This window comes from Lutra lutra, chromosome 15, assembly GCF_902655055.1.
Source record: "Lutra lutra chromosome 15, mLutLut1.2, whole genome shotgun sequence".
Lineage (NCBI taxonomy): Eukaryota > Metazoa > Chordata > Mammalia > Carnivora > Mustelidae > Lutra > Lutra lutra.
The window spans coordinates 37,689,680-37,761,484 of record NC_062292.1 but is presented as its reverse complement, the minus strand read 5'-3'; the positions used below and the strand labels follow the sequence as shown (position 1 = coordinate 37,761,484).

The 71,805-nt window shown below is 41.7% G+C and overlaps 2 protein-coding genes across 6 annotated transcripts; both read right to left on the bottom strand.

Annotated features, from left to right (window-relative positions):
• Positions 1-22,064: 22,064 nt before the first annotated feature.
• Positions 22,065-42,643, bottom strand: LHX9 (LIM homeobox 9). 5 transcript variants are annotated; one of them, XM_047705769.1, is made up of 8 exons: positions 42,556-42,643; positions 42,358-42,462; positions 42,045-42,115; positions 36,786-36,904; positions 34,611-34,813; positions 33,125-33,480; positions 26,964-27,166; positions 25,016-25,707 (listed from the first exon to the last, which is right to left on the bottom strand). In XM_047705769.1, exons 3-8 carry the CDS (start codon positions 42,070-42,072, stop codon positions 25,450-25,452), a joined length of 1,167 nt encoding a protein of 388 aa, XP_047561725.1. In that variant the 5' UTR covers positions 42,073-42,115; positions 42,358-42,462; positions 42,556-42,643; the 3' UTR covers positions 25,016-25,449. The 5 variants fall into 5 exon arrangements, with proteins under 5 accessions (XP_047561727.1, XP_047561725.1, XP_047561726.1 ...); XM_047705770.1 differs by lacking the exons at positions 42,045-42,115; positions 42,358-42,462; positions 42,556-42,643 and adding an exon at positions 37,246-37,457; XM_047705771.1 differs by lacking the exons at positions 25,016-25,707; positions 42,045-42,115; positions 42,358-42,462; positions 42,556-42,643 and adding an exon at positions 22,065-22,766 and having other exon boundaries at positions 36,786-37,457.
• Positions 42,644-47,320: 4,677 nt separating this feature from the next.
• Positions 47,321-52,295, bottom strand: C15H1orf53 (chromosome 15 C1orf53 homolog). The gene is made up of 3 exons (XM_047705756.1): positions 51,870-52,295; positions 48,766-48,867; positions 47,321-47,565 (listed from the first exon to the last, which is right to left on the bottom strand). The coding sequence occupies exons 1-3, from the start codon at positions 52,131-52,133 to the stop codon at positions 47,494-47,496; spliced, it is 438 nt and encodes a 145-aa protein (XP_047561712.1). The 5' UTR covers positions 52,134-52,295; the 3' UTR covers positions 47,321-47,493.
• Positions 52,296-71,805: the final 19,510 nt, after the last annotated feature.

The window sequence follows — 71,805 nt, the reverse complement described above, 5'->3', positions numbered from 1 at the left end:
CTAGGACTTCTTGAAGTTGCTTCCAGTCATATAATTTTATTATTACTAACTTCCCAAAATATACAAACAATTTTATTTGCCTGCACCCTGTTTGTGGAAATAGTCACAAATAGAAGTCACGGCTCCAGGGAACTCCGCCTTTATTTAAAACTCATATTAATTAATGGATTTCTACCTGTTAGTCAAAGGCCCTTCTGTAAATTGGATTTTGAGGAGTCAGGCTATAAAATGCAATCTCCACTTTAAGGCTCTGCCTGTCTGGTCTCCTCCTCCTGTCACCCCAGCTCACTTCCTCTGGTACCATGACTCCAGCAACACTTCATGGAGCTAGGGAACCTCAATCTGTTGATCCTGCCACCTTTTCAAGGTCCTCAGCCTCCTCATGTCATCACTCCTCCTCCGTAGCAGCTCAGCTTTGCTTGTCCATCATGATAATTGCTCCCTTGGTTAGGCCTTCACTCCCAGGACCCTCTCACTTTGTCTTCCTTGCTTGGCAAACCTCCAGCTCCTGCCTAATCCTCGCCTGCACCTGCTCAGCTGATTGTGGCTGGAGACAGGCTGGGCTCTGTTTAAATTCACCACCAGAACCTTAAAGGGGCCCTTACGGCTGGCAGGCAGCTCTGCCATCCGTCCCTAGTCCATTGTTCAGTCTCTACTTTTCATCAAACATCCAACACCTCCTCACCTATTGTCTCTTTCAGCTGGTCACATTACCTTTTCCACTGAGAAAATGGAAGTAATCACTGGAGAATTCTAACTCCCCTCCCCAGCCCTCCCTACTTTCCTCCTCTCCCTACTTTCACCATCACACTCACCCACCCCTTGTGCCACAAACTTTACCTTTTTCTTATTATTTCGAAGAAACTGTCTATGTCCCTTGGGGGCACTCAATCTCTGCTCACCTACCGGAGTAATATTCATCCCATCCCTGCAAATTTCCCCTCTCTATTGCTACTATCAGTTTCCCATCTCTACCACATCCTCCCCACCAGCAAGCATATATAACGTTATTTATCCCATTTTATCCAAAGAATGTCAGTTATTCCATCATAACTCACCATCTCCACTTGAAAACTTAACAAGTACCTCAAACTTAACTTTTCTAAATCCAAGCTCCTGATATCCCATTCTCCCACCCCAAACCTTTTCTCCCATAGCTTTCCCATATCAGCCAATGACATCTCCATTCTTCTAGTTATTGCCATTAAAGGTTTTTGAGTAGTTGTTTGTTTTTGTGTTTGTTTGTTTTGCATTGTTTTGACACAGAGAGAGGGAGACAGTGAGAGAGGGAACACAAACAGGGGGAGTGGTAGAGGAAGAAGCAAGCCTCCTACTGATCAGGGAGCCTGATGCAGGGCTCAGTCCCAGGACCTGAGCTGAAGGCAGACGCTTAACAAATGAGCCACCCAGGCGCCCCTTTTGAATAGTTCTTAACTCCTTCCTTTCAAGTCCCATATCCAATCTGTCAACAAATCCGTTTTAATCTTAACCTTCAAAATATATCCAAACTTGATTGCTTCTTGCCATCATCATTGTTCTAACCTGTTTAAACCCACTGTTTTCTCAACTGGTCTATCATAATGGTATCCTAACAAGCCTCTTAGCTCCCTTCAGGTTTATTTCAAAATAACAGAACAAGTTATCGTGACATTAAACATAGCGTGTCATACCTGAGCTGCTAGCCCTCCAGTGCCTTCCCATCTCACACACAGTTAAAAGTAGAATCCAGGGGTGCCTGGGTGGTTCAGTGGGTTAAGCCTCTGTTTCAGCTCAGATCATGATCTCAGGGTCCTGGGATCAAGGCCCGCATAGGGATCTCTTCTTAGCCGGGAGCCTACTTCCCCCTCTCTTTTCCTGCCTCTCTGCTTATTTGTTATCTTTCTCTCTCTGTTAAATAAATAAATGGAATCTTGGGCGGGGAGGAGAAGAAAGAGAAGAATAGAAAAGAAAAGAAAGTAGAGACTTAAAAAAACAAAAAGAAAGAAGTAGAATCCTTTGCGGGATGCCTGGGTGGCTCAGTCACCTAAGCATCTGCTTTCAGCTCAGGTCATGATCCCAGGGTCCTGGGTTCGAGGCTTGTATTGGGCTTCTTGCTCAGCAGGGAGCCTGCTTCTCCCTCTGCCACTACCCCTGTCTGTGTTCTCCCTCTCTCTGTCAAATAAATAAATAAAATCTTTTTTTAAAAAATGCTAGAGTCCAGTTAATCCCCTATAAGACTAATGACTGGCATCCCCTCCACCCAGCCGGATCTGAGCATAAGGCCTTTGGCCCTCCTGCTCCTGTCATGCTGGCCTCCCTTCTGTTCTTCCAGCATACTCCAGTCATCAGGCCTGGACCTGCTTTTCCCCAGTTAGCCCCATGGCTCCCTCTTTCCCTTGTTTTTGGTCTTATTCAAGCTCAGCAACCTCAGCATCTGAAATTCTGCCTCCTTTCAGCACTCCCCTCCTCTCCTGCTTTGCTGCGTTCTTCTCCATAGCACCCGCCACTATTTCTGTAGAGAACTTATGTCTGTGGTTCTGCTCTCTTTCTCTATAACAGACAATGAGCTGGAATGCAAGCCTCATGAAGGCAAGGCTGTTGTCTGCTTGCTGCTTTCTTCCCAGAGTGCCTGTCGCAAGGTAAGCCCTGGAAAACTGATCAGTGAATCAAGGATTATGTTAAGTGATACGACTCTAGTTTGCAGCACATCTGTGTCTTAGGTAGTGCCCCCATATTGCCTTTAAAGCAAGAATGGTGAAAAGTCACTCTCACCATCTCTCCTCTTTGGATGGATATAATTATGCTTTTCCTTCCCGATAGGACGATTATGGGTCAATTTAATGCTCAAATTTGTTACAACATCTCATTCACCAAAACAAAATAAAAACACTATCCAGTAATGGAGTCTCAATGTTCTACTCATGATCTGGATACTTTAGTAGTAAATAAATGGTCCAAGATTAGCAAGTGGTCTTTCTTACTCCATTAATCCATCTACTAACATTTACTATGCTCAGGCACAAAGATACAGTCCACAAAGACCACAGAAGAAACTTGTAACACTGTCTCTGGGTTTAAGAAGCCTGTATTCTTAGAGAGGAGAAATTAATTACAAAGAGCACAGTGGTAAAATTATTACAAGACATGATAAAGTGTCAGATAAGGTGTCACAGACAGTACATGCTGTAGAATTAGAGATTTTCTGTGCCATTTGAACTAAATGAAGCCTCTTGATGGCATTTCTGTGTATGAAAGTAGTGTTGGCTTTTATAATCTCAGTCAACTTTGATCAAATATGCCATGTAAACTTCAAAAACAAACCAATAGAAAACAGTCATGATCAGGATTGCAGAAACATCCCACAATACTACTTCTTATTAACCAGGAAGGAACAGGTAACTGCTCTTTGGACACTGAAAGACTTTAAGGAAGAAGGGGAAAAGGTCTGGGTACTGTTAAGAATGCCTTTGATTATACAATCACTGTGTTTTAAATCTGGACAAAATTGTCAGTCCCGGAGGGAATTGACACAGGAGGCAAACTGTTATCTTGTAAAGTAAATGTGTGAGAGGGCAGAATGTTTCCTTAAATATTGTTTTCACACTTGTGAACGGGCAATAGAGTTTTTGAGGTCTTTTGGGGGAAAAAAATTTTTTTCCTGCCTAATTTACTGGAATAAATACAAAACATTTGGCAAATTTCATAACATGTTTACCGTGTAACCTACATGAACATAAGAAATAAATGCTCAAATTATCTGGCCATGTAGAAAGAACCTTAGTCTTATTTAATTCAATTCTGTATCCATTGAGTGTTCATTACACAAAGAAAGTGATCCAAAATTTTTCGTATTTCATGACACTGAAAAAAAAATCATGTTTTTAAAGTGTTACGTTCTAAAACTAAGAGTTCCCTGCATATCAGTCCAACAGCTGTATTTCCTTTTTCTTTTTTTTTTTTTAAGATTTTATTTATTTAGGGGCGCCTGGGTGGCTCAGTGGATTAAGCCTCTGCCTTCGGCTCAGGTCATGATCTCAGGTCCTGGGATCGAGTCCCGCATCGGGCTTTCTGCTCAGCAGGGTGCCTGCTTCCCTCTCTCTCTCTCTCTGCCTGCCTCTCCGTCTACTTGTGATCTCTCTCTGTCAAATAAATAAATAAAAGATTTTATTTATTTATTTGAGAGAGAGAGAGCTGGCATGCACAAAAAGGGGGAGGAGCAGAAGAAGATGGTGAAACAGGCTCCTGCTGAGCAGGGAGTCTGATGTGGGGCTCAGTCCCAGAACCCTGGGATCATGACCTGTGCTGAAGGCAGACCCTTAACCAACTGAGGCACCCAGGCGCTCCTAACAGCTGTATTTCTAAAGACATTAATGACCAGTGGGGTGTGTCAGGTTTGACACCCTGTCACCTCGATTGTGATTATGTGTGAACAGTTGGCCCATTTCCAGGCCCAGTACTTCCTCATGACTTTTAAGTCCTCATGTCCTGAGTCACATGCATTCTACAATAACTCTGGGAATTTTGCACTTTATCCCTGAAAATGGTTTGATACAACAATAGCTGTCAAATCTACTCAGACAATAGTGAGGTTTTTAGCACCTTTCATAAAAAAGTAGAATCTTCGTGGTTTATGGTAACTTCTACCAGGACCCGCTTTTATCACCGGAAAACCAAGCATTACACAAATGTCGACACTTTGGTTCCTACAATGTAGCTCTATGGATATCGTATTAGAGACTGTGATGGCAGAAGGGAGCGTGGACGGGTTCACAGTACCCTCTGTCTTCCAGGAGGAGCCTCTCCTTTTCCCCAGGACCATTGTTCCTCTATCAGTGAGGCAGGTAGTAGAGGATGAAAAATCAATATAGACATAATTTGGCTCCCCCCAAACAAATATTACTAACCCACCTTCTCTTATCTTAGGCTGCTCTCACTGCTCAGTGACCTATTTTCTCTCCACTTTCTGACAATTTTATGTTCTTCCTTCCAGCCTGTTCTCTATACCTCCAGGTACCTCTTCTCCTCGGTATGATTATTCTAACCAGCCCTTTTTCTGATATTTTTCATCCTGCTCCACCCTCAGAATTCAGCTCCCCAACCCTTCCTAAATTCCTATAAAGCTAATTTTAAATCCTATGAACTATTTTTATAATAATTTCAGTCCGAAATGATTCTTCTTTATAAACACCCATAACAATTATTGACCATAAAATTGAAGTAGCAATCAATAATGGATAATAGATCATGATGTGTTTTTTCTATTTCTGGCTCCCATTATTTTTAAATACTGTATTACTTTTACTCAAATTTCTCTTATCTATTATTTGCACTTGGACAAAACTATAAATTTCTTGAAGACAGGAACCATGCCTCAATCATGCATTTAATTCCCCAAAGCAGTGGTCCTCACATTGTGGTTCCTGGGCCAGCAACATGAGTATTACCTTGGAATTGTTAGAAATGTAAATTCTTATGTGACACCAGGACCTTCTGAATCAGAAATTCTGGAGTAGAGGCCCACCAGTCTGTGCTTTAACAAGCCTTCAGGTTATTCTGATGCTAAAGTTTAAGAACCAGTGCCCTAGAGCATCTAAAACAGTGCCCTGAACATACCATTATTTATTCAATCCACACTCACTCAATGAATATTTATGGGGTGCCTACTACATGCCAGGCATTTTGCTAGGGATATAGTGTAAGAGCAGAAATATCCCTGCCCTCATGAGTTTGTAGGCTACTTAGGAAGGCAGACATAATTAAGTAATCTCACAAATAAATATAAAATGGCAGCTGTCATAAGTTGTAAAAGGAAAGGCTATGAGGCTATGAAACCTTATAGTACAGAATTGATCTTGTCTAGGCTGTGCTTCTGGAAAAGTGTCCCTTAAGCTAGAAATGAAGGATGAATATGTGTCTAACAGGTGCAGAGGGACTAATGCACATTCCAGACTGAAGGATCAGAATGTGTGCAAAGTCCTGTTTTGAGGGAGAATGTGGCCTGTGTTACTGGAGCACAGAAAGTCAAGAAGAGCATGATGAAAGTTGGACCTTCCATCCCAAGTTAAAAATTGGTCTTTAAAAAAAAAGAAGAAGCAGCAGCAATTTAGAGGAAGTGTAAACCAAGAAGATGGGGGGGGGTGGGTGAGGGTGGTGATGTGACTAGACCACAGAGGTGGCAAAGGTGCAGGTGGAGATGAAAAATATTTTGGAATAAAAATTGATGCAACATGATGATGGGTTGGAGATGAGAGAGGAAGAAAGCTAAGTGTGGGGATTAATCTAGGGTTTCTGGCTTGCATAATGGGTAAATGATAGTGCCAGTCCCTAAAATTAAAAAAAAAAGAATCAGATCAGTTGACATACAAGAGAGAAGATGAATAAATTACTATGGATGACTCCTGAAAACACTGGAGAGTCCATGGACCCACAGATGGAAGAATTGTATATAGGATAGGTAAACCTCCTTTACAGGGGAGGAACAAACTGGCATCCTGATGTGGCTAGGTCTGTCTGTTCTAGCGAGAGTTGATGTAGTCCTCTCTGATAGATTATATTTCTTAAGAAATGAACCAGGTCATCTGCATACAAAGAGTAAGATGTGCAGATGGGTGGTGTCATGGAGGAAATGATGTAGAGGTTTGACAAGACTGGAGCAAATCTGAATTGTTTCAGAGGGTAAGAGATTCATTTAACAGAGGAATCCTTGGACTACCAGGAACCAGTGAGGTTTCCATTGTGAATTTATCACAAAATCTATCTGACCCAGTATGCAAATCTCTCTAGCAGAGCTCAGCTGTTTTATTGTGGCCATGGGGAAAAAAAAAACATAGTGAGGCTCATCTAAGTCTGAATGTTTGTCACTCAAATGTGATGAAAAGATGGAGTGAGGGAACTTAGAGTATTAACAAAAGTGTATGGATGAGCGAATGAATGAATGATGAGTGATGAAAGAATTCTATTCCATAAATATTTTAAATTTAGTTCCTTGAACATTTATGTATGAAAAGAACCATAACCAGACCATATTTCATGTGCTTGTGTATCATAGTAACCTTATACTACTTCATCTAACCTTGCTTGAAGGCAGCCCTCATCTAACTATTCCAACATTTGCTTAGGATTTTGGCTGTCACCTCCCCTCTTCCTATATTCCATCTGATGAGCCAAAATTGCAGTGAACTTGACTTTAACATCAGGGGCTGACCCTGGGGAAAGGTTCCAGGATCTCATTACTGGTGACCTGATTGGGAATGAAAGGGCTGGAGTTATGCCTTTGGCATTGATAGAAGCCACCATGCCTTTTCTTGTGCTGCCTGTATTTCAGCAGGGGTTGAAACCAGCCTCTCTATCAGCCTCACCTGGGTGATATGTATCTTCACTCTGAGTGAATAAAAACAGGAATATGGCCCTGGGAAAGTCAGGAAGAACGAATGGAGGGAAGTCAGGAAGGAAAGAAAGAAGGAAGAAAGGAAGGAAAGAAGGGAAGGAGGGAGGGAGGGAGGGGAGAGATCAGGAACTCAACAGGCCAGAAATCATATGAAAATTCATTAAGAAATTACATGAAAGGGGTACCTGGGTGGCTCAGTGGGTTAAGGCCTCTGCCTTCAGCTCAGGTCATGATCTCAGGGTCCTGGAATCGAGCCCCACATCGGGCTCTCTGGTCAGCAGGGACCCTGCTTCCTCCTCTCTCTCTGCCTGCCTCCCCGCCTACTTGTGATCTCTGTCTGTCAAATAAATAAATAAAATCTTTTTTAAAAAAAGAAAGAAAGAAAGAGATTACATGAAAGTACAAAAATGCAAGTTTTTTTGTATGCTCAGTTCTTCTGTCCTTTTCCTTTTTCTGATTTCTGCATTGTGAATATCCAAGCAAGAATTATTTTTAACAGAGAGAGAAGGAAGAATAGCCCAAGTAGTGAGGCATTTTCAAGTAAATGCAGAAATTTGGTGGGGGGGAGGGGGCATTCGGCATTCATGTTATGATTTCCAGACTCTGCAAAAGCCATCACAAACTGGGCCCTCATTTCATGACCGCTGGGCCCTGCTAATCCAAATTACACAGTGATCTGGGCACATCCTGACTCATCTTCAGGAGTAGAAACATCACAAGGTAGGATTATCCAGACAAAAAACATCATCCTCCTTCTCCATGAGAATCTCCCAACCTCAGTGACTATGACACCTGCTCTCCCTACATCCTCATTTGGGGAATACAAAAGGGTGGTGGGTGTTATCTCTTTTCTCAAATTTTGGGTCGCTGGTATTGCTTACCACCTTCATCTCAGTCTCCAAACTTCTTCTTCATCCCTACATTTCATTTTTACTTACTAGAGATCTAATCATTATCCTACCATTTTGTTCTTATATAGATTTCCTAAAGAATGCCCTTAATTGAAACAAAACTCAGAAAAAATTTCTTTTTTTTTAAGATTTTATTTATTTATTTGAAAGACAGAGATCACAAGTAGGCAGAGAGGTAGGCAGAGAGAGAGGAGGAAGCAGGCTCCCTGCTGACCAGAGAGCCCGATATGGGGCTCAATTCCAGGACCCTGGGATCATGACCTGAGCTGAAGGCAGAGGCTTTAACCCACTGAGCCACCCAGGCGCCCCTCAGAAAAAATTTCTATGGAAGGGTATCATGTCATAGCTTCAAAAATCAAAATATAAGAACTCAAAGAGTACTACAGGTATTATAGGATGATCACTTTTCAAATTCCTGGTGGACCTTCATGTAACCAAATGAGGACAGAACAGCAGGAAGTTTGAGAGAGAAACAACAGCAATTAACTTGCTTGAAAAGGAAATTTCACTATTTTATAACCTTTTAGAATACCTGTTCTCAAACATTTGGTCTCACTCTTAGACTCTCTTTTTAAAGAGATTTTATTTATTTGTTTGTTTGTTTCAGAGAGAGAGAGAGAGAATGAGTCGGGGAGGGGCAGAAGGACAAGCAGACTCCCTGCTGAATGCAGAGACCAACAAAGGGCTCCACTCTGGGCTCCATCGCACAACCATGAGATCATGACCTGAACTGAAGTCAGACGTTGAACTGACTGAACCATCCAGGCACCGCTCAGTCTTAGACTCAATATTTGCTGAGAAACCCAAAGAACTTTGACTTTTACAGGTTATTGATATCAATATTTACTGTATTAGAAATAAAAATGGATTCTCATAACTGCTTCTGTTTTCAGTCTGTTACAATGTGTTGTTTTGCTTACAGTATATGAAGAAAATTTGACCTTATTAGGGTATGTAATTGGAAAAGAGAGGAATATTTTAATTGTTTTTCAAATCATTATGAATAGCCTGATAACACCAGACCTTGACAACATTAGTTTCTTAAAAGTTAGCTGCAATAGGGGATCTGGAAACATGACCATGAACTTCTCATACTCTGTACACTCATGAGAGAATAAAAGTGAAAATGGCAAGTAAAATCTTAGTAGTATTATGCAAATAATGGTGACCTTGTGGAAGCCCTGAGACTCCCCTATAATGTGTATTATCACCTCCATCTCTGAAAGACATGCGTTTCCCTGCCTGGAAACTGTAATAGATTTGCAGAACATTAAAATCAAAAGGAACATTGGGAGATCATCCCAGTGAGATAATTTGTTTTTAGGATGAGAAAACTGTTAAAGAAGGCAAGGCTAAGTTAAATGGTAAACCTGAAGCCACTCTGGTATTTGGGGAGAGACAAACAAACAAACCATCTCCTTTGTGGATTGTGGAAAGAAAACTGGGAACCTTAATTGTGTGGAGTATTTTCATTGCCTTGGTTACTCTTATCTCACATCCCAAAGAGAAAACAACACACCTTTATGTTACTACCATTCTTTAAATCCTAGAGGAGCAAAAATCCTTTTTTTTTTAATTCATCTTATTTTCCAGCCAGACCCATTGGTGTATGTCTGATTTTAAAAGAAACTATCTTAGATTTCTGAATGGCAGACAAACTAAAGGGAAAATATGAGAAAAAAAAATAAGCAGAACAGTTTTTTTTATAATCATTTTAGTCTCTGAAAATACTGTCTTTGGACTTGCACAGTCCACAACCTGTGTAGCCATATGTGGCATCCCTGTCTAAGCTTCCAACAATGATAAAATGTTTATGAAAAAGGACAATGCAAAATTACCCCTTCCAGATGATCACAATGTTTGGAAAACATAACATTCCTGTAAGGTTTGTCCAGCAGAGACTCATTCCTAGTCTTACTTCTCTGAGTCTCTTAACCCACCATATTCGAGGAAACAATCATATCACACCATTAGTTTATAGTGAGTCCATCTGGAACTAAAACTGATCACATTTCTTTCACATTTACTGCTGCTTAGCTATGTTCAGCCTTCCCATTCCTTTCTCCTCAGACTCTCCCCAAACTCCCAGAGTCCAAGAGTTTTCAGACCGTGTTTTACCAAAACTGTGTTTGCCAAAACACAGATGCTTTGGGGAAAGGTGACAAGGAATAGAAAGGGAATCCCCCATTCTTCCACTCCCACGTCAACCAGAACAGATTTTATCTTACATACAGGGATTCTGGTAAGATTCTATTTGATGGAAGTATTATATGGTAAAATAAATTTAAACATAACCACCATAGTTTGTAATTGTGCAGGATGATTTTAGGACCTACATGTAGCTTTTTATCTTCTTTCTACTACATTTTATCTCTTGGGTTAAAACCAACCTTCCAGTCTCTAAGGATCTTTTCAATTCTGATTTTCCCATGGACTGTACTTTCTGTCCCTCCCAGCTTTGTGCCATCTGCAAGTGTGATTAGCTTGACAGCTCTGTCCTCAAACTAATTCAGTAATATAAATGTTGAAAAGAACAGTCTTTGAAAAAGCCCCTAGCCACTTCCCTTGGGGCATATTAATTCATTAATTGGTACTCTCTGGGACCGGATTTTTTAAATCAGTTATCAATCTGCATGGCTATATATAGTGGCTCTCCCACCTTGAGCCCAAATTGAGATTCAAATATGTTGAATCATGTCTGGCAAAAGGGACAGGGCTAAGAAGAGTAGATTTGCAGGAGTTAGTTGTCTAAGGACTTCTGTTCGGGGTTGAAGGGGGAAGGAGGATTGTGTACAGATGCCTGGGAGTAAAGGAGGGGGTTAATATGAAAATGATATTTCTCCCACACACAGTCCTGTGTCCTGGTATCAAGGTCAGGCCAGAAGAGGCCACAGGCAGAAATGGAGGGAAGGACTGTACATGGGGGTTCCCACAGCACTAGTCAGGTCCCAAGTGACAAGTGCACCACTGAGTGGGGAGGAAGACATTCTCCTCCTTTGGAAACATTCAGGAAACAGCACCTTTGACACAAATGTCCTGTTCTCATGGTGGGTACGCTTGCACGGCTTTATAAGCAGAAGACACCCAAGGAAACCAGAACAGAAGGGGAGAACATTAGTGCACCTCCTATTATGTACCCGACAGAATGATAAATTAATATGTCTAAAAACATCCCCTGGGGACTCTCAGATGTTTCTAGAAGGGGGTGTTAAGAGAACAGTGGAAGTCCTTTAGAAACACAATGTGGGTAAACATTGAGATTTGGATGTTTGAATTTAATGTGATGCCTCCATAGCCCCAGACTGACGAGGCCTGGACAGATGCAGAAATATACATTTCATTATTCAGTACACATTTCACCCCAAAGCATATTAATATTTTACTGAACCCCAAACGCATCCTTCCAATGTCCACCTTAGTTTTTGCTACATTCTAAAAGATTCCTGACAGCTGTTGAGGTGAGTTCTGTGGGAGGAAACACCTCTATACGGTTGCTATTTCTTCCATCTTGTTTAAGTTCCTGCCTTTCAGAGCTACTACACCCTTACCAATCTACAGAAATGTCCCCATCACAGAAGTTATGGAACAAAGGTTGGTGGAATCCTAACAAAGGTTGGTGATGAACGTTATCGAAGAAAGTATCTAAGCCTGTGTTTTCTTCCCAAATTCACATGATCACTTGACAATAATTATGAAATAACAGATTTCAGTCCTCTTGCATGGAGTGAGGGTGGGATAAAACCTCCCCTCCTTTTTTAGCAAGCTCTCCAGGTGAGCCTTACGATCAGGTAAGTTTAGAAACAGAGTGGCCTTTCTTTCTTACAGCTGTTGAAACGAATATCAGCTCTGTTCAAGTGATTCATTCAAGGTCACATATTCACTTAACATTTCCCTCCTTCCAACTGTCACAGAGAATCACTTTCATTCCTCTCCACACTTATCAAAATCTGTAACAGGATCTCAGGAATGGAGCCAAAATTGTGGTTTTCAAATCCCCCAGATCCCATGGCAAGGCTCAGGGTTGTTGTGTCCGAAGAGGTTGGAGACAATGACAGAACTACAACCTCCCATATACCTTCCTCTTGCCACCCAAACAAGCCTTGTTCTTACTTGTTTTATATACTCAGTTCTTAGCAAGAAAGCTTTTGATGCCTAAAAGAATTTGAGGGTAACTGATTTAAAATATTCCCATCTGCAAACTTGATCATACTTTTTTTTTTAAGAAAACACAGAAATTGATCATACTTTTAAAAATTTCACCTACCACCTTGAGGCACCTGGGTGGCTCAACTGATTGAGTGTCTGACTCTTGGTTTCAGCTCAGGTAGTGATCTCAGGATGGTGGGGTCAGCCCCCAGGGGACTTTGTGCTCTGTGCAGAGTCTGCTGGAGTTATCTCCCTTTCCCTCTCCCTTCCCCCGTTCTCCTCCCCCTACCACTCCCCCTGTTCTCTGGCTCTCTCTATTTCTCTCTCTTTTAAATAAATAAATAAAATCTTTTAAAAAAAAAGTTCTTCTATCTAAAAAAAAAAAAGAAGAAGAAGAAGAAGAAGAAATGCTTCAGAGCCTCTTATTTCAATGTTCATTAGCCTTTGTTGCTGATAACACCTACATATATTTATCTAAAGGTCACATTTACTTTATTAATGGAAAAGTAACCAATAGTATACTGGTCACTACTTAATCTCAAAAAGTTCATGCTTAATAAGGACTATTAGTGTGGATCTGGTAGAGGAAATTAATTCCCAAAACCAAAACCAACAGCCATCCTTGGAAAATAATAGGACCTATAAACACCAGAGAGCTGTGGCTTCTGGGAGAGGAAACAACTTGCCACCGTCTTTACCATGGGGGTTCTCAACCAGAATGAGGGAGCTGGTGGAGGCTAGGCTGCGGATACTGCGAAGGTTTCATGCCAAACCTGGATGTATGTGTAAAATGTGTTTTTGCTCTGCATCTATATGTTGATAAGATGATGCTGGAAAAAAAAAATTTATATATATATCGAAATGCAGAATTTCCCTCATGAATGTATAAGAAAGTCTAGTCAGGACAGTACACAATCCAAGACTCAGGCCAGAAGGATAGTCAAGTGAAGGGCGCAACAACTAAACGACTTTGTCTCAGTGTAAGGTGTTATGATTCAGTAGTATGATTGTGTTGTCATCATTAGTGATTAGTGCTCTTTGGGTTTTTTAATTCTTTTCAAGTGCACCTTCAAAAAGTAGGAGTGGTAAGTGCTCTTAATAAAATGGAAAGAACTTCTGTAGTAACATAACCAAATGGCTTAGGGCAAGGAGATCCTGTGCTTCCCAATCACGGCACCAGGACTGGTCCCTTGAGTGCTCTCCGTTTCAGAAATGTATAATGATGATGGGTTGTTGTATGCTCCATTATATGTCATACTATATGCTCATCATTCTGGAGAGGTCAACTCCAAGAAACACTTACTGATCCTAAAGAAGGAAAGTAAGACTTGAGCAAGTCCTGCTAGACCCACAGGTGTAACCCTTCCCCTGAATTCCATCATCAAGAATTAACAGTGCTGGTAGTAATTCATAGTTAGAGCTGTGTTGTCCTCCAGAGTTCAGGTCAAAATGTCTTCATCAGTCTATTCTATCCACTATCTGTGCATCACAACTCAATTTTTAAAAATGCTTACCAAACAATTGCTATTTTCCTAGCACCTTTAGAAAGACAATGGAAATATAAGACATCATCCCTTTTCTCAAGAAAAGTATAATATTTGAGGGAGACATAAAAAATAATTAGACATGCAATGTGTATATATTAAAGACCTAATATTACTCATGTCGAATGTATGAGACATATAGCGAGTTATACAGTGGTCAGAAAGGAAGACATCAGTCACCACAAATGTTGGTGGGAATGCAAACAGGTGTAGCCACTATGAAAAACAGTATGGAGATTCTTTAAAAAGTTAAAAATAGAATTACCCTATGATCCAGTTGTCACACTACTGGGTATTTACCCCCCAAATACAAAAACACCAATTCAAAAGGATACATGTACCCTTATGTTTATAGCAGCATTGTTTAAAATAGCCAAATTATGGAAGGAGCCCAAGTAAGTGTCCATCAATAGATGAATGGATAAAGATGTGGTACATATAATGGAATATTATCCAGCCATAAAAAAAAATGAAATCTTGCCATTTGTAATGACCTGGATGGAGCTAGAGAGTGTAATACTGAGTGAAAAACGTCAGAGAAAGATGAATTCCATATGATTTCACTCATATGTGGAATTTAAGAAACAGAACAAATGAGCAAAGGAAAAAAAAGAGAGAAAAACAAACCAAGAAACAAACTCTTAACTATAGAGAACAAATTGATGGTTACTAGAGGGGAGGAGGTGGAGGGCTCGGTGAAACAGGTGATAGGGCTTAAGGAGGGCACTTGTGATGAGCACTGGGTGTTGTATAAAATTGTTGAGTCACTAAATTGTACACCTAAAACTAATCTAACACTACATGTTAGCTATACTGGAATTTAAAAAAAAAATTAAAGATTTTATTTATTTCACAGAGAGAGAGAGAGCAGGAGCGTGGGGAGGGGAAGAAGGAGAGGGAGAAATAGACTCCCTACTGAGCAGGGAGCCCAGATAGGGCTTGATCTCAGGACCCTGAGATCATGACCCTACCAAAGGCAGACTCAACCAACTGAGCTACCCAGGCACATCTGGAATTAAAATTTGTTAAATAAATTTAAAAAAAAAGTGCTAATCAAGACAATTTTCATGGAGATACAATTAGAATAATTTGAAGATGTGATAGTTTTGAGATTCAAAGCAGTTACCATTTATTAAGCATTTCTCATGTCCCAGGTACCACACTATGAGCTTTAACGAAATTATTATAATTTCGCAAAAAATACCAGACTGGAAAAGAACATAGGAAAAAGTTTTGTAGATGTTATGTGATGCTTTGGGGATGCTAGATGATTTTATTTCTTCTGAAATGTTGATTTATTGGTGTTATATATGAAATAAATAATGAAGAAAAAAGAATTTGTAAGATTTAAGCAGATAAGAAGTCACAAAAAAAATTTTATGACTGGAGAAGATATGGTGTGCAAAACTGTGATGGTGAGAATACCCCTGCGATACTGACAATGAAGGATTAGTGTTGGGAAGGAGTGAGAAGTAAACTGAGAAAGTATGACAGTCATATTATGAAGAATCTTAACTGTTTCCGTGAGTTTATATTTAATCATATATACCACGAGAATCCATTAAAATTCCTGAGGAAGAAGGTGTCACGGAAAGACAATATTTTGAAAGATGACCGTTGTCACATATGGGAAGGATTCTGAGTAGAAAGAAGCAAGAAGCAAAGGGACCCACAAAGTTGTAATGGCAGTATCAGAAAGGTGGACAAAATCAGGGCTTGGACTAGAATCTCGGGGGAAGAGGTAGACTATGAACTCAGGTCTGCCTGTCCAAAAACTATGATTCTGCTTCTTCATACACCTGTCACATATGGCTGGAACCAGAAAGAATCTTGGAGACTGTCTATGCTTCACAACTTCTCAAACTCTTCCACCTAGGTATTCCTAAGAAACTGGGGTCTACCTGCAGACCATAATGTTCTTTGAAGTAGATTTTATGTTCCCAATTCAAATAACACTTATTTTCTCCTGGGGTGTATCTCTTTGGTTTTAATATGCAATTGACATTTTTAAATGTTTTCAAGTAACACTAATGATAGGTATATTCTATTCCAGTTACATGTGGACTGTGAAAGCTCTCCTCCAGACCCTCCAAATAAATGATAACAAGGCTCTTTTTAAATCTCCACAGAGAGAGTTCATCATCTTTTAGGTTATATGATTTTACATTAGTAAGAAAGCAATTTCATATAATTCATTTAAATATAATCTTTTTAAAAATCCCCAGCCATTGTTTCTACTCTTAGGGCACAGAAATGAGGAAGCAAAACAATAATTGAAATATCTTATGACCTCTTACAGAGAGTATCTTCTCCCATGCTAAGAAAACCTAGTTCCAGTGAGTATAGTGGTGGAGAGTATGGCAAAAAGAGGTAGATCAAGAGGGTTGATCAAAGACATACAATAAAGAAAGGATAAATAGGATTTCGTAACAGAATGGTATAAAATAATTTGTAAAGGAAAGCGCAATGGAAAAATTGCTAACTCAATGATTCTCAGCCTGCATGACCCACCGGGAGAAGAGTCCTATCATTACCAGAAATGGAAAAAGTCCAGAAGGACATTTGGCCAAAGAGAAGAAAATGTGTTCCATTTTATTTATGCTGGGCTGCAACGAACAGAACAGTCAGGTGGAAATAACCCAAGAAGTGTATTTGGAGTCATCACTAAAAAGTTGAACCTTTAAGAAAGAATGCAGTTTTGAGAGAAGCAAGCAGAGAGGAGAGGCGGTGCTGGCCTGTGATGGGCTCGCTCTGAGTCAGCAGAGCCGGGGAGAGAAGCAGCAGGTGCGCTGCCTGTGGCAAGTGCCAATCAGGGACATCGTTTCAAGGACATGCAAGTAATAAGGGGTGTAAAAATCTGGCAGGAAAGCAAATGTGAATAAAGACAAGGAAAATGCCATGATTTGGGTAAGAAAAAGATCATTGCTAACTTGAAGGAAAAGGGTTTCAATAGTGTCATGGGAATAGAACTGAGATGAAAGAGAATTTCAGAGGAATGAGGGTGAGCAACTGATGAGCTAAGGAGAAGCTGTGAACATTTATAGAAAATTCCATTAAGGGGGTGCCTGGGTGGCTCAGTGGGTTAAGCCTCTGCCTCCGGCTCAGATCATGATCTCAGGTCATGATCTCAGGGTCCAGGGATCAAGCCCCGCATTGGGCTCTCTGCTCAGCAGGAAGCCTGCTTCCCCCTTTCCCTCTGCCTGCCTTTCTGCCTACTTGTGATCTCTCTCTCTGTCAAATAAATAAATAAAATCTTTAAAAAAGAGAAAGAAAGAAAGAAAGAAAGAAAGAAAGAAAGAAAGAAAGAAAGAAAGAAAATTCCATTAATTAAAAGCCGTCAGTGTTTTGTAACCATTGTAATGTTTCTCGGCTGAATATAAATTTCACTAGAAGTGCAGCAGTGATAGATTAAAAAGTTTTAGCAGTGGCGATATTGCTGCAATGATACATTTTAGCAATTGTTTTTTTCTTAAAAAAAAAAAAAAAAGCAAATCTGCCCAGCTTTAAACTGAAACTCTTTTGAGGTCCATACTTTCCTCAGAAGGGCCCACAGTCGTCTGAACTAAAAAACGATACATGTCTGTCTGAGGGCTCTCTGTTTCAACTGAAAATAATAGTAATAAATGGAAATTTGAACCACACAACCTAGTAAGGCTCTTTCCAGCACAGAGAGTGATTCTGTGAGTTTATCCATATCTGAGCCAAAACGCAAACAAAAACAAAGCCCATGGCGATCATCTTTATTAGTAATACATTCCAATGCGAGGTACTCCAGAAAAAGAATACCAGAGTTGAAACCGCATGCTTCATAGTGCAGCACTTAATAGGTTTTCAGGCTACAGAAGGTGCATATATGGTGACAGGTTTGGGAAGCCTCAGAATCTAGCTCAGTCCGTGATATAACATGCATATTTAGCCTACCATAGTATATGCTTGTGTGTACATATACACAGTAGATGGGCCGATTTATATTTCTTGTTCACTAATGAAACCAAGAGGGTTCAATCACCTTAACACACTAGTAAGCTCAATTTAAACCAAAACTTCCTCTTCGAATTGTAAAAGAAATGTTTGTTTCTAATGTACCTCTTTTAATAGATGAAGAAAATTAAACTACTCATTCCAATGAAATCTGCCCTTTGCTGTTGTTATGGTTGTTGATGTTGATATGCTAGCCTTCGTCAAACTTTGTTGAACAGAAAAGTTCAAAACAGCAACGTTGATTCCAGTGAAGAACAAAGTTATGGCCAAGCTCTGTGAAGACAGTAACCTACACAGAATCTAGAAAGATTATTGGTATTAGTAGGAATACTTCCGGGAGCATGGCTCTGTGTTCAGTTAAAAAGAAGACCTATTACAATATCTCTAACTGACAGAAAATAGCCATTATTTTGATCCTTTGTTTTGCTTTTAATTAAGAATTGGTTTACAAGAAATGAGCCTTCTTTCTTAAAAATATGTATCGTTTCATGGCTGTTAGAAAATATACAAAACATACATAGACACTGACTGGTGATGCTTAAGAAGAAAATTAAATTAAAAGCTATGTTAGAACCCTTGGAAATACAAAGATCTCATTAAAATATCCAGAAGGAGACTGCATATGTATGCGTGCTGAAATAATAAAGTAATTACATAGTTATATTTATAAAATAAGTTGTCCCAGTTTATATCATAGAAAAATACCATCATTTAATTATTCACATCGTAACATTTTGGAGGTTTTTATAGTTCTTTAAAATTCCTGCAGAGCACCTAGGTCAATCTGGTAAGATGCTGCAAATATTATATTTAAGATAATTCTCCACTATATTTTCCTTCTGAAAAACCACTCCTGAATTCAAACAGCTTTAGCTGCTTGAAATGGCGAAATACCTCTGTGCTTTTCAAAAATCACGTTTCATAAAGGGCATTTATTCTATAGAATTAAAGTTTACTGAATAATAAATATAACTTTAAATGATGCAAGCTGTCAAAACCCTTGAATGTCAAAGTTGAAGCAGATAGCCCCGCATGATTTTTGCTACTTCAGAGAAGGAAAAGAAGCAGAATGGGAAATACATAAAGGCAATTTCACCTTTGAATTTCTTCATCTTTATATATTTGTCATAAATAACAATTTAAATATCCTTTGAGGTTAATATTTTCTGGTTCAGTGGGAAAGTACTGGAAAAAATTAATATATTCATGAATAATATGAGGCAACAGAGACTGGAGCATCTTATAAACAAATTTTATTTTCAAATAACCATAAAAGGTATCCAGTTACTCTTCAGATTAATTTATAAGATCATGCAAGATGTAAACAAGAAGTTCCAAAGGAAAAAAAATTGTTCCTGACAATTCTAATATGTGAAGAAAAAGTACACAGAAATGCACACCAGGAACTTTCTAATACCTGGATCCTTATTCTTGCCTGCTTTTTGTCATTTCAGCACAAGATAAATGTAGTGCAAAGAAGCAAAAATTAATAATCCAAGGGGAAAAAACTTATTAATGTGATGCAGGATAAAGGTGGGTTTACTATATTAATATTCACAAAGAAACGTTGGAAGGGGAAGTGATGTTGGATAAAAATAACTATTTTGCAGCACAGATAAAAAGAAATTTCATTGTGGTGATTATATTGCTACTTACATCATATTCATAGACTTTTCCTTGAGTACCATGCACAGTTCTGAGCTTTTTTTTTTTTTTTTTGCTTTTTTTTTTCTTTTACTTTCTTTTGCTTTGAAAACAGGTTAAATAAAAAGGTAATTTTCCCAGAGGGCATTCAAAATAATATATTAACTTAGAATGATAATATATTTTGAAAATAAGGTAAATGGTAATATTACTCTGAAAAAAATGTTGGAAGGGCAGAGTAGGTAATATAAAAATGTTTCAGAATCAGTGGCACACCATAAAGAAAATAACTTCTGTTTTCACATTGGCTGTAACGCAAAGGACTGTGGCTTTACATCAGAGGGTTTTTATTTATTTGAATATTCAGAGTTGGTTCCCAATTGCTAAAAATATAAAATCCGAAAGGCCAATCCAGAGTTTATCTATGTATGGTTTCAAAGACCATACAATGCCGTTTCTCTAATTTGGAATAAGTCCCCGTGTCCTTATTTAATCCTTGTGTCTAGAGACGATACACGTAAAAAGTACTGAATCACCTTGAGAGTACACAAACTCTCTACCAGTAAAGCTAGCTTTGTTTAAAGCATAGTTGAAAACTAAATAGCAAAACTCCATACCAAATTAGGTGTTTAAATTTTGTCTTTTTTGGCAATGGTATCCTCCCTAGTATTCTCCTTAAGAGCCTAGAATGACATGATTCCACGTTTCCATTCCAGAACTTCCCACTTCTAACACTTTTCTCCATGATGCTCTTTGCAAGCACGCTGAAACAGAAAACGAGATGATAGGAATATGTGGTTTATAAAATGCTTTGACTTCAAAGAAACGTTACTGTAAAAGAATGTGCTGTGGAGTCTACAGGGGTTTTGTTAAATAAAGCTATCTATTTTTTAGGTGATGAAAAATCACCCAGGTCTTAAAAGTGTTTGCTTTGGGTCCTTTATTATGGAATTTTATCCTTATTTGAGGTATGAAAAGCCTACCTACTCTGTAAGTCAACATGAAGGGGGCCACTCAACCAAAACTGACAGATGCTAACTCTGTAAAGCTTTTTTTGCCCGAGATCAATTTGCCAGAAGTTAGACTAACCCAGGCATCTGGGAGGTAGAAACTATGAAAATTTAGTACCTTGCTCCCTTCTAAGAAGTCCACATCCTTCTCTTCCATGCCCAAAAATAAATGTGTGGTTGCCCAGAATGAAAAACCACGGTACATCACAGGAAAGCATGACAGACCTTCCAACTCTCTCCATCTCAAGCTTTTCTTCTCTTCCCACTCACATAATGAGTGCTCCTTTCTTTTACTTTTTAAAAATGTGTCTGTTTCAAATTTGTATTATTTTTTTCAGATGTCTAATTGCAGTTATGTTCTTTCCCTCTTTGGTCTCCTCCTGCATTTCACATACCAGACAAATATTTAAAGGTCTGTAAAACCAGGCGAGGCTCCAAAATATTTCTAACCGAAACTGCCATAGGTGATAGCACAGGGAGAGAAGGCAAAGCTGTAGGGCAAGGATTTGAATAAGCGGGGTGGAAATGTATTGGAAAATCTATTTAAGTTGCTATTGCCATGGATGAGGTTTCAATGAGGCATAAACATACAAGTTACTGACAAAACCAACATGTCTCATGATCCCTCAAAATAGTCTACTTGTCACGGTGCATTGCTTTTTTCTTTTTTTATTAGTAAGTTGCTCTCTCTTTTTAAATTTTTTTCCCTTTTTTAGCATTCAGGAAGTGAAAGCATTTAAGAAAACATTCAAAGTTCTGAGAATACATGTAAGTGAAATATTTAATGTCTGTCATTCATAAAAGTTACATCATTTACATAGGGTTCATTTGTATATAATAAAAATTTAATCATAATGAAAAATTTTCTGGAAAGTTATATGTTAATTTGTTTAACATATGCTTTGGATATACAGCTAAATAAGAATTGTTAAAAAATTCTTTCTTCAAATATTCCCTTTAACAATTAAAAAAACCTCATTCTTACATATTTGTTTTTCTTTCCACTTGCTCCTTTGTTTGTAATATCATATGTAATTTGAACTATGCAAAGATTGGATCTCTTCATAGTTCAGGATATATTTGTATACTTCAATAAATTTGCTCATTGCATAGCAAACATGTAAACTTACAGAGGATCTATAAATTTTACCCTAATAATCTAAAAACATTGCTGAAATTTTATAGCATAGTTTACTCTAAGTTTTATTTTTTGTTGTAACTTGTGTTTGCTTTTTTTTTTTTAATTTTTAATACATGGGTCGATTGAATACAACAAACAAAAAATCATGAAAAGTTAAAAACCAAGTAAGTCCTTTTATCCTAGACTACCAGAACTTCGCTTCATTAGATTGTTTGGACTTTTTTTCCCTAAGTATCACAAGTTGGAAATGTACGTGCTGCCTCTTAAGACAGTGTTCAAAAGGAATTTCAACAGTGTGTATTTAACATAAAGTTAACTATGTTTGCATCAAATAAAATGTTTATTAATGAAAGCTATTTATCATACAAGAAACAGCAAAGATAAGTCATCATACAGAGATGTACACTAGAAGTGACAGATGTAAAAGTGCATGCAGAGATTTCTGTTTAAAAAGGAAGGAATAAACAATAATACTAAAATTACTGGGTTTTGATCCTATACTCTCAAAGGAGTGATAGCTTTCTTTAAATTTACAATTAGAAAATGCCATGAACAGATAGGACTAGTACACATTAGCAAGCAAGTGAAATGGATGTTTTTGGACTTTATTTTACAATTACTGTGCTTGACAAATGTGTGGGTTTTTTTTTTTTTTTTTAGCAATAATAATTTTCTTCAAATATGGGGTGGGCATATTACCGCCAGGCTGCTCTCTGGTTTATACACGGCTTATCTAATTTTGTTTTAAACCACATAACTTTAAGCCTCCATTTGTGTTAGATACCATAAAGAACAGAATTTTTGTTAACATTCAGTAAATGACATTTAAGTCTCTCTCTCTCTCTCTCTCTCTCTCTTTTTTTTTGGCTCAATAGATTTTAAAATGTATGATTATCATAACCTAATATTGTCTTTGTCTTCACTGCAGTGGATTTCCGATCAAACTTTTCCCCTTCTTTTAATACTTTAGGGAATTTTCAAACGTCGGGATGTTTGGCTGTAATGCCCCAAGATTTGTTCTCCCTGAAAAAAATCATAGTGACAATTTATTAACTACAGAGCAACTTGGCTTTTAGGGGTCTGCAATTTCTATTTTGATTTACAAATATCCATTTGTGCTCAATAGATCTAATATTAAATCTTAATCATAGTTAAGTTTCTTTTCATGCAATTACTTTATCTGCTAATGATCTTGTTTTTAATTCTAAAAATTGGGCGGAGTCAAATCGGTGGGGCATTACTTTTTATTATAAGAAAATATATTTAAAGGCAATTCTAAGTTGAATTACATTGCATATGCAATGGTGTGTACATTTAAAATGAATCAGAAGCTTGGAAATCTGAAAACGATTTGTATGTTTGAATATTTAAAAATTTTTTGTATTACCATTTTAATAACTTTTACATACAGATACTGGAAACACACTAGTACAATTAAACCTTAAATAAAACTGATGGGAAATAAAACTCCTTAGATTCAAAACGGTTTATTCACACAAATTTAATAGGATATATCACAATTGTTTGGTCCATAAATATTTAGGGGAAATAGTTTCTATACAATGCATTTATCAATAAACAAAGAAACATGGACAATTTTGCTAGACCACTTACTGTACTATAAACACGAAGCTCAATATATAAGATTATTGAATTTATCAACTATATTTGAAAGAGTGCACAACTGCTTTCTATGACATGTTTGTCCCCTCTAACAGGATACACCATAAAAAGAGTTTCGGAAATAAGAGGTAAAACAGTACAAAACTAGTGAGGTGTCAAAAGGGCTTAAAACAGTTAATTTAACAAACAACACATATATCCTGATTTTTCACAAACTTACTTCCAAGTTATATCATAAGGCACATAGGAGAACTGAGTTATAATTAGTCTACTTAATAAAGTAGATCTATAGTACCATACATTGTTCTGTCAAAGAACAAAATTTATAAGTATCAATATTTTACCTGTAAAAGTGTATTAATAAGATCTCAGCCTTACCAAGGTTGTTTGGTCTGGTTAGTGGTAAATGCCCAAAATGTAATAGAAATATGAAAAGTCAAGATTTAAGCTCCATATAAGATGATAACCACACTTGCTAAATATATAATGGCAATCACACCTTTCTTCTGTTACAGTGTTAACTTATCTTCCACCATCTTTTTTTTTTTAAAAAATAAGCTACTTTCTGTGCTAATTTTCTAAAGACCCTGAGCAAAAGTTACAATAATGCACTTTAATGTGGGCAGTGAACTGTCAATATGTAACCACACATTTATACAGCCAGAAGGACACCTTTAAAATCTATTAAATAGCCACTTTGACCACCGAAGGAGATTTAAGGGGTCCAAAAAGTGGAGAATATGTGCAAAGTTATTCTTAACAATCCACTAAAGCAAGACATATATCTTGACTTCTTTTTTATTTATTTATTTTTTTAGGAAATCCACAATCTAATTGGTATTTAACTACAACAGAAGCATATAGATGAACATTCACCACTGCCCAGACCATTAAGATTTTAGCTTAAATTAAAAGAAAAAAAAATGCTACTGTAAACTAGGAAATATATTCAGATCAGCATCCACAAGGCTTCTGAGTTTATCTACTTTAAGACTAATAACTTTAAATCTGTAATGTCAGAAAAGTCTTTTTTTCTGACAAATATATCAACCTATGCTGAAGTAAAATAAAGCAAAACAAAACAAAGATTTCTTGTTGTTGATACTAGTCTACTAAGGTTTTAAAAAAAAAACCCAAAAAACATTATTCATATAGAATGCCAGATACAATATCATGGTACAGCTGAAGCCAATTAATAGATCTATCAATTAAATTATGCTGATTTTTTAACTTCTTAAAAAATTATATTTTGCTTATTTCCATTTTCCCTAGGAAAAAAATTAATTTAGAAACAATGGTTTTACAACTATCATTTTTAGCTTTCAGTTAAAAGTAAAGAATTTCAAACTTTATATGGAATTTTCATAGATACAGAGGGAGTATAAGTATTTTCCAAATGTTGAGAAACAAGTAACAAACTAACAGGTTTTGCTGGGATGTATATCCCTAAAAGAAGGAAAAGTCATATCCTTGGAACAGATTTCCCACCTAATTAATCTTTAGTATTTGGAGCTGCTATAGATAATGTTTTGTTTTATCATATTCCCCATTTGTAAGAAAAAAGAATAATCAAAACATTTTTTTCAGTTTTAAAATTAAAGAAAACAGTGTGAAGTTTTCAAAATTCCATAAATACACATACAATCCCAAGATTTAAAAAATGACTTTAATTATCTGATTATTTATTACCCTAATCATTTAACTGGGAATATAATTATTTACCCATCATAATACCACTTTTTTTCCTTCGAGATTCTGGAAATAAGTAACATACAATTTTAAGAGGCACTTATTAGAATAATTCAAAAACTCCCCTTACCAACTTAAAAGATCTAATTAAAAAACAAAACAAAACAAAACAAATACACTTCGTAGACAAAGAAAAAAAAAAGCACTTTGTAAAGAAGACAATACTGTAAACTCATTTGCCAAGTGGCTGCAGATGCTAATAACACGAAGCTGTTGTTTTTATTTCCCAAATATCTTGTGGGTTAGAAAAAAAAAAAAGTATTGTAAATAATAAAATAATAATAATTAGAATAATAAAAGAAGAGGAAGAATTAGGAAAAAAAAAAAACCAATGTTAGAAAAGGTTCGTTAAGGTAGTTTGTGAGGGGCTTCCGGATTCGTGGCTGTCCATGTTAGAGGTCACGGATGTCACTACAGAGATAGTGGGATTGGTCAGGTCTGTTAAAGTGGTCGCAGTGCCGGGTGGAGTAAGAGCGCCGCTGTCTGCTGAGGGCGGGGCCGGAAGCGACGTGCCATCAGCTTTATCAACACCCCCATTCTCCTGCCGCAAAAGGTTCCTTCTGAATTTGGCTCGTGCGTTTTGGAACCAAACCTGCAAACCAATCCCAATTGATTTCTTTACCGATGTTTATTTTATACTTCTTTTTTTTTTTCCTCTTTCTTTCCTTTTTTTCTCTTCTCTCTCTCTCTTTTATTTATTTATTTTTTGTTCTTGCTTGCTTTTCTTTCTTTTTTTTTTTTTGAATGTATGTTTTCTTTTTAAATTGTTTATTTTTCTTGGGAGAGGAGGATTTTTTTGGAGGGGGCCTTCTTTTAGAATAGAGTAATTCGAGTAATGCTACAGATACTCTCTCAAGTGCATATATCCCCCCAGCATTAACAAGTACTACTCGGGACAACTGATACTTAAGTGGAGATACCCTGGAAATGAAGGCACAGAGATAAAGGAGAAAAATATCCTGATTCCTTACTGTTTGTTATCTTTTGAGAATGGGGGAGGGACAGGATCACTGAAAGTTTTGCAAAGTAAGAATGACTCGTATGAAATGAATATCATTGAAGCAGATTTCAAGCTATCCTTGAGTCTGACACATGGTAAGTAGTCTTTGCGTATAAAAAACCCAGGGCCACAGAACACAAGCAGCCAGAAACTGGTTGGTGGAATTTTAAGTGTGTACAATTTGTCACTAAGAAGTAGCAGAGGATCACAGGTGACCCACAGCAACCCACAATTTCGTTAATTGTATATTCCTACCATTGTGAGTTCAGGAAAACAATTGGACAGCACATCTAACCCTCAAAGTTTAGTTTGGAGATATGGTTTACTAAAATGGGAAAATACTTGCTACAGTTGGTTGCTGAGACACTATCTGTAGTTGTGGCTTTTCAGGAGTTGAAAAAAAAAAGGGTGGGGGTTGATCTGCGTTTGGAAGGTCCCGGCCTGTGAGTGAGGCTGCCAAGAGTTTGCTGAAATACAAAAGCCCCAGCAGGTCCCCCCTTCAACTCTGTACTGAGCCTAGTGTGAATGGAACTCTCTAAAGCCACAACGCGTACAAATAAGATCAGCCACATTACAGAGCAGTGAGGCAAGCTGTGCTGGCTTTGGTAGCCCCATCTCTTCATCTACAGAGAGAAGGTGGGTGCACTTTAAAAGATCCTGGGTCTGTCTTGGGACACCCTCCAGGAAGCCCCTGCAAAATTTCTGCCTACACTCTAGGGAGATAACTAAGGTAAACTAACGAAAAGCAGTACAGGAAATATCTGTATTGCTCTAAACCGGGAAGAGAACTCTTTTTGCTGGCAAGGATAAGGGAGAGGTATACACAGCCAAGGATGGAGGTTTCTTACCTGCAAAACTCTTTTGGTGAGGCCTGTTTTCTGAGCAAGCTGCTTGAGATCCTTGGCATCTGGGTTGTGGTTGATGGCGAAGTAGGATTTCATGGTCCGGAGCTGGTGGTGCTTGAAGGAGGTTCGCATGCGCTTGGTCTTCTGCGAGGGTGGGTAAGGCTGCTGATCCCGGTCCAAGTGGTCTGCCTCGTTCTCATTACAACCTGTTGTGGTGACAGCAAACGAGCAAGTGCTCAGTGTCAAGTCAGGCATTAGGGGCAGTGGTGGCAGGCTGTATAATGTCATGATAATAAAGCAACCAGGGGAAAGGCTGTCCCCCAAGTTACAAATGGTATCTAGACCAAACAAAGAGGTTAATTGCCAACGTCAGTCAAACCAGTCTCTTAATATGGACACAACCAAAGTTTACGTAATAGAAAAGTATTAGATAAATCCTCTCTTTTGCATAATGGTTGCTAGAAAGCTCTGGAAGACAAGTAAGTCCTAAGTGTGAAAGAATCATCTGAGAGTGAAAAGGAAAAGCTCTAATGTGTTCATGCATATCGGCACCTGCCCTTCCACACACACACACACAGTTTTTAGAGACTCTGTACTTTGTCTCTCTGTGAAATGAAACATACTGTCTGAAGGCACTGTTCTTTACCATGAGGGATATGCAAATGAGTAATTTCAGCTTTCTCAAATCTGAGAGTTTTTGAGAGCCCACCAACTAAGGAAGAACCTAAAGTCAATTCCCAATTTTTAGTTTTTTCCTGATATTCCTAGAGTCTTCGCAATCAGGAAAAAGGTAGAAAGTGGCTGGAGAAAAGGAAGAATTTACAAGATAAGAACTTGTACATTTCCTATGTAATCCTAAGACTATTATTTTGGAGGGGTTTTAGCTATAACTGGTTAACACTGGGCAATCCCAGGAAGAAAACACTTTTCCCTTGGAGTTATTTTAATAAATATTTCTGAAAGAGAATGAGCCCAGACTTCTCTTCACTCAGTTCATGCCTGAAGCACTCCCCACAGCTCACAGTTCAGAGACACTGATGGCGCTTATGTCTCAGCTCAGATCTTGGCCCTTTCTGCAGTAGATGTGTGAGTGGCATTTGAGCTGTGCCCCCTAGCCGGCCTGGCAGAAAGAGGGTGACATCTCTCTCCTGCAGAACCCTGCTCAGCATTGAGGGCAAAGCAACCCAGCCTTTGAAACCAACCTGAAAGTCATCCTCCCAGGATGTGAAGTTGCACATTTAAAAGGCCATTTCTGATAACCTACTAGCTCTGCAAAGAAAATAGGATTACAAAATGAAATTTCTCCCTAAATATTGACTGATTCAGAGAACTTTTCAAGTTACAGGGCATGGCATTTTTTTTCTTCAAACCCTGACTTCAAAAATAAATAAATAAATAAATCCTTACTTCAGTTATTAACATGATGCATTTTCAGATCTGATCATCCTACATTTTAGTACAATATAATAGAATATATAAAATCAACCTGATCATGTCACTTGGTGGGGGGCAGACAAAACCTGAATCTGAAGAAAGTAAGGCATTTCTTAATACTAGCTCTTCTGCCAGATTATTATTTGTCTGCTATGATCTGGTTAGAATTATGTTCTAAAACTTATTTTTAGTAAGTCAGCATATATACAGAAACAGTAGTTTTGGTCATCAACCAAGAGGTGCTCAGATTTCATCACAAAATCCATTTAATGAGAAATTCTCTCTAACGTAAGAAGACATTACATTAAGCATGAATTAATGTCTCCTTTGTTTATATTTCCATAAGGTACATAAGTAGGAGGGCACATGTGGTAAAAGGGAGGATGAGGGAAAGATTATGTAACATTCACTTTTGGGTCCCCTAAGTCAAGTACAGGGCCAGGACTCAAAAGCATTTTACCCAGATTTGGAATCTTTGCTCATCAATAAAATTGAGTGACTATTAATGAAAAATCAAGTCAACTCAAATGGAATCCAAGGTTGATATATACATATAAATGTTGAACATAGACTCCTTAAACTGCATCAGAAGAGTAACATGTACTCAGAGATAAGAGAAAGAATGTACTTTACATTTTATACTATTTTAGCCCAGTGGGGATGTGTTGGGTTCAAATATTCTACAAAACTGTACTTTCCAATCCTCGAATGAAACAGCATCTTATGACCTATGATAAAACTACACTTATCTCCAATAAACTGAGCTATATTTCACAACCAGATTATAAATGTGCCCACAACAAAATGGTCAGAGAGGCACAATTCAGTCATTGGAGGCTTCTTCAAATACAATTTCATTCCTATTATATGTGAGTACCATGTAACTTCCTGAACAGCACATCAAATTGATTACACTTGGGATAGAAGACTTAACTCGGTGTTTAAATAATGCCCTTAGCTATTACCCCACCCCAGGATAATATTTCTTAGAGATGAGTATGATTCCTAACCTCACTATGTACTTCATTAGTCTTTAAAATGAAGTTTATGAAAAACAATTATAGAATAGTTTGATTAAACTTCTTTTCTGAGTATGCGTTCTCTATTCATTATTGCTGATTAAAAACTCAGCAGATAATTTTAGTTCATTAAATGTAATAATGGGACTTGTTTTCACATAGACCACAATCCAGTGTATAAAGAGATTGTTAGCCCTTTATTAAAGAGATATACTGTGTGTTTTTCCTGTGACAGTATCATCATACTATTCAACTTAAAAGAGCAATCTGTTTCTTCCACAGAGTAACTCAGTGCATTATCCTAAATTGTTTGTGTTTAACAACAAATGCATTATATAAACTTGCAAGTGATTGTGTTTCCCCTGGGTCTACTTTGAAAGCTATATGTGTTTTTCCCCCTGAATTATGAGATGAAATGATAACACTCTTCAAACTGCTTTAACCATACACTTGTAAGTACACATCTGGCATTATAAAGTCAGTGAGAGGTCTAAATATTTCATTTTCCAGTCGCTTAGGAAGTGGTCACCTATACTAGAATGAGTTTCTGTTCTGAAGGTGTGTAACCTTCTGAGAACTAACTGATCCCTGGGAGACCACTAGGGGTCAGTGCCAGGCTAATTTAACAACCTCAGGAGCTTTAGAAGTTTGGAATCGTAGAAAAACCTAAGGAAGGGAGATTTTTAAAACTAGCAAAGATGTAGTCTCTACATTAATGCCAAATTACCCAAATAACAGCTGCCTATCCTATCCTAGACAACCCCTGGAGGGCTGCATTTCAATCCAACATTCCAAATAAACTGTATCTTTCTAAAATATCTGCTGGGAATCTGCACAAGGAAGTATAAACTAAATTAGGAATATTTTCATTAAAAGGCATTTGCCAGATGTCAAGCACTAAGTTATCTTTACCAAGTTTCACATCTTCTCTGGATGTCTTTTCTGTAAATGTTTTTAAAAATATACAAATGTATAAATTATATTTGTTTTGTGTAAATGTTACTCTTTCTGAGACTAGTTTACATTTCAGCAGAGATGGCAATGTAAGATCCAGAGAAAGCTAAAATAATGAGTTAAAACTGGGGGCGCATTTTACTTTCTACTGTTTAACATGTTTTAAATTTGCCGAAGCTTTTCTTTTGCTAGTTTTGTAACAAACTGACATTAGAGTCATAAAGTTTGGTTGTTGTTTGTTTTTTTTTTTTTTTAAATAGCGAGGTTGATTTCTGGTCATGTACCTTTAACCCAATTTCTCAAAATTATTTTCATCTGATTTTAAAGAAGTATATACTCTTCATTTGTATCTCTAGGAAAAGTCCAGAAAGGATGGGGTGGATGCTAATTAAAAAGCATCCAGTCTGAAGTGGTGTGATCTACAAACTAAGGATAGGGAGGCCTCAACAACCCTTTCCTCCGGCAGGAGCAAAACAGCATCACCTTTCTCAATAAACCTTGACGGCAGCACTAATCTGCAAACTAAGGACCTAAGTGGAAGGAGATTTTCTTTTTCTTTCTTTCTTTCTTTCTTTCTTTCTTTCTTTCTTTCTTTCTTTCTTTTTTTAAGAAATAAATGTGCCTGCTCTAAAAGTAGGGGATACTAAATTCTACTGTTCTTAGAAAAGTTCCCCAGATCCTTCTAACATAAATACCCAAGACAAAATCAAATTTAGCTAGTTAGATTAAATAAATTAGCACAAAAATTAGTATTGCTGCCGCATGGCTAGAAATCTCCATCCTTCTGGGCTGAAGGATTCCCTCTCTCCAAAGGACTGGCTTGTTATGTGGGTCTCGGCCTCTTGGTCTCTGTCTCTGTCTCTCTCTAATTAGGGCATTAGGGCCTTGGTGAGCGCTTCGAGATTCCGATGTCATCTTCTATTAATAAAGAACAATTAGTGCCCTGCCTGTCCTGCTCCGGGGACCTCGCATCAAAGGGGATGAAATGAGCGCGCTGGGCAAAGTGGCCCCGAACCAAAAGCCCTTGCGGAAGCGCAGCAGGGGCGAGCGCGAGGCCGCGACCCGCAGCCGGGGGTTGGCAAAACCCGGGGCTGCACCCGCTGCCCTAACAAAAACACGCCCGGGTGGGGTCTGTAGCGAGCCAGCCGGCTCTTTTCCCTTGGTCTAGCGACCCTGGCATGAACCCTCTAGGGACAAGCGCAGTGGCACTGAGCTCCCTGGTCCCTAATCTCCGTGGGTGCCACCCGCGGCGATGACCAGGAAGGGATTCCTTCTCCTCGGTTAAATCGGCAGTGAACACCAGGAGGGAACCGAGCAAAGGGCTGGGAGAGCCCGCTCTTCAGAGAGGCTTCCCCTAAAAACTCCCAGCTCAGAGCAGGACTATTAGTTCCAAATGGTTCACACTGGCTCTGTGACCGTGGATAGATCACTTTTCCCAGTGGACAACGTTCCTTTACCATTGAGCAAGAATGGATCAGCCACCCACCAGGCACTGAGGACTGGAAGACAAAAATCATCAAGATCTGTGTTTTGGGATGTCCATGCTTTGGCTGGTATCTGGGTGCTCATGGTATCAGAGTGGGGTTGCCCCAGGGAGGTCCCCAAGGTCCCTTCCAATAGAATGGACTCCCTATCCTGAGTCTCCTGCCTCTGAGATTCTCATCCAGGACTGGGAGTGGCATGGGAAACCAGTCCTTAGTTTCCCAAATGTTAACCTTGGGCTTTCCAGACCCCTTTTCCCAGTGTCTGGAACTCAAGGAAGAGCTTCCTTCCTACTTGGAAGAAGATAGAATCTGCAGTGTCCAACTCCATCCTCACCTGGGGGATGGAGAGCCTGGCAGACTACCAACCATAGAAAGCGGTGAATGAGAGAGATTGATAAATGATAGGTGTCTCCCAAAGCAGGGAAGAAAGTGTGTTGTCAGGCCTGTTGCCTGCATTTTGTTTTTAATTAAGAGGGAAGGCCTTTAAGAAGAGCAGCCTGTCACACAACTAAGACTCCTCAGTGGGCCTGACCTGGAGCTTCTTTCATTTTTCCAAAGGGTCTGGTTGTCTGGATGGTTTATCATACAGGGAATGAGCCGGTTCGATGAGTAGCCTGACCTACAGAAGGGGCAGGCCAGCTCAGCTGTGGAGAGTGATTCCTACCCCCATAGCTGCTTTTCACCCAGATACAGGGATTTGGTTTTCAACACTCTTGCCAACTGTGTTCCTGATTAACTCTGGGCTGGTGACCACAGTCTCTGCCCTCTCTAGGCAGACTGGAGCTGGGCTCTGAAGACTTTTTTTTTTTCTTCAGTATATAGGAAAAACCTTTTCTTCAGTATATAGGAAAACCTCCTCCAGGATCTATAATTTAGCTTCCACACAGGAATTGCCCTGGGGCTGTTTTGCTCCAACTGGGAGCCAGAAACTAATGGGCTCATTAACTAATGGGCAACAAGGATTTGGCTCTGCCTGTTTGGGGGAAGTCATTGCAGCCCCATGGTCATGAACGTGTTTTCTGCCACAACCTAAATAAAGGTCTTTCTCTCCCCTCTCCATGTCTCCTTCTTTCCCCCTCTCCTTCTCTCTCTTCTCTCCTTCTCTGTCTCCCCTTCTTTTGGGGGAAAGGGAGTTGTACTGACGAAAGAGGCATGTTAGGCAAAACCCCCTCTTGCCACCAGATCTTGAATGGGAAAGGAGCTCTATGGAGTCCTTCTCAGGACAGCCCCAGGCCAGGGCTGAAGGGGGAAGGGGGGAGTAGTAAGGGCCCACCTGAGTTGTAATTGACGATGTCCACTCCCAGCGCTGGGCTCTTCCGCTTCCGGGGCCGCCCTTTCTGCACCGTGCCAGTGCCATTGAAGTAAGGCAGGGCCAAGCCGCCGCTCTTGGCTGCCAGCTCGGTGTAGCTCAACTGCGGTGGATACTCCCCTTGCAAGAGGGTCTCGAAGTGGGCGCGGCAGTACACCAGGCTGTCCTTCATGCCGAAATGGTCGCCGGTGGTCAGGGTCTTGTTGCAAGTGGAGCAGGTGAAACAGCTCAGGTGATAGACAGAGTCTCGGGCGCGCATGACCATCTCAGAGGCGGAGATGCCAAGGTGGCAGCGGGCACATCTCTGCACAGAGAACCTTCTGGAAAAAAAAAAAAGTCAGGTCAGGGAGCAGGGTGAGGCAAAGGCAGGCCATTTCCCACCCATGACACCTGGGGTTTGGTCAGCAGTGGTCCTAGACTGACACCTAGGAGGGCTCCAGGAGAAGAGGGCTCTGGGAGAAGAGGACGCTGGTCCATTTGGTCATTAAATTTATTTTCTCATTGACCTGTTCTGGTGAACCAGGACAAAGAACACTTATATTAAAATGAGAAGAATAGGGTAACATATTCAGTTTCCTTCTCTGTAAAGTTAAGACTTAAAAAACAAACTAAAGCCAAAAAAGGAAAAAAAAAAAACCCAACAATCAAACAAACCCGTACTAGCTAACTCAAACGCTATGTAAAGAATATTTAATTGCAATGCCAAGGAGAGGGTTTCATCTGTTATAAAACATTCTCCGAAGGGTGGTATTATTATCATTTAGGGATGTGTGACTGTATGAAATCATTCAGACAGACGCTTTTGCAGAAGAATTCGAATTCTTTTTTAATCGCCTCTCTCCCTTTGGTTGAGAGCAGAGCTAGGTCACTTGCACATAGTTCTCTTTCCCACTCCAGAAAAAAAATTGCTGGGAAGCACCAAAAAACATCCCTGGAGTTTACTCTCCAGGCTAGCCCGCATGGTTCTAACTAGCAGCAAGGGGAAATCAGAACTGAGTGGCTTGGGTTTCACCAACGGCGATTATTCCTTTTCATGGTCATTTACGTGGTCTCCCGCCACCCTCACGAAAACCTAACACCCGGTCCCCGCCGCCCAGGACATCAGTTCAGTTCCAAGGTGCGGTCTCGCCCAGTTCGCAGTAAACGGAAAAAAAGGGGAAAAAAAAAAAAAAACCGCTTTAGTCTCCAGATTCCCTCTACTGAGCTGTGAAAGTGCCGGGAGTGGGTGATAGTCACTGGTAGCTCTTGAACTTGGTGTTCCTCACACCCATCCTCACCGCCCTTCTCGGGGTGGCTCAGCTTGAAGGCGTGTGCAGTGGACTTCCCCGGTCTCGGGACTGATAACCGTACCCGGAAGGGGCGAAGGGTGGGGGACGGAGAGGAGGCTCCCGGGCTGGGGTAGGTGGCCCCGCCAGGTGTACCGGGGCGTAAGGGATGGGGACGGGGATACCTGTAGTAATCCTCCTTGCAGTAAATGCTACCGTCCTTGGCGAAGCAGGTGAGCTCGGACTCGAGGGCCAGCTTACATTCACAGCACTTCAGGCACCTCAGGTGCCACTGTTTGTCCACAGCCAGCAGGTAGTACCTGTCCGAGATCTTGCCCCCGCAGCCGGCGCACAGAGCAGGCTTCTCCGGGCTCAGCGGGGGCATGACCTGCAAGGCAAGCACATCGCACCGCTGAGGACGGAGCGAGGACCCGGCGCGGCGCGCACGCACAACCCGGAGTTCCCACCCCGCAGCGCGAATTCCAGTCGTCTGGGGAGAGCGGCAAGGGTCAGGGGCCACAGCGCAAAGGCAAACGGCGTCGAGGAAAAGTTAGCGGTTATTCCTTCTGCAAGTCATTCCCTTTCTGCAGTGTCTGCCTGAACCCCGCGTTCGCGTTCTCCCGGGACTATTAACCTAAGACAGGCTGGCCATCTCCACCCTCTTTTAAAACCTTAAAGACAAGCCGTCCACCTCGAGCCTCTTTTAAAAAGGCTCGGAGCGCATTGAGTATTGTTTGCCGGATGCTCCCAAAGTTGAATATACATGCTAAAAATTGTGGCTTTCAACGCACACAAAATAAAACAACGGAAATTTTTACCTGGGAATGGAAAGGAGATTTGAACGAACACAGGTTGTTTTGAAACCATTCCATTGCTCTAAATTCTTATATGCAGCGTTAACTTAAAAGGAAGGAAGAGATTATGATACCTGTGGTCGACACTGTTTTGACCGGGGTATATTTGGCTGTTCTTTAATTTTCAGGGATATTGGTCCTCTAAATATTGGTGCCTGTTCCCAGGAAGAGTCTGTTGTCCAGTCCCTTCTGCACAGTCCCCCTTTCCCCATTACTAACATAGCGGGGAGACCTGTGTCCTGAAAATCTGTTTGGTGCCCAGGTTAAGCTTTCCGCGCGCTTATCCACCGACCGGGCTGAAGATGAGGAAACCTCACAGTGACGTGCACAGCCTCGCCACGAGATTCGGGTTTGGGTTGCTTTTTGGCTTTAAACAGGATAGCCACAACAAGGAAAAAGAAAAAGAAGAGAGTAACCACTGGTCCTTTCTCCTCAAGACTAGCAGAAATGGGTTGGACTTCCCCCACAAAACTTTGGCGGGCCTGGAAAAGTAAAGTTTCTTCCTTTTCCTCAGACCTGGGGCCCTCCACACTGCATTTGTGTTGCAAATGTGGAAACCTCCACCAACTCGGCTCCTTGGTGGAACCCAAAATACCGCTGACCGCCCGGGGCAGTCTACCGGGTTGGTTTGCGTTACAATGCCCGGTGTGATGCCGAAGGATCTACACATCTCTGTTTGGCTGAAATCATTTCCGGAGACTTCTGTAGTTTTCCCCCCTCCGGCTCGTTAGAGGGAAAGGGAAGCACATAGATTATCAATTGGTTTTCTTTATTAATTGGACGTGACTTTTATTAATATGAATAGTAGTAACAGTGGTAGCTGGTTACATCGTTTAAGGGTTAGAAAGTTCTCGCGCTTAGACTAGGTGCCCCGCTCCTCCGGATTTTTATTAGATTTCCCCCTACCCGTTACACCCGCCGGGCCGGGAAGTTGAACGCAGTCCTGTTTCGCTAGAGGGGCCGGGTCCGGCTGCCCGAAACCCCGAAAATCGCGGGGTTAGGCAGTGCCAAGCTCCGAGCGTCCCGGGACGCTCCAGCCCAGTCGAGTCTGAGATCTCTCCAAATACCCTGTCGTCACACCCAGACTAGAGCCACCTGGGCTGCCGCTCGGCTGGGACGCCACGGCCGCGCGCGCCTCCGCGCATTGCCCGCACCCAGTTCGCCCTCCCTGCCGCGATCCTCGCCCGGGAGGCGCCCGGAGACCGGAGTTTGAGATCTGCAGAAGAGGACATCCCCATCCTCTCACTCCTGGCCCTCCCTGCTCTGCCGGGAGCAGCTGCGGCAGAGAGTGGCGAGCTCGGGGTCTCGGTTGCAGAGACATTTCAAGTCAGAAAGGGGGTTTTCCTAGCCCCGCAGGCAGTCAGACCGGAGAAAACCCGCCCGCCGGCCTGGAAAGGACGTCTCTAGGACCCTCCATCCTCAGCTCGGCAAGCCAGGGAATGGAGGCTCGGTTTCGCAAAGCGCGCAGGGGCGCCAGGCTACCGCCGCCGAGGGGCCCTTCCTTACCGCATCGCGGCCGTTGAGCTGAGCGCCTTTGGCCAGGCGGGCCTCGGTCTTAGATCTGCGCTCCATCTCCTCCATGATGCCTTGGATGTGGCCTCCGGAGATCCCGTGGAAGAGCATGGCTGGGGGACGGAAAGGACACGAGTTGTCTTCTGCTCGGCACCCCACTATTTCCATATACACACGCCCGCGGCTCTCAGCTCATCCGAGGGAAGCAGCAGAAGGGACGGCGTAGAGCTGCGTGTTGGAGGAGTGCAGAGACGCTCGGGGACGGAGGGCAAGAGGAAGAGAGGGAAGAAGAAAGAGGCAGACAGAGTGGAAATTGGTCTGCTTGGAAAAGAAAAAAAAAAAAGGAAGAAGGAAAAAGAAGGGGGGGGAAACCCCAGCGGCTCCCTGAAGGAGATGTGCAGAAAACAAACAAACAGGGGCGGAGGGGGAAGGAGGCGAAGAAGGCGAATCTTACTGCTCCGAGAGACCAAGAGATCGAGTTACTAATGGGAAACAACTGCAGCGGAGGGAGGAAAACAAAATCTGGTGAAGAAAGAAAATAGTTTTGAACACAAAGAAAGAAAAAGAAGTGCTATTTTCAGCGGTCCCTGGCTGCTTGCAAGTCCCAGTGCCTGTAGGTTGGGTTGGGGACTGCTCCTGCCGTAGCTGTGTCCAATTTGTTAAGAGACTAAAGCCAGCCCATTTTTGATAATTTAGTAGGAGGAGTTCTCTCCCTGGAGCTGCCACGGATTTTTATTCAGACAACAAAGACCTGTCATACTCCTCTCAACCCCCTGGTGATGGGCAAGCAGGGACAAACATTACAAAGGGGAGGGGGCCAAAGGGGGGGTTAGTAGGAGGGGGCATTTACTTCCCCAACACACACACACACACCCTTCCAAGAGTTCTCAGTAATCATGTTTTAAAAGAGGAGAAGGAGACCTTATTGTCCCCGCCCTGGTGCAGGAGGCAGAAAACGGGCCTATTTGATCCAAGTTCAAGATCAGACCCCAGCTCAAGGCATACAGGATGTCAGCTCCAAACTTTGGGTTTCCTCCTTGTGGACTTTATGATCCCTAACTTACAGGGGGCCCCAAATAAGCTAATGTTAAACAGATATTCCTCCCTTCCCCTCTTCCTCAACTCACTTTTTAGAAGCAGGCCACCTCACCTCCCCTAGAGGCCCTCCACCCTACCAGGGCCTGGAACATCACCCAAAGTGAAAAAGATTCTGAAGTTTACTTTTGGCAAAAAGGTTTTGTTTGAAAAATGAAAGTAGAGGACAGGGCATGGAGGGGGAGTCCTCCACTGAACCATGACACAGGATGAGATATCTTTTACCCCAGTTCAGGTTTGAAGGTAAACAGCTGGTGATTCTAGTATCCCACTTGAAACTTCTGCATGTGAGCCTCTGTGGGAGGACCCCTGCAGGACTAGGTGCACGGCCTACTGCGTGCTGTTCCCACCATCCTGGCAGGACAGGGGACTTGTAAAACTGGATGCGCCGCACATTCAGGAGGATGTGAAAGGGGCTCCTTGCTGCGGAGGAGGGGAAGGTGAGAGCTGACAAGCAGAATGGCAGACCTGAGCCTCACAAGAGGCGGGATTGTTCTGTCTCCCTCTGTTCCCGCTAGCGATGGCCCCTCCTTGGCCCTATTAAAAAGTGTCCACAATACTCAGATATTGTCGATTCATTCAAACCAGCAGAAGCCCCCTAGGGGCCCGAAGCATAGAGCAGCGGCAGGAACCAACCCAGCTTTAACCAGAGAAAGGAGAAAGCCAGGGCTACTCTCCCCTTCTTTCCTTCCTCCTGCCTGCCCTGTTTGCCACCACTCCCCACCATCGGCTCTCCCAGGAAAGGCTCATGTCTCGACACATCCTGGATACCTCAGAGGAGTATCCTAGTGGCAGACTTGCTTCTCTCTAGGGGAACAGTGGTCAAAGCTGAAAAGATGAAGAAAGAGAGGAGGAAGAGAAAGAGGAGGGAAGGACGAAGGAAGAATAAAAGGGGAAGGGAAGAAATAAGAGAATGAGAATGAAATGGGAAGGAAGGAAGGAAGAAGAAAGGGAGGGAGAGAGGGAGGGATAAGGAAGGAGGATAAGGAAGGGAGGCGAAAAGGAGGGAGGGAGGAAGGAAAGGCAGACAAGAATGCAGGGAGGAAAGAAACTACTTGTGCAGCAGTCTGACTTCCTGTCCCAAAGCATTGCCTTCTGAAGCTGCTGGAGTCACCTCTTCCATGAAACCCAAGACTCCACTGCTTCCCCTTGCTCTTTTCTCAGGGTCAAAAATAATGTTATTCGCAGACTGGACGCTGTTACAGTCCTCCGGGTGCCAGAATACAGATCATAAAACACAATTTCACACAAAAACGAAGCCAATCAAGTGAACTAAGCTGGAGACCTCCCCCCCCTCACTTTGGCAGCCCTACCGGACAGCAGGGCTGCTATTTACTGTAAGTAATGTAATTAGCCCCTTTGGATGGAAATCAATGAGCTTTTCAAACCCACGTGCACAAACGAAGGGCCCCAAGGAGGGGCTGGGAGCAGCAACCCTTTCAGAGACAGCAGGTCCTCTCACAAAGGGGCAGATTGCCTTCCCACAAGTCAGCAGCTAAATGGACTCAGACCCTAAGGAGAAGGAGGAGGAGGAGGAGGAGAAAGAGGAGAGACTCTGAGAAGAAAATCAGTCAGTTAACCCAAGGAAGCTCCAAGGAAAATGTAAATTTGGGACCTCAATCCAGGGACGTGCTTTGTCTCATTTCTAGACTAAACTACCACTCTCCCCCGTCAACTGCCTACCAAATGGGGGTGTTGGAACTGGGTTTGGCTGCTGTTGAATTTTGGTTCTCCTCAGCCAAAACAACAAAGAACCCAAGAACATAACCCTGTTCTCGTAAGAGACAAACTTTGGAGATTTAATGAAGTGAAAATTTAACAAACAACTCCAGGAAGATGCAGAGTTCTGTGAAGACTCCAAGGAAGCCAATCACAGAAGTCCTGTAAACCATCCTTCATCCATTCATCTGTTCCACAAGTATTTGTTAACCGTCTATCAGGTACAGGCAGCGCAGAGCACCTTCTACAGTCAGCTTTGGGGTTGGATCTCGGCTATTCCTGCTTTTTCTTATAAAACTCAGGTTGTAAGTTCCCGCACCCAGTGGGTGTTGCTACTTTCCATAAAGAAGTATACTGCCAGCAGTCTTCTTTCTCAGCCAAAGCAGGAAGTTTGCAGAAAGCTAGGGGGTGCTGCTGGAGTTTGGGAGGTCCTTTCTAGTTTTGCAGAAATTGCTCCCCACCTGCCCAGCTCTGCCTCCTCTCGCTGTTCCTTAAAGAGGATGCCCATGATGGGGAGGAGATATTCCAAGAATTGGATGTGTAATCTGGGCTATCCTTTTTGTCTTGGAGCCCCAAAAGTTTACCCAAGAGGGCCCACCTCACTCAGGAAGGGCAGTGAGCACTTTAAGGAGAGCATCTTTGTAGCTCTGTCTTCTTTCACCTCTGGAGAAGAGGTACTGGAGACCGGTGTCCCTCAGAATAGCCCAGAGTGCTCTATAAAAGTGGGAGTGCTCCCTGGTTCATTTCCTGGGGCTCTGCCTCTCTAAATGGGACAAGTGCAAGGGGCTCTCCCCTCCTCTGTGGCCCATAGTAGGATCTCAACGCTCCTCCCTAAACTCAAAGCTCAATTCAGAGCGGTGGGGCAGAACCCTGGCCGGCGGCAACCCTCCTCACAACTGGGCACACACAATCCATTATCTTCTTTGCTCTGCGATCCATCCATCTGGCTACAGTTGCCGCTTTCAGAAAAGCTGGAGCCTGGTTCCTAGCTGGGCAGAGTAGTAGGGGATTGATGGTTCAAGGTCCTGGAATCTCCACGAAGGAGGCAAGTTTGTCCCAAGCTCTGGCCCTGAAAAACTCCCCAGAGGGCAGGAGAGGGGAAATAAAGGGAATGCATGGCTTTACCCAGGGGGAAGAAGAGGCTTTTCCAGAGAGGAAAATAATCCAGCAGACCCATCTCTTGAGAGCACTCGCAACTAAGTTCTCTTTATATCTGACTTTTGGAAGTCAAGGTCCTGTACCCCCGGTTTGCCCTACAAAGGGCAGAGGTCGTCCTTCCTCCTGACCCTGTTAAAATGGTTGGGGAAAGATGCAGCTCTTGAAGCAGTGTCTGGCTTTTGGCACTGTCGTGAGCACCCCAGGGCTCGGCGAACTTGACGTCATCTGGGGCTGGGAACCGAGCGTTCAGTCTTGGTCTTCCTGGCTCCATTGGGCACGAGGTGAGCGGATGGCCCGGAGCCGCCAGGCCTTTCTCTAATGGGTGGGCATAGGGAATCTCTATGTTCAAAGAGGTCCAGACTGGCACTGCCGCCCGGGCGCATCTCTGATTCAGTCCTGCTGGGAGGGCCTCCCTCCAGACAGATGGGAGCGGGACGGATGCGAGCGGAGCTGGGGCGGGAAGAGCCCTCCTGCACGGAGGGGAGACTCGGGGCCCCGCCCCGACTGCGCGCCGCTAGCGCCCCAGGGCCTTACCTTTCCGCGCGCCCTGACCCAAGCACATCTCTGTACCCTTAAAGCCACCCGACTGTCGCTTGCTCCCTTCAAATCTCTGTTCTCCGTGCTCCCTGATTTCTTGGGGGGGGGGGGCGGTTGCCACATCCGAAATCCGAAGCCCCTTTACCTGACATTTGCTGCGCTGTGGGCCCTCAGCCGCCTGAGGAATAAAGGGAGACGTCCCGCACAGCGTCCTCTGAGGTCGCGCGCAGGAATGGCTGCGCGGGGTTTGCATAGAACAAAAAATGCGGGGGAAGCCAGTTTCCAGTTAAGCCCTGCACAGGTGAGAAACCGTGTCAGCCCTGCCCCCCACCATCCCTTCCAGTGGGGAGACGCCCCCAGCAGCACCACCGAGGATCCAGGGCGCATCCCTCACGCTGCGGACAACTCTCGGCTCCGCTGCACGATGACCTCCACCTCCCCCTCTCCATCCTCAAAGAAGTCAAAGACATTCAAGAGAAAGGCAAAAGGAGGGAAACGCAGCTTCCAGGAATCCTGGCAGGAGACTGAACGAGACTGCATTTTTAGAGCCTTCGAAGCGCGGTGTAATTTCTAACACACACACACACACACACACACACACACACACACACCTCTTTCTTTCACCCAATGAAGGCGCGCACACGCGTGTGCGCACACACACACACACACACACACACACCAATGTGCACACCAGCCCAAGAAAAAGGGCAGAGGAAATGAGAAGGAACCTGGCGTGTAACTCACCTGCCTCTAAAGTGGTGCCGTTCAGCATTCTTAGAGCAAAAGGAGCTGGTCACGCCGTAATGGTGGCCGCACTGGCAGAGAAAAGCCGCGCTTCAGCGGGGCGATGCGGGCCCGGGGCCCCCGGCGCCTCCTACCACCCCGCTGGGGCGCGTCCGAACTGCTCCTCCCGCCGCAAACTCGGAGCCTGGGCGGCTTCGAATGAAGCCCAGCCTGTCTCCGCTAGCGCTTGAGACGCTCTTGGGGTGCCCGGCCGTCCGGGCGCACGCCCAGGCCAGAAAACCGCTCCGACGAGACAACCCGCGTGGGATCTTACCTTGAGGTCCAGACGTTTTCCCCAAGAACCCGGTCCTCGGCAAGGGAGGGCGGGGGGCGGCGGCCAGAGGTGAGGGCTGGTCTCCAGGTGTTGCCGAGGGTTCCTCTGTTAATCCAAATAAATAAACCGTTGGATGGAAATCAATCTCTCTCTCTCTCTCTCTCTCTCTCTCTCTCAGAATTGACCCGAATCCCTCACCTCTGACCCGCAGCTCCTTCCACCTGTCTTTTATTTTCAGTTTACGCTTCCAAATCGGGAGGAGGAGGAAGGGGTGGGCAGAGGGCACAGACGTGGGCTGGTGCGCGGAGACGCGCTCTGAGACTGCGTTCAGCCCTTCCAGCCTCTCAATAATCAGGGGAGGTGTTAATGGAGGATTCGGCCGTAACTGAACCTCATAAAGCCCAGAACATCTTGAGGCTTGGGCGCAGCGGGGGTGCTGGGGTCCCGCGGCGCGCCCTGGGCTCCCGGCCCCCCAGCCGGCCTTTGCCTTCCTGGAGCTTGTACCTAAAAGATGCTGCCGCCAGCTGGTGCCTGCGTAGACCGCCAATGGGCGGTAGCTCCTGCGGGAAGCTGGGCTAAGCCATTGATTGCTCCCCCGCACATCCCCGCCTTCCCCTCCCGGTCCTTCACTCTCGGCGCTCCCGGGCAAGGCGCCAGGAACCCAGCACTTCGGGATGCACTCCGCGCGCCACCGCGGCGTTCCCAGACGGGTCAGCGCGGGGGCTGGAGGTGTCTCCCCCACCGGCTCCTGCTAGGAGGTGGGGATGGCGATTAACCGGGAGAACACCGACTCAGACCTTGGGAGATGAGCATTCTCGGGAACACAGACAGACACCCAGACCCGGGACGGGGCGGGGGCCAGGTTACCTGGTCTCAGGTTCCCGAGGGGCTGCGTCGCCCCAGCAGCCCCGGGCGCAGTCAGGCCGCAGGGAAGCAGAGCGAGAACCGGGAAGCCGGGCCTCTGGCCAATTATTTACTCACTCCCCCATCCAGAGCTCTCCTCGCAGTCGGAGATGGGGGGCGGGGGATTGCTGGGAGGCTCCTGCGCGGAAGCGGGAAGGGGGTGTGAGCCGCGAGATTGGCGGCTCCGGGATGCTAGTCCGGGTGCGGCGGCGGCCCTCCCTCTCCGCCCCTCCCCGCTGTGCCACCTGAGCTGTTCCTCTGCGGTGCGTGGGCTGAGGGCGCCGAGGGCTGGGGCGCCCGCGCTCCTACCAGCCTCCTGAGGAACCAGCGTGGGATGGGGGGGCGCCTGGGGCTGCGCCGAGCGGGGCGCGGGGCAGTGCACCTCTTAACCAGCCCCGCAAGCTCCGCCACCCAGTTTAGGGGTGGCAAGGGAACCAGCGGGAACCACGAATCCAAGCCCTCAGTCTTTCTCTTTCCATTCCAAATCCCGAATGTGGCTCTGAGCACCCAGGATAGAGACCCTCGTTCCACCCGGACACTTGGCTTCACCAGCCAGTCCCACCAGCCGACTAGTTCCACTAGTTTACCACCTATCCCCTCACGGCCCTCCCCTTCCCGTTCTGGCTTCCTTAGCTCTTTCTCTCCTGGAGAACCCCTATGTGTCGGTCCGTTTTCGCAGCCAGGGAGGGGACAAGCCCCTTAGGTTTAGCTTCTATGCTCGCCAGCGAGGCCATCGCACAGATGGACGGCAATACCGACGGCAGCGCTTAGGTGCTTTCATTCACTCTTGTCCGAAGCAGACGTTTTTATCCTCTTTGGGGTCACGAACCGTTTTAGGTATTTGAACAAAATAAAACAAACAAACAAAGGCATTCCTTCCACACGCGCGCGCGAGGTGCGCGCACATTGAAGCGCACGGAGGAACTCACACTTTGGCACAAATTTCGAATGGGAAGATATGGTCGCGCCTCTACAGCCTATGATTCCCCCGGTTTACACTCTTTTTTACACGCAGTCTCAAAACACAGGGGGCCATGAGTTCTGGAGATTTTGTGTCATGAGCCCAAACTTGAAACTATTTGTAGAGACCAGGGTCACTCTGCTCTCAGCGCCCAGGGTGCTCTGTCAGACACGCAACAGGGCATCCAGAGACCCTTGGTAGGCGGGGAGTCCCAGTAATGACTCAACGTTTAGGTAAAGATATCTGTAGGTTCCTCTCCAACCTTTTGTTAGAAATCAAGTTCTCACAGAGGCGTGCAAGAGGGTCTTGACAATCCCCTCCCCCTTACACACACGCACACACACTTGAACATATTACTTTTTTTTTCTTTGTTTTTGAGGAGAGAGGATAGTTTTGGCACCCGGAAGTACCTTTTAATTGTTGCAGGATGGTGAAAAATAGCACCGACTTTTAAATCTTCCAATATGAGCAGACATCCAGGAACTCAAGCCTCTGGTCCAATGTAGAGAAGATGAAATGGCAGGTGTTGGTCTGGAGTGGAGGGGGAGGTTCTTTCTGGGCTAGCCACCAACTGTGAGGTCTCAAAGTGCTCGCAGGAAAGCAGTGCGCTGATTGTCTTTTGCCTGGTAGTGAGCCCGCTTCCCTAGCTTTGTCTGGAGGTTCATTGAAGCTGGACTGATTTCTGGCAGTGGAAACGGGTGTGCGAAATGGACTTTGCAAATGCCGTGGATAAGGGGCACTGAAGTGGAACAAAGGTTTGAGCAGGGCCCAGTAGCATTCCCCCTTCTCTTGGGTCCTTCTTATCCAAACACACCAGGGCTGGGAGTTCCAAGTTTCAAGGAGGGGATTCCTTCTCTTCCTTGCGCTGCAAAATCAACCGGGCCAGTGTGTCTTCTGAAGAGAGGGAAGTGTGCATTGCAATCCACCTGCAGCGAGGACTGCCAGGACAGGGCCCTTTCCCCAGAGAAGAGAAGCGCACCAGTGCTTCAGGAATCGATGCCCATCCTCCACCCGGGGAAACCCCATAAGAAGCTTCCCCAGTTTCCACTGGGTCTTTCTGTGTTGGAAACAATCTAGAAATCAGTGCCCCTTGATTTATGGTGACTTGCAACAGGAGTCTCCAGAAACCATGAAAGTGGAGCAGCACCAGGGTTGATTTAAGCTGGGAAGTTTCTATTTCTCAGGATCCACATGTGTTTGTATACACACACCCAATAAGAAACCTGAATTTTTACTTTACAATGTGTGAATACAATATAGCTTGAAGCTCTTGCAGTGAGGTCCGTTTATGTGGCCATATTGTGTTTCATGTGGGAGCACCGACCCACCGCCACCCCTGATGTGTGGTTCACAAGCATCTCCACAGAACCACAGCAGAGAACTTCAGGCCTTGGCTCCCCAGCTCCAGAGGTGGGAGAGAGTAAGAGCACCCCCCACCCCCCAACAGCGGCTCCTATGCTGCTGCCCACAAGGCTTCAAGTTCTGCTAGGAAGAGTCCCACAGGAGTATCATCTGGGATGGGACATGGAGTCCTTTATCTTGGGCCAGTTCCCTACCTCAGGAAGTGCACTAGGAGGAGGAAAAAGCTGCCTCTAGGAAGGAGGAATCCCATAAGTTATTTCCTTCTGTCAAGGGGCTTTCTCAAAACTCTGCCTTAAATCGGGGCCCCTTTTCAGAATGAACTTTCTTTCCTCTCTCTTTTTCCTCCAGACAGATGACCTTTACAGGCTCCATTTCTTTCTCTTCTCCCTCTTGGGACCGCTGAAGAAAGTACCATCCAGCCCTCACCCAGAAAATGGCCTTAGTAATCTTTAAATCTAGTGGAAAACATTGAACTATCTGGCTGCTTCTTGACCTGAGGATAGAGAGGAAATTGGCTCCCAGGAGTCCATAAACCTGTCTGGAAAGTCTAACTGCCTCCACAATCATAATGTTGACCCCCTTCCCCTATTCACCTCCTCAAAACGATTTCTAGAGAGGACAACACCAGGCCACGAAGACAGGTTTTTTTGTTTTGTTTTGTTTTGTTTTTAATATCCAAGGCAGCTGCCCACACCTCACAGGGTCCACCAACGGGGTTGCTTAGGGCACCACAGTGGTAGGACTAGCAAAATTGGGGCACTAAAATGGCAAAAATTGGGGGAAACAATTTAATATTTGACATACAAATAACAACATGAATCACAATCAAGGGGAAAATCAGAGCCTTACTGGGCTTTTCACTTACTTCACAGTTTAGAATAGCTTTTACTTTAAATTGAGTATGTGAGAAGGTACCAGAATCTTTTGGTTGTCTCAAATCTCTAAAACTTATTGAGGCCACGGGCAGAGAGTAAGGAAGACCCCTGAGATGTTTGAGAACCTTTCAGATTCTGTTGGGAGAAAAGGCTGAAGGTTAGCTCTGGGCAGAGCGACAATGGGCAACAGCCTCATTTTACTGAACAGCCTCCACTGGCAAGGAAAAGGCTTTCTGGGGCCTTTATCCTCAGAAGGAAGCAGGGGAGAAAGTGTAGGAACAATAGTCCCTGTGAGCCCCTAACCCAGGTTGGATACTGATGCCCAGAGGTATCACTGCAATGAATGGAATGGGTATAAAGATGATAAAATGTCCTAAGATAGATTTGCCTGGGAAGTGTCATAAGACATGGAGAAGGAAGCTGTGGGGGAGAGAAGTGAGAATGGTCTAATCAGAGGCATTTTAAGCGGCCTGACCTCCAAGTCAGAATGATTTAGAGTTTTTATTGAGAGAACAGATGGAAGATGAGAGCATTTCTTGATGCAGAATGGCGCTTCTTGGGCAGTCATATGCTGCACAATATAGCATTATATCAATCTTCTTATTTCAAGATATAAATAAAATGAAGAATGTATTCAAACTCTTCTATTTGCCAGCAACCTCCCTTGGGTTGCTAACACAGAGGAGAAAACAGTAGGAGAACGGAGGCTATAAGAAAAATCGAGAGCAACTAATGTGACCCGATTGCTACTATTTATTTAATGGAACAGTCATTATTTTCTTTCTTCAACATATGTGTCTGATAATGAAGCAAAAAGAAAGGAAAATAACTATCAATGTGCCACTTCAGAAACACACAAACATTTGCTAGCTTTTTCATTTTATTGATGTTCTTTTAATATATGTACTTATAATTAAACTAGTGTTCAAGGACTAACAGCACAGACAGCAATTCTGGATTAGGGTTGGTTTTTTTTTTTTTTTTTTTTTTTTTAATACAGGCTCAATTAGATGGAGAACAGAGATGAAATTGTTGTCAAACATAAAAATATGAATTGAATTTCTTCCTTTTAGATGGATCTTTAACATTGACTTGACCATATGGACACTGCAGAAGAAATAAAACAAATCATTATTGAATTATTTCACAGGGATCTTAAAAAAGTACAACACTCCTCATGGTGGAAAATGAGACTGCTAATCATGTTATACAGATCATTTGATCTACTGGGTCCTGCAGACTAAGAGGAGAATAATGGCAACCTCCGGCAAATGGTCCTAATTAGGGTCCAAGAATCACTTCCTAAATGCATCCCTCCAACTTAAAGAATTCTACTGTCAAAAACTCACTCTTAGAAAATTCTCAAGTCCTCAATTTATGCAAAGCTCTTAATGCTTTTGATTAGAAACAGCTAATGGCACAGGTAGGAACATACATAAAAGTGAAGGCTTAATTTTTCAATACTGGCTCCAGCCAATATATGCATTTAGTGTTTAGTCCTTAACTATAAAGTGCATTAGTTAAAGGAAATAATGCCTTCTTGCTCCCAAACATAAAGTCCAAGTGGTCTGTAAATAGAGGTTGTTACCTGTTTATAATCTTAACACTGTAACAATTTATCTTACTAGTATGCTTTTAAAAAGGTACAGTGATAAACCCAATCTCATTTATTTTTCTTGCTCAGCATAGGGAAGGATTAGCTAGTTCATCTTAATCAGTGAACATAGAGATACATTCACTGAAATACACATTTTAGGAAATGTACAGCACTAAGTTTGAGGTAGATAGCTTCATGGTTATTTTTAAGATAGAGTACAAAACAGCCACGGAAGAAAATGAGAGAGAGAGAGGAAGGGAGAGAGGAATCATTATCATTTAAAGGAAACCCACTTCACAATGCTGGTCAAATTGCTATTTATTCAGCTAATAATGAAGGCAAAAACACTATCTGCGATCTAGTTTGTAATATTCTGGATTTCTTTTCCTGCCTTCTTTGTACTTGCCTAGTGAACATGACTTATTTGAAACCTCATGAAAAGTTTCCTTGTAATAAAGAACTCCCATGAATTTCAAATCACAACATTTCAAGGAACTGATGTTCACAAAGAAATGTTACAAAATTCCATTAACTTTAAAGGTCCTATGTTGGTCCTAAAGACTTCATTGTCCTTGGCTAAAGTAGCTTGTGAAAAGTGCACTCCAGGTCTATTTAGCTTTTTTATTTGACTTGTTTTTCAAATAATAGGTATTTACGAAGTTACAGAAGCACCGAAAGCTGCTGCTGTAATGCGAGAATTTGCTACTCACGTGTCTGCAGGCAGAGCCACAGCATTTACCTCTCTGCAAGTGGGCGAGCTGTGTGAGCACGGTATAGCCAGTAGCTGGATCCACATAGTTTAACTGGCCAGTCTGAAGAATAATGAAATAAAACAATTCATTAATCTCAATACTCACCATAGCTCCTCACCATACTTCCTACTCATAAAATACTGCAAAATTTTCTTTAAACAATATTAAACTCCTTCCCAGCAATTTTGGTGGCACCTGCAATTAAAGACTGAATGCATTCCAACATTATATGCAATCCAACATTTGTGACATAAGGAGAAAATATACAGTTTGAGAAAAATGAGAAGTTGATGGAAAAACAAGAACTCCTCTATACCCAATAACGATGTAGCCACTGCTCAGGTATTTTTCATTCAGTTTCTAGGTAACAAGTTTAATAACAGGTGATTTAGATGACTTTAAGAGCTTAAGAGGCTGAAAATGAACTTTCACTCAGAAGTTGCAGTTGCAATTTCAGTACTTAAAATATGTGGATAATGATTTAAACTTACAGAAAAGGTGCTAATCAAAACCAACAGTCCTTACAGAAAAGTATGACCTTGCTATTATTGAACACTTTTCTTTACCTTCATGATGTGTTACTCCATTGCACATTTTACACTTTTTTCTTTTGGGGGGAGGGTTGTTAGTTCTGTTTTTAAGTGAAAAAAGTATTGTTTTAACATATTAACACTCACTGCTTTCACGAGTTTGATCAAAAGGAACTTTTACTACACCACTTCAGATATCAAGGAAGCATACTCTACCAACATTTGAACATGGTTTTTAAAAAGTGTCCCAAGTACATTGTATGAAGGCAAAGAAAGTAATGCAGCCTATTCTATGGATTTGGGCCATGTGGGTGATGATTATTTATCCTCAAGATTCTGTAGAGGGACTTTCTCTTGGGCTTCTTATATAACCCTTTTACTCTGCATCATTCCTGTATAGAATAGAACCTTTTCATTAAAATATGTGTGACATGTGAATGTCTTCTAGCATATTTTAGTATGTGCCACAAGTTACTTCTTCAGAGTGTCTTCCTTCATAGCTAAATATTTTAATCTGGTAGAGAATTTAACCAATAATAATCTGGTTGAGAATTTAACCATGAATAAGGCATAAAGCAAAAAGACACATAGAGTTCAAGTCTAGGTCTACTCTAAGGTATTCTAGCCGAGCCAGACCCTGGCAGCAGAAATCCAGCAAGCAAATCTCAAGGCCAGTCTATAGGGCCTCTCAAATCTTTTGGGACCACAGAAGCAAATTACATGAAACCAAGAACACTAAACTTTAATGACCAATTGTCAAGACCTTTAGAATGACCAATTGTCAAGACCTCACTTCTTTATTTAAGAAACCCGTGTTTGAAGACTTGGAAGAAAAACAAAAACAAACACACACTGGGAGCTCTGTTAGCTGTCTTCTCACTTTTCATAGTTTCTGGAGGTCTTCTGAAGGCAATTATGGAGCAACTTGGAAGCCTAACAAACAGATTGCTTCTGCATTTGTGCCTGTTCTCCTGCTTTCCATGTTGATTGCAAAACTTTGAGCTTATTGGCTGCTCACACAAACTTAATTTGTCCACAGTAAAGGAGCCTCAGGTATAGTGGCAAGAGACAAAGGTGTGATAGGAGTGCGAACAGTGGCTGGAAAACGAGATGTTCAGTCGTGCAGATAACCCCGGAAAGAAAGGTAAGAGACCCATCTGCCTGGAAGTGTGGGAGAAGGACAACTGAGAGGGGACTTCTGATCTGTTGAAAAAGAAAAACAACAAACTTGTTCTTGGATTTACTCTTGGTCACCTGGACAACCATTTCACCTGTGATACTGACACTCATTGATGAAACAAGTGTGGGTTTCCTAAGTCAGAAAAAGTCCTTCTCCTTTCCCAGGCTGACTGACCTGTATTGACAAGTGACTGCTCTTTGCTCTAAAAAGAATGAAACCTCTGCTTATATCTACCATATTTATATGGTGATGTGTGGCAACAAATTATACATGTTATTTTCATTTTAATTTTTTTAATGGAGTATAAACAAGATCAATCAAAAGCTGTCAGTTATTTCCTGATGAAATTTTATGCAGAAGTGTCAACACTTGAACGAGCCAGTGAATTCCCAGGGCCTACTAACTAGCAGTGGGGAAAAAAGTCTATTTTAGAAAATCATCAAGGTTTTCTTTTCTACTCCCATTACTAAAGCAACACCAGGTAAGTACTCTCCACCGGACATCAAGTACTAGTAACACAGATTATATTAAATAGGTTACTTTTACATTGTTTTTGCATTTTTCACGCTAGAACTCCTTTGCTCTCTCAAGATATTAAAAATATAAATATGCTCCCTTTAAACTTATGTAGTCTGAGGTGTCAGAAACTGAACGAAGATGGTAAATTGTTATATTGGTACTCATGAGTGATTCCCTAAATCCTGCAAACAGAAGAAGACATAGCTCAAAATTGGGAAGAATGTAAACGCCTGATTACAGTATCCTTTACAATTGTGCTCCGTTAGGGCGGAGAGAAAAGAGGAAATGATAGTAGCAAAAATTATTTTTTTAAAGTTTTGCATTATTAATATGGTTATTATTATTAATTATTATTATTATTATTATTATTAATATGGTTGGATGGCAAAGTGTTTAACTGGTAACACAGATAAACACACAGCCTATTTTTCTTGTGACTTCTCAGCTCCTCTCTACCTCCTCCATCAATGCCTTAACAACCCCCCCCCCCCACACACACAGTCATGATGGGTCCCAAACTGCCACCAGCTTAGCTCGGACGCTGATCAGAAAGGACCCACACTTAATACAAATATACGTTAACTCTTTGCGCATAACAGGGAACTGGCTAGTTTTCAAGCGAAAGGGTCGGAGCGGTAAGCAAGCGTGCTTGTCAGAAGCCAGAGCAAGGACCGCGCGGGCTTCCAGCGACCTCTCCGTCAGCCTAGGGCGCGCAGGCGCAAGGATCCCGGGGCTGGGCCCGGGTTGGGTTGGGTTGGGTTGGGTTGGATGGGATAGGGTGGGGCGGGGCGGGGCAGGGCAAGGCGGGGCCGGACCGGGTGGAGGGGCCTCACCGCGCAGGCTGCCGCGTGCAGGTCCGCGATCCGCCGCTCGGCCGCTGTTAACTCTTCGCTCTCCGGACGCCTGCCGTCTCCCTTTAGCCCGCCTTGCAAGCGGGGCCCAGATCCTCTGCGGTCTTCCTCAGCAGCGGAGGAGAGGGTTAAGCTGAGGTGCTGCCGGAACCCTCCTACGAGCCGGAGAAGTCTTGGTGGCCCGGGAGGTTGAAGTAGCCTTCCGAGGGCGGCGAGCGCGGACGCTGGGATCTGCCTGGCCGCCATGGCCGCCGCCGGCCGGGAGAGGCGGAGCGCCCGACACAGGGGCCCCGCGGGGTGGCCACGCGGGCCTGGGCGCCGGCGCGTGGGTCCCAGGCTGTGAGCTGGGAGGCCGGCCGGAGGCCTGGGGGCTCCGACCGCGACCGGACTGCGAGGGCCGGGCCTTCCGCAAACGCCGCCGGCTCTGCTGCGGAAATAAAATGGACTTTTTAGGCGGCCGATGAAGCTCTAGCAAGATGCGGGGACACGGAAGAGCGGGCCCTTTCTTTGGGCCTACATTCTAAGTATTCCATTTCTCCTCGGTGGTGGAACGTGGACATTTATTTTCTCATGTCTTGCGTGGCTTGGGATCATTCCGCATAATTCCCAGCCTGGGTTTCGAAGAGTAGTCGTTTTGTTAAGTGTTCTTCGGTTTTGAAGGACTGAGGTCTGGGATTGATCCCTGAGGGCAAGAGGGGACTTACTCTGTTGCTCCGAAGTTTGACTAAGCCACCACAGGGCCATTACCATCCTTTTTTTTCTTTCTTTCCTTCCTCCCTTCCTCTCTTTCTGCATTTACCAGGCAACCCTGCAATTTTATTTGGAATTTTCTTAGGTGGTGACTGAACCGACCCTACTGGGCCATAATCAGTCTCATAGCGAATTAATAAATTAGGATCCTGTTTTGGAAATCTGTTTCCTTTCTGTTGGAATAATAAATTAGTTATCAGGATCTCGAGATTTCTCGAGGTGTGAGAAAAGAGTTTAAAACCAAGGAAACTAACGAGGGACCTTAGGAAAAACTATGAAAACATGGGACCAAACCTGAGAAGCGAATCCACCACAAATCAGGTGTATTTGTGTGGTTTTTTTTTCCCAAACCAAATGCTGAAATAAGGGAAGTAAGTCTGGAAGATCAGATCGATTGCACTGTTTCTTAAATTAAAGATGAGGGCCTGTTAATCATGACATTAATTCAAAGGGTGGGGACAGCATTTTACAGAAATGAGAGAGACTAGACCAGGTTCAAATGGAAATTAAATACTCATCTTACAACAGAGTTACAAAACTTTTGTATTGGTGGATGAGGAGGTGGGCGTGAATGTACACAGCAGAGCAAGGGAAATCTTTGTGTTAAAATATGTATTTTTTTTTTAAGATTTTATTTATTTATCTGACAGAGATCACAAGCAAGCAGAAGGGCAGGCAGAGGGAAAGGGAGAAACAGGCCCTCCACTGAGCAGGGAGCCCAAGGTGGGGCTGGATCCCAGGACTCTGGGATCATGACCTGAGCGAAAGGCAGCTGCTTAACCGACTGAGCCACCCAGGGGCCCCCAAATAGTTCTTTATTATGATGATGATGGTCACACAAGTCTATGCATATGATAAGATGTAAGACTATATACACCTTGTTCCTAGGTCAAATTCTTGCTTTTGGTATTGTAAGTATGTAAGATGTAACCATTGGGGAAAACTGGATAAAGGGAACCTCTCTGTATCTATTTTTGCAACTTCTTGTGAATCTATGATTATTTCAAAACTTAAAAACAATACTTTTTAATAAAGATCTAGAAATGGTTTTCAAATTACTTGGTAAGATAGATGAGTGAATTAACCAGAAGCTTTTCATATCGCCTCCTTCCCAGGTTTAAAAATCCTCCTTTTCAGGGGCGCCTGGGTGGTTCAGTCAGTTAAGTGACTGATTCTTGGTTGACTCTTGGTTTTAGCTCAGGTCAGAGTCCAGGGTTGTGAGATGGGGCCCCCTCTCCCACTCTGTGCTGAGCACACAGTCTGTTGGAGATTCTCTCCCTTCCCTTCCCACTCATGCTCTTCCTCTACATCTCTTTCTCAAATAAAAAAATAAATCTTTAAAAAATTTTCTCAGTTAAGGCCTTTGGGCACTTAGACTAAGAAAGATGTTTTGTACTGTTCACATGTTAACTTGCGTGTGCATTCTTTTTAAGATTTTATTTATTTGTTTGACAGCACAAGCACAGGGAATGGCAGGCAGAAGGAGAGGGAGAAGTAGGCTCCCTGAGAAGCAGGGAGCCCTGTGTGGTCTCAATCCCCAGGTCCCTGGGCTCGTGACCTGAGCTGAAGGCAGATGGTAAACCGACTGAGCCACCGAGATGCCCCATTGTATGTGCATTCTTATAGACATTTATTTTTTAAATATAATGACAGGTAGAAATCTAAGAGTTTAATAAAATGTATTATTACAAATAATTTCCAAACATTTGATAATTGAGTATCATATAGACACTGAATAGATTATCTGCCTCTTTCAATTTTCATTTGATCTTCGTATTAGAGTCAGTGTCATTTCACATCAAGTTTCATTCATCGTGTCTCTAGTTTTAAAAAGCCTCCTCAGGCCTTGACCCTTACCTTAAGCTAGCATGTAGCAAAATCTAGCATAATCAGGTTCTCTGTGCTCACAGTAGACAAAACTATATGAAAGTGGGGGCACAGTGTTCTACCTTAGAAGGTAAAGTAAGTCCTCACTTTATTTGCAAGGCAGTTACATCCAGATTTGCTTTAGAAAGAGTTATTTTGTGTCACATCTCTGTATATAACATGAGATTGGATGTATTTTATAATCCTTCCCATCATTTGAGATGTTTATATTTATGTTGATACTGAACATATTGGTTATTTGGGGGAGGAGGAGAAAGGGAGTTCAAAGAAATGTATTCCTCTAAGTTTCATCTATATTAATTTTTAAATAGTTATGTTAGGCTTCCCTAGTTTGCAAGAAATAGATCACACAACTTTATCTGGTGACTAAAAGGAATTTGCTCACATAACCGTAATGCACAACTTCATTCAGGGCCCAACTGTATTACCAGGGCTCAGTCTTTCCATTTCTCAATATGCCTCTTCAGTCCTACTCTCTTTTTTTTCCTTTTTTCTTTTTCTTTTTCTTTTTTTTTTTTTAAGATTTTATTTGTTTGAGAGAGAGACAGTGAGAGAGAGCATGAGCGAGGAGAAGGTCAGAGGGAGACGCAGACTTCCCGTGGAGCTGGGAGCCCAAGGTGAGACCCAATCTCGAGATTCTGGGATCATGACCTTAGGTGGAGGCAGTTGCCCAACCAACTGAGCCACCCAGACGCCCAGTCCTACTCCCTTTTTAAGCAGGCTCTTTTTCCATTGGTGAAAGATGGTTGCAAACAGCTTTTAGGGCTTCTTTCTCACCCTTGCCCACTTGAAAAGAGAGTTTTGTAATGAAGCCCCTAGACAAGAAGAAGTCTGTCTGCCCCCCAAAAGTCCTAATAGCCATTTCTGTACCATGTATCCATTCCTGAACCAATCTTTATGAGTGCTTGTTATCCGTAAGCAAACAGGGCCTGTCCCCGGAATTGCCTATGTACAGCCCCACCCAAACCCATGGCTGAGAATGGCCCGAATTGATGGTGGAGGCACAATGAACAAATGTCTACAACCGTGTGACTTGCAAAGGAAATAAATTCTACCAGCCCACCCAGTTCTTTCAGTATTTAGTATTTGTTTGTCATTCCAAAACGTTTTCATTGTTCCTCTGGTTCCCCTCTAGATGTCATTTTGATCTCCCATAATGATTTGCTACATTTTAGCTTTCCCTATGAATTTTATCTTGCACTGTTTTCCCAACAGATCCTAAATAAGACGTAGATAACATGTCATTTTCAACTTTGTATCTCCATAGCCCCTCTTAGTGACATAATAATGAATTTTCAAATGGATAAATGAGTCAGTGCTTCTTCATTTTCAAATACATATTCCTGGGGCGCCTGGGTGGCTCAGTGGGTTGAGCCTCTGCCTTCGGCTAGGGTCATGATCTCAGGGTCCTGGGATCGAGCCCCTCATCGGGCTCTCTGCTCCACATCAGGCTATCTGCTCCACAGGGAGTCTGCTTCTCCCTCCCCCTCTGCCTGCCTCTCTGCCTACTTGTGATCTCTCTCTGTCAAATAAATAAATAAAATCTTTAAAAAAAAAAATACATATTCCTAACTACTGAGAGGCAACTGGGTGGCACAGTTGGTTAAACGTCCAGCTCTTGATTTTGGCTTGGGTCATGATCACAGGGTCGTCAGATGGAGCCCCAGGTAGACCTCCATGCTCAGCTGGGAGCCTGCTTCTCTTCCTCTCCCTCTGCCCCTCCTCCCACTCGTGTGCATGCATACTCTCTCAAAAAAAAAAAATCTTTTTTTTTTTTTAAACCCATATTCCTAACTACTGGGCAAAAATTCCATATGAAATTTTATTTTTTTAAAATATTTTATTTATTTGACACAGAGAGAGAGATCACAAGTAGGCAGAGAGGGGGAAGCAGGCTCCCCGCTGAGCAAAGAGCCTGATGCCATGCAATGCCATGCGATGCGATGCGCGCCTTGATCCCAGGACCCCGAGATCACGACCCGAGCCAAAGGCAGAGGCCCAACCAACTGAGCTACCCAGGCGCCCCTCCATATGAAATTTTAAAATTAACATGCTATACATAGGCAGATTTGGAAATATGTATATGATTTGTTGCAAATAAATACTTCAGAAAACTAGTTGATAAAGACACTAACTCTGAAATCTTATTAAACTGTATTTCTTAAAGAACATGGGGTCATTTTGCTGACAAATAGGACAGATGCATACATCATCAAATTATCTGATCTAAAGCCCCTGAAATGCTGCCTCTAAATAATTTTAAGTGTCATTTTTTAATACATTATGAATGTATTGCCCTATTAGTGGATGAATTAGTGCCAGAGTCACAGAGCTACCCACAGATTTCTTGTCCATATAGTGCCTGTTTTGCACAGTTCTTTTTGGACACCGATTTATATATTTGATGTTTTTCAAATAGCCGAATGGTGTGTTATGACATGTCACGCTCCACGTAGAATGCATTTTCACTATCAATTCTTATGATTGAGAGCAAATGTTACATGCCCTTAAGGTTGCCTATAGGGAATCTTTGTTTCATTTAATTGGACATCCATAGCACACTTTTGTTTCACAGAGCTGGTCTTAGAAAATTCTTTGGGGAATTATAACCATTTGTATTTGCAAGCCCAGTGAATCTCTGCTGACTTCACCGTGGGCACTCCTCCACCAATGCCACGTGCCCAGAGCACTTCTGCACTCGGCCCTTAGGTTCCTACTTTGTTTTTGTTTTCTTGGATGAGCTGTAGAAGGGCTACACAATATGAAGCCATTTAGCTATTTACCTTCTCTTCCATCCTCTTTGTCATTCTTTAATGAATAGTAGTTCTGTGTCCTACCCCAGTTGTCAGCTTGAAGCATCAGGGATGAGTTGATGGTTAAATCTAGTGCATCTGATTAAAATTACACACTGCTTTTACAGCACTCGATAGTCTCCCCTTCTTTAGTAGTTCTCAGTCCTTCTCATTGTAAAATACTTCCCTGAGTTTTTCTGTGCTTATGTTCTAAATATAGTACATATATGCTAATGGTCTCTGCTTCAGAGTCAGTGTGTATAAGAACAACACACTTATCTATCCATCCATCTGCTGGACATACACACTTAAAAATACCCCAACTTCATTATATCCAAAATGCACTTAGTCATCATTCCCTTTGAAATCGTCCCTGTTTACTTTCTACTTTAAAGGTACTCCTGTCCAACAATTCATCTAATTCAGAGATCTTAGAGTGATCCTTAACTCTTTTCACATCTTCCTCTCCAATCACCAAATTCTACCAGTTTCAGTTTTGCTTATCTATGTCTGAACTGGTCCTCCTTTGCCTCCATCATTGCCCTAGTTCAGTTCCTTATCATTTTTTCCCCCATGACTACAACCAATACAGAATGGTTCATTGATGTAGATAATAAGTAGTGGTACTTATTCTGAATTAGGACCCTCTGCTGAATGCTGGAGACTTATTGTCTCATATGCTGTATGTGCTGTTTATTCTGAAAGAAAATATCCTTTATCTTTTTGGAGTGGTGAAGTTAGACTTGTCCTTAAATCCTCAGCCCTTATGTTGTCCCCTCTAGTAAATTTTCCCTAACTGTTCACTTGGCTTAGTGTTTCCCCAGCAACTCTGCAGGCTGGTTCGGGGCATGACCTCAGTGCTCCCAGTGTATCCAAAATGTGTCTTTACACTGTACTTTCTTATTGTATAGTTTTATGGTTATGAGGGCTTTATAAAAATTGCCACATTGTAAGATCTTTAAGGGTAAAGACTGTCTTAATTATCTTTGTAATTATCTAGTAGCACAAATACATAAGAAAGGCTAAAAAAAATTTGTTGAAGTGAGTGGATGAATGAATAATGGGAACAAAACCCCATATCTGATTTGCATAGTCAAGAAATGATACAAATACCTTCTCCCCTAATATTTAATATTTGCTTTTACCAACACATCGGTTGTTCTCAGGATATTGTTCTGAGACACAAAATACTAAGATAACAAGGTAACTATGATTTTATTTGGCAATCTATTTATTAAGTTCCCCCTAAATGGTCTTTGAATTAATGGTAAATGCAGTGTATGGGCTGCATTTCAAATGAAGTAAGTTTATGTTGACAGTGAAGTACAGCCTTGTTAACCCTGAACATCATTCCAATTAGAAACTACATGCACACAATCACTGTCACATAAAATATCCAGACTAATTACTTCTAGCCCTTTTGTTATGCAAGTATTAGAAATGAAACCTACTCTTATGTATATTCAATATGAACAATATAATCCCCACAAAAAACATTACTTAAAAAACCCAGCAAGAATGTAAGTCCATTTTTATCTTATTACAAAAAAAAAAAATGGGTGGTATTGTGCTTTTAAAATGATATGGGCAACCCTGTCTTGTAGGATTTCCCACATACCAACACAGTTGTAAAGAGATCTTGGTTAAGGCCATAAATACAACATACAAATCAGAGCATTGTTCTCTGCACTCTTGTAGCTGCCTGAGGGAGAAAAGCATGTCCACTGTTCCATGACTGGAATGAAAGGCACACTGAGTTTCAGGTCAAGTATCCATGACATTGACGTGTATGACTAGTCTACTGAGTATGATACATGTTAATATCTTCCCAGTGGTGGGCACGGGTGATACGCCTCAGTGATCAACATAGCACACACAGCCCCTTTAGGTTTTCTACAGGTGTAAAATTGATGCATCTTTGAAATCGGTGGAATGTGAATCTTTCAGATGCAGTTAAACTGTAATATTGCTATGTGAATTGTCATATTCGTATAATCTGTAAGGATGTCATCAACACCAATTGCTCTATCTGATGATATTTTTTGATGGAACATTTTGGATGGCATTGTTGTGAGCTAAACCTGTTTGTACTACATCGTGGGACCAGTAATAACATGAAAATCAAAGTATCACGGCTGACTGAAGACTGCAAAGTAACAGTGCTCTGGCCATATTGTGATTTTTTTGAAATAGTGATACATTTGGAACACAATCGGGTAATTCATCCACCAGTCTAAATTCATGATGATGGGAACATATATATTCTGCCTGCCATTTTATTCTGCTGTTAAGAACAGCACCTGGGGCGCCTGGGTGGCTCAGTTGGTTAAGCGACTGTCTTTGGCTCAGGTCATGATCCCAGAGTCCTGGGATTGAGTCCTGCATCTGCCTCTCTGCTCAGCCGGGAGTCTGCTTCTCCCTCTGATCTTCTCCCCTCTCATGATCTCTGTCACTCTCTCTCTCAAATAAATAACTCAAATCTTAAAAAATAAATAAAGAAAGAAAGAACAGCACCTGACCCGTGATTCCATGAATGAATAAATCCTTGAGTGGTAGCATGTGGAAAATAGTGTTGTCTTTGAGGTCCTAGAACTGAATCTCAACTTATCTACTTCCAAGTTCTGTGACACTGAGATTACTTGATTCTCCAGCCCTGGGGTTCCTCCTGTATAGAATGTGAAGATTATCTCAGAGGTGAATTAGGCTGTGAACATTAAATGAGATATTGTATATAGAACATCTGGCATGGTACCAGGCTCACATTCTGCTGTTATCATTGAACTAAGAAAGTGCTTTTGGGTTTTCAGTCTTCTTTTATGTTAGCTCCCAGCTGCTCAGTAGTTGCCTTGCTATTTTACTATCAATCTTTTATGGTATGAGGCTTGGCTTGGTTGAATAATTTTTACTTTTGACTAGTAAATGATAAAAACTTGCTAGAAGTGTGAATAATTAAACATTTTTCAATTAATTAAAAGAAAAATCTATATCAAACTAAAAACCTTCTGTACAGCCAAAGGAAACAATCAACAGTATGAAAAGGCAACCTATAGAGTGGGAGAAAATATTTGCAAACCATATATTGGATAAGGCATTGATATCCAAAATGTGTAAGAAACTCATACAACTCGATAGCAGAAGACCTGAAGACCCACCAAATTAAGAAATGGCAAAGGATTAAGTAGACTTTTTTTTTTTTAAGATTTTATTTATTTATTTGACAGAGATCACAAGTAGGCAGAGAGGCAGGCAGAGAGAGAGGAGGAAGCAGGCTCCCTGCTGAGCAGAGAGCCCGATGTGGGACTCGATCCCAGGACCCTGGGATCATGACCTGAGCCAAAAGCAGAGGCTTTAACCCACTGAGCCACCCAGGCAGCCCTTATATAGACATTTTTACAAAAAACATATTAAAATGGCCAACAGATATATGAAAAGGCACTCAACATCACTGATCATTACAGAAATGCAAATCAAAACCACAGTGAGATACTACTTTACAGCTTTTAGGATGGGTATTATCAAAAAGACAAAAAATAACAAGTGTTAGCGAGGGTGTGGGGGAAAGGGAACACTTGTGCACTGTCAGCAGAAATATAAATTATACAGCCATTATAGAAAACAATATTGAGGTTCCTCAAGCAATTAAAAATGGAACTAGCGGGCGCCTGGGTGGCTCAGTGGGTTAAGCCGCTGCCTTCGGCTCAGGTCATGATCTCAGGGTCCTGGGATCGAGTCCCACATCGGGCTCTCTGCTCAGCAGGGAGCCTGCTTCCCTCTCTCTCTCTGCCTGCCTCTCTGTCTACTTGTGATCTCTGTCTGTCAAATAAATAAATAAAATCTTTAAAAAAAAAATGGAACTAGCAATCCCACCTCTTGGTATATATTCAAAGGAAACGAAATCACTATCTCGAAGCTATGTCTGCTCTCCAATTTTCATTGCGACATTATTTACAAAAGCCAAAACAACATGGAAATAACTATTATCAGTTAGGTATGTGTTAGTCTGGATATCTCTTTGAAAAAACATTATTAAGGTATAATGGCATACAATAAACCGCACATATTTAAAGGGCACAACTTGATAAGTTAGGTCCATTAAATCATCACGACAATTGAGAGAAGGAACATGTGCATCACCCCAAAGTTTCCTTATGCCCTTTTGTAATCTCTTCCTTCCAACCTTCCTTTGACCACACATCTGAAGAATACATGTATTCTGCAGTTGGGTGGAGTGGTCAATAAATATCAGTTAGACCAAGCTGTTTGTCAGTGAGTTCAAGTCTTCCATGTGCTTGATAATTTTCCACCTTTTCCATCAATCGTTGAGTATTGAAATCTCTGACAATAAGTTTGGATTTGCTTATTCCTGCAATTTTTTCAGCTTTTGCTTCATGTGTTTTTAAGCTCTGTTATTAGATGCATAAACATACAGGATTGTTATGTCCTCTTGATGAATTGAGCTCATTATCATTATATAATGCCCCTCTTCATTTCTGATAGTTTTCTGTGTTCTAAAATCTGTTTTGTCCGATATTAATATTCTCACTCCAGCTTTCTTTGATAAGTGTTAGTGTGATGTGTCTTTTCCTGTCCTATTACTTTAAATTTATTTATACTGTTATTTATTTATTAAAAAGATTTCATGTATTTATTGACAGAGAAAGAGGGAACACAAGCCGGGGAGCAGCAGGCAGAGGGAGAGGGAGAAGCAGGCTCCCCACTGAATAGGGAGTCTGACAAGGCTCTATCTCAGGACCCCCAAGATCATGACCTGAGCCCAAGGCAGACTCTCAACTGACTGAGCCACCCGGGCACTCCTGTGTTGTTATTTAAAGTGTTTCTTGTAGGCATCATATAGTTGGGTCTATTTGATTTCACAGCCTCTGCTTTTCGTTGATATTTATACCTGCAGTGGGCTAATGGTGACCCTCCGAAATATATGCCCATGTTCTAATCTCTTTTTTGGAAATAATAAAAAGTGGGGGTGTCTTCAGATGTAATTAAGCTAAGGATTTTAAGATGAGGAGATCATTCTGGATTATCGGGGATTGGGGTCTGGGAAGAGTCTAAATCCAATAATAAGTGTCTTTATAAGAGACATTCAGAGAAGAAGGCCATGTGAACATGGAGTGATGCGGCCATAAGCCCGGAATGCTGGGACAGCCACGAGAAGCTGGAAGAGGCAAGGAATGTGCTCTCCCTTAGATCCTCTGGAGGGAGTGCAGCCTCCTTGGATCTGGGACTTCTAGTCCTCTGAACTGTGAGAGAGTCAACTGTTGTGTTAAGTCTGATAAAATATTTTTGCGGGTCTACCTAAAATATAATTTCTCCCTTCAGAAATTCCACACATATATAATGAGATCTCTCGGTCTTTGTGATGGCTTATCTGTAAAATGACCTCATTAAATCCCCCCCATCCATATACCCACATTCCCTCACATTGTAATTTTTGCGTCTCCTCCCACTAAGTGGTGGGGTTTATCTTTCTCACTTGAATTGGAACTTTTATGCTGCTTGCTTTGGCCAGCGCGACTTTACCAAATGGGACACAGCAGATGTTTGAATAACATCTATGCACTGAGCTTCCCCTATGTTAGTCAGAAGCATGAGATCATGATGCAAACCAGCCCATGTTAGGCTTTGGCAGAGGTCTCGAAAAGAAAAATCGAAGCACCGTTGCTGGCATCCAGCACCAACCACCGGTCATGTGAGTACAGCCATCTTAGACCATCCAGTCCCAGGAAATCTGTCATATGAACACAGCCTCGTGAGTGATTTCTAGGGAGAAGAGAAAAGCTCAACTGACCTGCCCACATTGCCTTCCACAGAGTCGTGACCAACTTAAGTGGCTGTTGGTTTCAGCCTACTACGTACTGAGGTAATTTGTGTTACATCAGTGGTTAACTGCAACATTCTCTTAAACTCCATGTTTTAGTCAAAGGAGGCTGATTGCAGTAACAAATGATACCAAGATCTAAGTGAATTTACACAATGAAAGTTCATTTCTTACTCATGTAAAACCCATTGAGGATGTTTCTGGTCAGTCAGCTCTCCTGGTCAGCCCTCCTTCAAGTAGTGACCCAGGAATTAAGTCTTCTTTCATCACTGGGTGCGATATTTTCTAATATATCACCTCTAAGTTCATTGAAAGGTACTTGACCATCTCTGCCTGGAAACGACTACATTCACTAGCCATATTGCCTTTTCAAGATGTAAAGTAGATGGGAAACATATCTAATGCTCTATTTGCCATCTCTGATTTATCCCTATAGCCTTTTGTTCTTCATTCATACCTTCTTAGGACATGAATAATTACGTGTCCCTTCTCTCCACTTGGGGCCATAACCTTAAAGAATAGAGTCGTATCTACTAGTCTCTGTTGCAGTACCCAATCTAAATGTCGTATATGGTAGAGATGCCCTAGTAAACACTTAAAGTCTTATATAATTTTCAGCATACATTCAGGAACTATTTAATTTAATTTTCACAAAATTTTAGGATAGTAAATATATAGTTTTCTCCATTTTTACAACTTGTAGAACTGATGATCAAAATTTCTAAGTAATTTTTCCAAACTTACTGCCTAGGATATAGCAGACCTGGAACTGAAACCCAATAACCTGACTCTAAGTCTTTATCGCACTATCAGATACTTTATTTAAGTAAACTAAGTCTTTGTCTTTTTTCCTCTAATTTATCCAATATCCAATACAGTCACCAAATTTTATTCATTCTTCTCTCATAATGTATTTCCGTCCCTTTAAATTTTTATTGAAATTTTACCTGGTTTAGGTTGTTGTCACTGTATGCCTAAGTTACTGCAAAAGACTCCTGAATTATAACTACTGCCTCTAGTCTCCTCCATCTCTAATTATTTCTCAACACTGTTGTCAAATAACAGTACTTAACACACCATTTTTATAGTTATTTTCTGGTTCAAAAAGCCCTAATGTCACAACTTTACATGTAGGGTAAAATATGGACTCATTAGCTGGGCATTTATGGTACTCCCATACTTTGACCCCTGAAATACCTTTCTAGTCTTATGTCCCATTACACTCTAAGTCACTCCATAGTAGTCAGACTAATCTACTCAATCTCCCGTAAATTATCCATGTTGCAGGCATCCCATTTTGTTTCCACAACAGTTATTCATTCCCTATTTCCCAAATTTGTTTCACTGTCCATTCCTCCCCCATGGGCCCCTGAGAATAATCCTGACTCGTCTAAATCAATCTTGGAAATCCCATTCTTCCTGCATTTATTGATGTATGCAAATTCCTGGCCAATGAAACATGGGGGAATTTCTGTAAGGAGGCTTCTGGGAATAGTTTTCTTAGACTTATAAAAAGACAAAAGGAAGTTTGGTTTCCAGGCATATAGCACAGAAGATATGCTTAAAAACACCCCTTACAAAAAATCTAAATGGGAAAATGTTTATATGTATTTTTAAATGCATAGTTAAATCTGAAAAAGTAAAACAAAACAAAACAAAAACCAAAAACCAAAAAACAAACCCTAGGTAGTAAAAACCAAAGACTGAGCTTAACATCAAAGTGGTAATTCATCCCTGGCACTACTGTTGTTTTGGAGAAATTTGTCAGTCTTGGTAACTATAATGCTTGAGTTTTAGTGGTTGAATGAAGTCAGAAGATTTGGCTGTGGCCTGTGCCAGATAAGTAGTTTCAGCCAAGATCCTGTTAGATAGTTTAGACATTCAAAAAGCTAAGCTACCCTTAGTCATGGCCAGGACTATGGTGAAACCAGTAAGGCACTAATTTACCCTATCCACAGCCCTGCCCTTAGTGAATGGGTGGACTGTAAAACAACTCTGTCTACTGAAAGTGAGAGTAGGAATGAAATTTGTGGTCTCTGCCTGGACTCCCCTGAAAATTTGTAAAGAGACGTCTGGCTACCCATGATTTAGAGGTTAGAAGTTTCATTTCCTACTGTATTAACCTGCTAGGGCTGCAATAACAAAATTCCCCAGGCTGGGTTGCTTAACCAAAAGAAATTTATTTTCTCACAGTCTGGAGGCTGGAAATCCAAGATTAAGATATCATCAGGTGTGGTTTCTTCTAAGGCCTCTCTCCTTGGCTTGCAAATCACTGTTTTCTTCCTTTATCTTCACATGGGTTTCCCTTTATCTTCACATGGGTTTCCCTTTGTGCACATACATCCTTGGTGTCTCTTTCTTTCCTCCTTATATGGACAGCAGCCACACTGGATTACTACATCACCATTATGACCTCACTTAAACCTAATACTTTTTACTCAACATATGAATTTGAGAGATGTACACAATTCAGTTCACTGAATTACTTAGTCGATTAAAATCCAGGCCAGGATAAGAACAAGAATTTATCCTAAATTAGTAGAACCCCTGGTTGCCTGACAGAAGCAAAATGAGAAATAAATTCTCTCTAGAGAGATAAAATTTCAATCCTGGCCCCATAAGATTCCTATAGGAAAAAGTCCTGCTGATATGATTCCACACACCAATTTACGAAGGACATGAGGAATCAAGGTGTCATGAACAACAGCAAACATAAATAACAAACAGTATACTTTGACAACCAAAACCAATAATGAAATTATTGGTTATAGAACATAAAATAATGATCTAAAATGCTTAAAGAAATAAAAATGGGAATTAAAAACATGAGACAGAAACAACATACAAGATTTTGAAAATCAGACAGATTGCAATAACAGCTAAATGGAAATTCACTAATGAAAAACAGAAGAACTAACATTAAAAACTCGTTGGGAGGAGGGTCCAAGAAGGTGGCATAGGAAGATCCTGAACTAACCTCCTCCCAGGGACACACCAAATCTACAGCTACAGAGGCACCTAGTTGGCTCATTGGTAGAGCATTTGACTTTTGATCTGGGTGTTGTAAGTTCAAGTCCCACTTTGGTGCAGAGATCACTTTAAAATCTTAAAAAAAAAAAATCTACAGTTACAGTTACAGCAACATATCCCTGTGAAAAAAGGTCTGGAAACAGAATGAACTATTCTTCATGACAAAGGATAAAAGGACTATACGGACCTGGGTAGGAGTAGTAGAGAATGGTCTCCCACAAAACACCATCCCAGTTGTTCTGACACACAACAGGAGGGATGTTACCAGAGAGGTCTTTCTCTTAGAGGAGCAACAGGTTGGTTCCCCACATCAGGCGCTCCGACCCCTGGGATACACACCAGTATGATGAGACCCCAGAATATCTGGCTTGGAAAACCAATGGGGCTGACATCTGGGGGTCCCAAAGTGCTATAGGAAACTGAGATTTCCCTCTTGGATGGCTTTAGTATGGTCTCACTAACCACCCAGACCCAGAGTAAAAATAGCAGTTTCAAGTGAACTCTGTGAGAAGGATTCATTGCTTTTCTAGGACTGGTCGGAGGGAGGCATGCTGTTGAGATGTTCCCTGGGGACAGAAGCACTGGCAGATGCTGCTGTTGTACTCTCCCCATGATCTGCTAGCATAGGCAAGCAAGTTCAGGTGGAACACCATCCCATCACCTTGCTGAGATGAGTGGGGAGGAGGGAGTAGTGTTGGCACTTGCTGAGACCACAGAGCATGAGAGGTAGCTGAGCTCCCCAGCTCCCTGGCTGGGTTAGGCAAGCATAAGCATTAGAAGCATTCTCCCCCTTTCTAGTTAAATCGGTGAGTGTAGGCAGTTGAGACATTCTCCCACCCCATGGAGGGGGCTGGTGAGCAGGACTGGAAGTGGCATTTTCCTACTCATAGCTTCATGCTGGTGTGCATGCTCAAGCAAGGCACTCTCCCACTTGCTGAAGCCAGTGGATGCAGGCAGTCAAGCCATTTTGCATTGTTTTTCTAAAGCCAGAAAGTGTGCCCCATCTCCTACATACTCCAGCTACCTTGCTAAAGCCAGTGGGCACCTGCAACCCACACATGGATCCCCCTTGATCACTTGGCCCTGCTGACCAAGAGGGCTGGCATTTCAGAACTCAACAGGACTCCAAAAACCAGAAAGACAGTTTTTGCAGACCACCATTCCCAGTCTGTAAATACAACAGACTGAAACACAAACTCCAGTCTTTCTGTGAAAAAGGCCTATTTACTTAACCTGGAACCTCAGGCTTCCCACACATCTAGAGACTAAGGAGGTGCTCCCAGGGAATGTAAGCAGAGAGACACCATCCTTGTGCACCCCCTTAACATTGCTAAAGCTTGACAAGTCTTCCCAGAAAAGAGCTAATACACTTGTCAGGAGCACCAATTTTTGCAACAATCACCCAGGGATCACCTTCACATCTCCTGGTCCAGAGGCCCGCAGGAATTACAATTGCAGCTCCACAGTCCATATATAACTATACACTTTGAAAGTTGCTGCCTGAGGGTCTGACTTCTAATCAGCCTGAAACCAGATGCTAAATGAGGTCCTCGCATCACTGTCTTGGTACAACCTAAACAGTGGGGGCATATCAAGAATAAATCAGGCAGTTTAGACATTCACAAAGGGTCAGGAGACAACCAAGATCTACAGCAAGGTTAAATCAGAAGATTTGTCATCTACATAATACCACTCTTACAAGACTGAGAGAGGTAGCTGGTTTGCCTAATACATAGAAACAAACACAGAAAGTCAAGCAAGATGAGGAAACAGAAAAATGTTCCAAATGAGAGAAGATAAAACCTTAAAAAAAACCTTTAATTATATGGAAATAAGTAATATTTCTGACAAAAAGCTCAAAGCAGTTGTCGTAAAGATGCTCACTGAGCTCGAATAAAGAATAGATGAATACAGTAGAAATTTTAACAAAGAGATAGAAAATATAAGAAAGTACCAAACATAAGTAATAGAGCTAAAGAACCCAATAACTGAACTAAAAATATACTGGAAGGTTTCTGGACAAAACAGAAGAACAGATCAAAGAGCAGGAGGATAAATCAGTAAAACTCAGACTCAGCAGGAGAAAGAAAAAAGAATTAATAAAGATAACTCAAGAAACTTCCGGGACAACATCAGGCAGAATAACATTTGCATTATTGGGGTCCCAGAAAACAAAAGAGAGAGAGAAAGAAGCAGAACACGTATTTGAAGAAAGGATGGCTAAAATATTTCCTAACATAAAAAAGGAAACAGGTATCCCAGTTCAGGAAGCCCTAAAAGTTCTAAACAAGATGAACCTAAAAAGAACCAAGCCAACACACATTATAGTTAAAATGTGAAAAGTTAAAAATAAAGAGATCATCTTAAAAGCAGCAAGAGAAAAATAAATTGTTACATGCAAGGGATACACTATAAGGCTGTCAGCACATTTATCAGCAGAAACTTCACCAGGCAGAAAGAAGTGGCATAACATATTCAAAGTGCTGAAAGGAAAAAACACCTTCCAATCAAGAATACAATAGCTGACAAAATTATCATTTAGATTTAAAACAGAGATAGAGTTTTCCAGATAAGCAAAGGCTAATGGAGTTCATCACTACTATACTGGCCTTACAAGAAATGGTAAAGTGACGTCTCTGAGCAAAAAATGCATGCCACTAATTAATAATAAGAAAACTATAAAAGTAAAAAAACTCACTGGAAAAAGTGTGTGTATACACACACACACACACACACACACACACACACACACATACCTATTAAAGGTAGTGGATTAATCATTTATAAAGTCACTACAAAGGTTGAAAGACAGTAATAAGATGATGGGTGCCTGGGTGGCTCAGCGGGTTAAAGCCTCTGCCTTTGGCTTGGGTCATATCTCAGGGTCCTGGGATCGAGCCCCGCATCAGGCTCTCTGCTTGGCAGGGAACCTGCTTCCTCTTCTCTCTCTGCCTGCCTCTGCCTGCTTGTGATCTCTGTCTGTCAAATAAATAAAATCTTTAAAAAAAAAAAAGTAATAAGATGGACTATAACTGCAATAATTAGTTAAGGGATACAGAAAAAGTGACATCAAAACATGAAACACAGTACAGGGAGTGAAGATACAGGGTTTTGGAATGTGTTCAAATTTAAGTTGCTATCAAATAAAAATAGACTGTTATACACATAGGATGAGATATGTGAACCTGAAGGTCACGAGGAGCAAAATTTTAAAGCAAGCACACAAAAAGAAAATGAGAAAAGAATCTAAATATAACATACATAAAATTATCAAACCATAAGGGAAGAGAAAAGGAACAGGCAGAAACTACAAACCCAGCCAAAAAACAATGAATTAAATGGCAACAAACAGATACCTATCAATAATTACTTAAAATGTAAATGGACTAAATTCTTCAATCAAAAGACATAGTGTGACTGAATGGGTAAAACAAAAACAAAAACAAAAACAAGACACATCTATCTACTGCCTACGAAAGACTCCCTTCAGAAGTAAGGACCCACACAGACTTTCAGAGAAGGAATGGAAACAGATATTCCATGCAAGTGGAAACAAAAAGAAAGCTGCTATAGCTGTATTTCTGTCAGAAAAGGTAGACTTTAAAACTGTTGTAAAAGACTGTTGTAAAAGACAAAGAGGGCACTACATAATGATAAAGGGGTCAATCCAGTAAGGAGATATATTATTTATTAATATATATGTGCCCAACATAGGAGCACCAAAAATATATAAAGCAAATATTAACAGACCCAAAGGGAAAAACTTATAACAATATAATAACAGTAGGGGATTTTAACATCCCACTTATGTCATCCAGACATAAAATCAATAAGGAAACATCAGCCTTAAATTACAAATTAGACCACATAGATTTCATAGGTATATAGAGAGCATTCCATCCAAGAGTGTAGAGAAGACATTCCTCCAAATGCACAGGGAACAAATATCAGATATCCAGATTGTAATAGGAATGCAATTAGGACATGCATATGTATCAAGTTGGATAAACTAATAGTCATCGAGAGAGAACAGACAGATCATAAACAGATTTACACACACTCAGAAACTGATACAATGCAGAAGTGGCATAGAAGATCAGTGGAGAATATGTCAACTATTCAATAATTAGTTGTAGGACATTGAGATAAGTGTAGAATCTCTATCTCCTATGCAAAAGTCTGTTTCTGATAAATACTCTGAAGTTTAAAGCAAAACTTAAGTGTTTTTGGACAAAATGAGGGATTACTTGACGAACTTTGAGGTAGGAAAATTTCCTTTTCTTTTTTTTAAAGTAAGCTCTACACTCAAAGTGGGGCTTGAACTCATGGCCCCAAGATCAAGAGTCACATGTTCTACCAACTGAGCCAGCCAGGCATCCTGAGGAAAATCTTCTTAAACACAATATAAAAAGCACAAAATATGAAATGATGAATAGGTTTGGCTACATTAAAATTAAACTTCTGTTCTTCAAAATGTACCACTAAAAGGAAAAAGACAAGTCAGAAACAGGAAGAAAATATCTGTGATATATTTAACTGACAAAGGTTATTGTTCAGAAAATATAATAAACTTGTACAAATCAATAAAAACCAACAGAAAATAAAAATAATGAATAGTTATTTCAAGGAGAGGAAACAAATCACAAAGGGGAAAAAAATAAGATGTTAACCTAAATTCCTCAGAACAATCTAAATTAATACCACAACTTGATTTTTTTTATAAACATATAATATATTATTAGCCCCAGGGGTACAAGTCTGTGAATCTCCAGGTTTACACACTTCACAGCACTCACCACAGCACATACCCAACTTGATATTATTCTATAACCAAATGGATTATAAAAAAATTTTTAAAAATATGATAGTATGGAGAATTGTCTAGGAACTGGAACAAAGGAAATAGTTATAACTCTGTGGGTTGGGAGTGGAAGTTGGTACAACTTCTTTCAAAAACAGTTTGGCACTCTGATAAAGTTGGAGATATGCATATCTTACAACCAATAATTTCACTTTTGGTGGCGTATCTTTTATGTTTGTCTATAGACCTGTAAAATAATGTTCCTAACGTCAATTTGCAATAGCAAAAACCTAGAAACTATGAAAATATCTGTTGTCAAGAGAAAAAGTAGAGCAGTGGGACACTGCACAACAGTGAGAACAAATGAACTATGGCTATAAAAGCAACAGGGAAGGAGTCACAAACACAATATTGATGAAAAACACTCAAAGAATATATACGTGTGAAGCCATTTAAATACAGTTCAAAAACATGCAACATCAACAATATATTATTTAGCTACAAACACATATATTTCAAAGGCTAGATGGAAAAACAGACATTTATGTTATGAAAATGTACACCCCCTCACTGGTGTGTAAAAAACTGGTAAGATGCGACATAACATGATTTTACAACTGTCTTTGTTTAAGCATTTTTAAAGCCAGATTCTCTAATTTTTAAGATTTTTATACTTTAAAACTTTTCTGGATTATTTTGACTTGTGGTTCCTGTTCACTGATCTTACTACAAAAATCAGGACAGAACCTAAGTATATAACAACAGAGAAGAAGATGGAACACCTAACTGTCCAACAATTTCTGAATAACTGAAATTATGGCAGGT

Coding starts and splice junctions, on each gene's coding strand:
- LHX9 (XM_047705767.1), bottom strand. CDS start 36,959: ATGGAAATAGTGGGGTGCCGAGCAGAAGACAACTCGTGTCCTTTCCGT. Junction 33,481..34,610: donor TGCAAGGAGGATTACTACAG/GTATCCCCGTCC, acceptor TTTTTTTTCCAG/AAGGTTCTCTGTGCAGAGAT. Junction 27,167..33,124: donor CATCGTCAATTACAACTCAG/GTGGGCCCTTAC, acceptor TCACCACAACAG/GTTGTAATGAGAACGAGGCA.
- C15H1orf53 (XM_047705756.1), bottom strand. CDS start 52,133: ATGGCGGCCAGGCAGATCCCAGCGTCCGCGCTCGCCGCCCTCGGAAGG. Junction 48,868..51,869: donor TGCACGCGGCAGCCTGCGCG/GTGAGGCCCCTC, acceptor ATTATTCTTCAG/ACTGGCCAGTTAAACTATGT. Junction 47,566..48,765: donor GTGGCTCTGCCTGCAGACAC/GTGAGTAGCAAA, acceptor TTTCTTCTGCAG/TGTCCATATGGTCAAGTCAA.